At 41.9% G+C, this 72,089-nt stretch overlaps 1 pseudogene; it reads right to left on the bottom strand.

Moving 5' to 3' along the window:
- Positions 1–15,016: 15,016 nt before the first annotated feature.
- On the bottom strand, positions 15,017–17,285 carry LOC143641538 (melanoma inhibitory activity protein 2-like; annotated as a pseudogene).
- Positions 17,286–72,089: the final 54,804 nt, after the last annotated feature.

Below are 72,089 nucleotides of genomic sequence, written 5' to 3'. Positions count from 1 at the left end.
GAAGTTCATTTTGCTGAAGTGGAAAGAGACCATTTTATCTGTGAGCACTTTAAGAGAAAGCAGGTGAATACACTTGTACTAAAAAAAGCTCCAAATAATTTTTTGTCAGATTTTTTTACAGTAGGCAGGATTCATCTTTTACCTAGTTTTATAGGCTCCACAACTTTGGGTATTCTAGGAACAAAAATTCCCTAATAAATTAGGGTTAGGGTTAGGATTAGGGTTAGTGTTAAGGTTAGGGATAAATTTGGTAAGATTGTTTTCATACTTGTAGGATTCATTCTTTATCTAGCCTTACTTGGTTCCCTAAGTTTGGATATTCTAGATTCAACAGTTCCCTGGCAGGAGGAGTTTGAAATTTTATGTTTCACTTATTTTCCCTATAGAGATGAATGGAATGGAGGTGGTAATCAAACAGGATTTGTGCTAGTTGCTTGAAATTTCAGTAACTCACTCAGTTTTCAGTGCACACTCTCTTGTTTGTTCCTTGTTGAAGTTGCCCCAAGCTGAAGTAGAAAGAGACAGCTTTACCTGTGAGTGATTTAGGAGAAATCAGGGGAATACACATGTACTAAAAATGACCCAAAAAGATTTTGGTCAGTTTTCTTTGACACAGGGCAGGATTCATCTTTTATCTATCCCAACTAGGCTCCCCACATTTGGGTCTTCTAGGATCAAAGTTTCGCTCACACGTTAGGGTTACTTTTAGTGTTAGGATTATGGTTATGGTTATGGTTAGGGTTAGCATTATGGTTAGGATTAAATTTGTTCAATTACTTGGATTCTGGGCAGGATTCTTCTTTTGCCTGGCCTTACTAGGTTCATAAAATTTGAGTCTTGTAGATTCAATTGTTCACTGGAAGATATAGTTTGAATACATATTTCACTTCATTTTGTTCTTTAGTGATGAATGAAAATAGATGTGGAAATAAAAAAGAATGTGTGCTAGCTGCTTGAAATTTCACACACTCAATCAGTGCTCAGTCTGCACTCTTTGTTTTTTTCCCCATTGAATTTTCCCTAAGCTGAAGTAGAAAGAGACAGCTTCATCTTTGAGCACTTTAGGACCAAGTAGGGGAATACCCTGTACTGAAATAGCTCTAAAATTTTTATGGTCAAATTTTATTAATACTGGGCAGAATTTATTCATTACCTTGCCCCACTAGACTCCTGAAGGGCATGTCTTGTAGGTTCTAAGATTAACTAACAGGGTAGGGTTAGAAGTTTTTTTAGGGTTAGTGTCAGAGTTAGTGTTAGGGTAAGGGTTGAATTTATTTGGATTTCTTTGACACTGGGCAGGATTTATTTTTTTCACTAGGCTTTCAATGATTGGGTCTTCTAGAATCAAAGTTTCCCTAACAGGTCAGTGTAAGGGTTAGGGTTAGGGTTAAGGTTAGGATTATGGTTAGCATTAGGGTTAGGGTTAGGGTTTAATTTGGTCCAATTTATTGGATACTGGGCAAGATTCATTTTTTACCTAGTCTAACTAGGATCTCCAAGTTTTGGTCTTCTAGGTTCACTGGTTCACTGGTAGGAAGAGTTTGAATTTTCATGTTTCACCTCACTGTGTCCTATAGGGATGAATGGAAATAAAGTGGAAATCAAACAGGATTTGTGCTAGTTACTTTAAACTTCACAAACTCAGTCTGTTCTCAGTGTGTACTCTCTGGTTTGTTCTTAGATTTCATTGCCTAAGCTGAAGAGCAAATAGAAAGCTTCATCTGTGAGTGCTTTAGGAGCAAGCAGGGGAATACCCTGTACTGAAATATCTCCAAAATTTTTATGATCAGATTTCATTGGTAGTGGGCAGAATTCATCTATTACCTAGCCCCAGTGGGCTCCCCAAGTTTGGGTCTTCTATGCTCAAAGGTTCACTAATATTTTAGGGTTAGGTTTTGGTTTAGGTTTAGGGTTAAGTTTAGGGTTAGTGTTAGGTTTAGGGTTCATTTTTGTTGGATTACTTTGATATTTGATTCTCCAATTTTGGTGTTTTAGGTTCAACGGTTCCCTTAAAGGTTCCTGTTTCATTTCATGTTGCCCTATACGGATGTATGTAAATGATGGTGGTAAGCAAACAAGATTTGTGCTACCTGCTTGAAAGTTCATCCACTTGATCAGTTTTCAGTGCACAGTCTCTGGTTTGTTTTCTTTGAAGTTACCCTAACCTGAAGTAGAAAAGGACAGCTATTTCTGTGAACACTTTAGGAGCAAGCAGTTGAATACACATGTACTGAAATATCTCCAAAGTATTTTTGGTCGGATTTTTTTGGACACATGGAAGGATACATCTTACACCCAGCTTCTCTGGGCTCACCATGTTTGGATCTTCTAAAAACAAAGGTTCACTGCAGTGAACACTTAGTACATCAGCCTTTGTCAGTACCTCTAAATATTTTTTTCATGATCCACCAGAGGTGGAATTACTGCATACATTCTGTGTCTATTTTATGGTTTCCTAATTAGCCAGAGTAGTGGTGCCATATATAAATATTGATCAAAGAATAGAAAAGAAGAGGGCAGGTCTCATTGCATTCCCACCACCTGGACTTGAATACTTGGTCTGAATTCTTGCTAAATGGATAGGCAAGAAACACTATTTCATGCCCAATCAGATGCAAGGTCCAAATCAGATGCCATGCTCACAGGTCCATGACTACTGTGGAACAGCTGTGGAGACTTCCTTCTCTGGGTTTTGATTTGGTTGCCCTGTGGTTGTGGATCTTTTCCTGCCACAGTATTATATTGGGTGTGAAACTAGCTATGGAGACCACTGAACCAGTACTTGTGTGGACACTTGCACTCTGCTCTTTGGGACTATTTATGGTACCACTTCTCTGAAGTGTCACTTCACAATACATATAAAGAAACTGTAGATTGTACATTTCCTCCCCCTGACTCCTGCAGATTCTGATCCTTGTTCTTGTTTCTCCAGGTCCTTGGTTTGTTGCCTCCTTCTGCCTGGGAGCCTCAGTGCTGAAGATGCATTGTCACCAGCCATTTGCCAGAACATCTCATACATGGCTGACCTGTGATCTTCAGTTGGTCCTCAAATGATGAACTACTCAATGGAATTTATCTGATGGACTCGCTTTCATAAAACTTGAACTCTGGTAGGGAGGGGTTGAGGGTGGGAGGGAGGTTTGTTGGAGTGAGATGTGGGTGTCCTTCTGTCTTCCAGTTACATTCTTATTTTCTGCCTTAATCAGCTTTCTATCACTGTGACAGTGAAACTGGAATATTTACACTTCTGCTGGCAGGTGGGGTCTTCATTAGCTGCAGACATCTAAGCTGAGAAGTGTTGCACTTCTTAATGGTGGGCCATTCCCTCCCATGTTGCAGCAGACCCTAGTTACAGACTGTCCATTTCTACTGCTTTCTGCATTCTTCTCTTCTGAATTGAACAATGGAATCCACAGACATAGATGAGAGAGGGTAAGAATAGGATTTATTGAAGAATAGAAACAGGAACAGTACTCTTCATTTGTGAGAGGGGAACCAGTGAGAGGTTTTGTGTCCCCCTGTGCTAGTGTAGGGGAGTGTACAGTTCTTGGGTCAATGCTATTGTTCTGTATTTATGCCATTTAAGGTTTGAACAAAATACTAATTCTGCTGATCCTAACTTATGGTAATTAGAGTTAGGAAGCGTACTAATGCTATTGCTTAGCCCTAAATCCCACTCACATTTTCCTTATTTCCATTTTTCTCTTGGCCTCTTCTCTTGGCAAGAGAATAAGGTAGTGAATCCCACAGGCTCAGTGGGTGGGGCAGGAGGTGCTGAGGTTCTGTATCTGCAGCCTTGCCTAAAGCAGGGTTGTATACTGAGCCAGTTAGAGTTGGTTGTTGCTGGTATGACAGATCAGTGTGCCTTGGCTCTCCTGAAGGGATGGCCCACTGTGTCTCATGTCCACACTCACCAATTGTGTTCAACTCACCTGGGGCTGCCATTCTACCACTGTTTTTCCATTCCACTGCTAGGCTGCAACTTCTCTGCAGGGACCATGGGTCTGAGTGCATAGCTTGGCAGCTGGGGACTCTTGTCAATCGTCACCTTATATAAATGACATAGATAGAGTACAGACTAAGGGATGGAAGATGGTGGAATGGAAGAAAGCTGTATTCCAGGCTGTGATGTGCCTCAGGATCAAAGTAGTGGTGTATGGCTTCTCAGCATGGTCTGTGAATAAAGAATGTCATTAACATTTCATATTAGACACTCAGAATAGCTTAAGGACTCAGAAATTTTGGTATAATAAACAAAAATGAAGGACTACATCAGTGATGGCCTGGCTGCCCCATGAGTGCAGAGGAAGGGGGAACAGAGTTTGGGTTCAGAAAAGCCTGAGATGGTAAAAATGCTGCCTGATCTTAGCTGATGCAGAGATTTCAGTGTGTGTTGGAGTTTAAAAAGTATGCTCTGTATCTCATCTGGCCTCTGGGAACTGAAGCACGAGCCACCTCTGGGAGAGGTTACTGCCCTGGTGACTGGGGGTCTTGGGATATCTGGGGAAACAATAAGACCACAGCTGCAATATCTGACACCTATAGAGTGACCAAGGTATGGCTGACTGAATGAAATAGGCAAAGAGTGCACTTCACCCTGTGTGATTGAAGTAAGAAAGGCAAAGGGGAGCTCAACTCATTTGTCCTTTGTGTCTGGTAGCTCATGTGACCAGCTGAAGTGAGCTGGGAGTCTGAGCTGGCAAGGTGAACATCTCAGGGGCTAAAACCATGAATGCTGTGCTCATGGGCAGCAGTCAGTAGAGGATTGGCCCTCTGCCCACAGTTGGTTTTCTAGGGAAAACCTGAGGGCCAGACCCACCTCAGAGATGGGCTACTGTCTACCCTAGGTCCTAGTCAATCTAATGCCTTTCAAGGTGGCACCACCTAAAAAAGCCCATTAGGTCTGATTAGGCCTAAGCTCCACCTGCTGGAACTCCTCTCACCAAGTGCTGCAGAAGTGGTACCCTGAGTATACCTAAACTGAGTAACCCACTGTGTACCAGTGTACCAAACTGGGGTGAATGGAGAAAATACCACTGACAGTACTTCCTAAATCCTCCCACCTCATACTGGAGAGAAGGGAAGCTGAGTCTTATATCAAACACCTCAATCTCAAGCCATTCCAACTGGCAACTCAGAGAGCAACACAAAGACAGAATGGTGTTAACACCACCTACCCCTTGCTCTGTCAGTACTTAACTCAAGAAGAAATGGAAAGAAAGACACTAGGGTATAGAAAGTGACCACTAAATCCAATCAACTATTTTGACCACTTCAGCGAAGATAGTTTCTTCATTCTACACTAAGATGTTGGGTTTTCTAAATTTTCATTTATTTTTATTTTTCATTATTTTTTTCTCACTAAAAAAGTGGTAGGAATATGTGTGCATTCTCAAGTGAATTCTGGCTATGTTGATTGGTTCATATATACACACACTTATTTATTCTTTTATTTTTGGCATTTTAAAACGTACTATTGTTTCCTAGCATTCTGTAATAGGTGTTTGGGTTTTTGGATTATATATTTTGGTTTCATTTTATACTAGTGTCCTTTATTTTTTTCCTCTTGTTTCTCTTTGTCTCTTCTTTCACTAAGGGCCAAATTCTGTTGCTCTTTCCCTCTTTCCCAATACCTTGCTGCTTCTATTTTCCCCCTCCTTCCATAGACGGAAAATCTGCTGCAGATCTTCTGCATTCTCTGTTCATGTTTTGAAATTGAAAACTCTTTCCTAACTTCCTAAAACGTTTTCTTTTTACCTAATCAACTGTATATTTACCATGCTTCAGAACTAATGGGATTAGATAACCACTAATGGTTATCTAATATTAATAACCATTAATAACCATTAATGCTCCCCCACCATTAATGCTAATACAGCCATTACTACTGTGGATAATATAGTGGACACCTGTGGTTTGCTTTACTGAAGCCAGGTCTAGTTCATGGTGATAGTTTTTATTGTTGAAAATCGCTGAAACCACCATTCCAGTTTATTGGTGGTAATTAATGTTCCAGAGTTCTCCATTTACACAGCTGGTGGAAACTCTCAGGAATCTTTGGATGAACAGTGATAGAGAAATGAGTTCAAATTGTTATGGCAGAGCAGGCAAAGAATTCAGGGAGAATGATCTAAGAAAGTAAGAAGTCCAGTGGCAGATGGCCTAAGGAAAAGCTGCATCTGGTTGCTGGTGAGGTCAGCAGGAGTGATCTCTTCTGACCTGCTTGCTGGCTTCTGATTGGGTGTCATTTTTTGAGAGATATGCCTTCATAGTGACAGGATGAACAATAACTCCCTCTGCAACTCCCCCTGATGGGTCTACCTTGAGTCCTGACCTATACAGCTTGACTGGTCACAGACCATAGTCAATCAGTGTGTCCTGGGAGGATGGTTTCTTCTGATCGGCCAGATTGCAGTTATGTGACCTTCTACCTCCCAGGTGCCTTTGGAACATCTTACAGTGTTTCCTGGTGGAGATGCCTATGAGCAGGGTTCAGGGTGGAGATGCTGTATCCTATGTGATGTGCCCATTTGTGCTGACATCCCACATCCCACTGTCTCCTGTTCACAAAGGAATTCAAGGCAGCATTTCTTCCCTTCATACATGTGTTTTACCACCACAGTGTAGTAAGGTTTTCTTTGTGAAGGCTGAATTTGGCTTTTGCTCCTGGCTCTTAGACTTGCACCTTGTGTCATGTGACATCAGTTATTCAGTCAACAATTATTCACTGAGCACTTGTTTTTTGTAAGGTCATTGTTAGTTTTGGAAGTCAAAGTCAGGTGGGTGAGTTCATGTGAGAAAAGGGGGTAAATAATCTGAGCATACATAGAAGTGCAGGGACGTAGACAGAGATAGAGCCTATGAGGAGGTCACAATGGGAAGTAAGGGATAGGTCATGTGTCCATCAGAGGAAGAGTGTCCCAGGCAGAAGGGAGCTATTCCAATGCTCCTGATATCGGAACAAACACAGGCTTCCCAGAGAACAGGTGGTCAACTCTTTCTTTTCAAAAGCCAGACAGTAAATATTTCAGATTTTGAGGGCCATATACCCTTTGTGGCAACTGATCAACTCTGTCACTGTCATTGAAAAAGAGGCATTGACAACCCTTAAATGACCAAGTATGAATGTGCTCCAACAATGATTTTGTTAAAGGACATTGAATTCGAAATTTCATATCATTTTTCTTGTCATCATTTAGTATTTCTTTTGTATGATTTTAAGTAGAAAATCTTAGCTGGAAGGCCTGAAAATACCAGTGGAAAGACCCATTTGGCCCCAAATCTGTGATGTGCACACTCCTGTTTGCAGAGATGTGGTAAGGTGGCTGGTGAGGTAGCAGGGCAGTAGGGAGGAAAGCAGCTGGAGATGTGCTCAGCAAGAGAAACAGGGCACACCCATGTGGCCTTGGAGGCCATTCTGGAGCTGTTATTATTCCAAAATCCCCTGGAAAGGCCTGTTTGGATTTTCACCACCTACAGTGTTTCTGGCCAGCAGGTGTCACCCAGGGATTCTTCCAGGAAATAAGCTGTGTCTGAACAAGGAGCAGAAGGGTGATTCTAGGCCTAATCTAAAGTTCACCATGTGTCTGAAGGGAATCTCTTTCCTTCTCTGGGCTTCTGCTTTCTTATCAACACTGGGTCACTAGGGGAAAGTGGTCTCCAGTAAGCCTCTTGCTCTGGCAGACTGTCATTGGTCTTTGCACATTTCTTTCCAGCTCAGTCTAATCTCCAGCACCCCATGGTGCTGACAGCTATATGATGCTCCCAGGATGCTGCTGACCTGAGCTGAGTCCACAATTAGACAATATTGGGTCTGGATCCTTCCCCTTCACTGGCTTCTGTGGACACACAAGGCAGAAGATCTGAGCTGTGTCTGTGAATAACATCCAGGAATCTGTGTTCCTGTGGGGTACTCAACTGCTTCTGCTGCTCCCACCAGAAATATCCTTTGAGCTTCTTGTGACCCCAGCTCTCCCACCTCTGTCAGTTATGATTGGGCCTCTGAGAGGGAAGTGCAGGAGGCCCCATGGAGGGAGGAGAGGGGGATATGAAGGCTCATTGAGCCCATCTACCTCCTGCCTTCCTCTCACACCTCTTTTCAACCTCCCTAAATCACTTTTCTTCTGCCCCAGGTGCAATGGGCAGTGGCTCCCAGGCAGCATTGACAGCATGGTGTGTTGCTAGGGCACCATGGGATCCTTTTGAAGCAGGTCCAGTGGGAGGCCTTTCATTCTCTTTGGTGTGGGCTCTGTTCATCTTTATATGGGAACATTTGGCTGCATGAGTTCATTCCCATGGTCACTGTCACTGACTTGTCAGTTCTTTCAGTTACTTCACACCTTCTGAATTCATTTTACCTTCTTCATCTAATATGTGAACACCAGGGAGAAGAGCTGTTCATGCACTTTTTTTTTTCTTTGATGGAACCTCCCAAACCACCTGAGATGCAGGCAGGGTCAAAATGATGACTTCAATGTGAAGAAGAGATTATCAGCCTCCTCTCTGTAAGTCACATCATAGCAATCTTTATTGGGTTTTAATGTTCAGCAAATTTTAGTTTATGCTGATTGGTGGAGCCACGACTCTCTTCTTCCTCCCTGCTCAGTGAATGGACTCTTGAAATGACACCCTGCATAACATTTCATTATGTCACCATGAAAGCCTAATCATTGAGTTATCATTCAAAAAACTATGATCTTGGTAATACCTCATCACATAAAAAACAACAACACTGTATGTATGAGCTTGCTTTTAAAACTAAATGCTCTCAGTTTGAATGCTGTCTCACATATTAAATGTAACTGAGTTTGGGTTCTGCCACATTATCATAGGGAGATATATACTGATTTCTTGAAATAATCTACTCTAGTGCAGATAACACTGAAAAAAGGGAATACAAATTTAGTAACTCTTAAAATAGGCTCAAATTTACAAATTATGAAAGTAATCATACCTTTCTTATCATTATTTGCAAGCAGCAGGAATTTTAACAAAAAGGAGAGGCAGGATTGAAGGGTAAAGATGTATTGTGAAGTAATTCACTACCTGATATTATTGGAAGGAAACACTCACCTAACTAAAGTTTACATTTGGATAGTGGTGTGGCTTGTGTTTTAAACTGACCTACCCCAAATAATTGTTTTCTATTCTACACTTGGAATGTATTCAAGATTTTGAAATGTTTGACTGACTCTCAGTTCTTTGTGTCTAACCTAAAGGCAGCTATTATTCTGAAGGCAAATTGAACGACAGCATAGCAGTGTTAAAAACAAAGCTTAACCGACATGACTTCACAAGTGCCCCCTATATCTGCATTGTGGCTATGTTGCTAATAGTTTTATGATGACTATAGATCACATCCACTTCTCTGTGCTTAGTAAAATATAGAAAGGTACAAAACCTGCCAGTCTTTTACTGAACTTTCATAGTAAATTTAGCTCATCATGCCAGCCATGGTAGAACATACCTGTAATTTCAATGACTCAGAATGTTGAGGCAGGAGTATTACAAATTTGAGTCCAAACTTTGCAATGTAGAAAAACACTGTCTCACAATAAGATTTAAAGGGGGCCAGGGATATAAGTTGGTGGCAGAGCACTTGCCTAGTATGTGAGAGGCTCTGGAATCCCCAGAACTGTGGGGGAAAATCATCATTATTGTATGACAAGGATATTTAATCCTAACATTAGGTCTATATTATTATTATGAAAAATAGACAGTCCAAAAATATACTGATGTGAGCCAGTAGTCACTGAGCTAGTGACTACCCACCAGCCTGTGCACAGAGTGAGTGGGTGAGATTCTATTTGCTATACTCACTGACAGAAGTTGGCAGAGGGTTTGGGGAAACACCCTACAATAGGACTTTTTATCCCAGTTTATACCACCATCTTACAAAGTCACTCGATGTTAATGGTTTTGAATACCTGGTATATTTAATGAGAGCTAAAGCTCTTTGCAAATATGAATTCATAATGGATTTGATCAATACTTAATATTCAGTCTCATAGCTGAGTCAGATATTTATTAGGTGTCCATTAAAGCAGAAAGGTTTATTCATATTTCCTTTAAAATATATCTACAGTTCTCTGATGAATCAGCATAAATTGATTTTGAATAGTTTTCTATCAAACATAAGAACAATTCTTTATTTCAGTGTTTAGGAATACTTCTTGCTGGAAGATAAAAATTCCTAGGATTTAGTTGTGATTGTATACAAAGTGATCAGTGACATAAACCAACATTACAACTAATTCATTAAAAGAAAAATGTTTGAATTTTCAGTGGTATTCAACATGCAGTAAGAGTAGAAATGTACAGCTTCAGAAGACAATGGTATTTTTGTTTATAATTTTTTAAAGATGGACACAATACCTTTATTTATTTTATTTATTTTTATGTGGTCAAACCCAGTGCTTCTCATGTGAGGGGCAAGTGCTCTACCACTGAGCTATAACCCCAGCCCTGATAATGATATCTTGTTGAACAAAGATTTAAAGGGTAAGCGGTTGTATTGTTATAAAATAAACATGCCAGTTTACCATCAATTTCAAACCTTTTTTAAAATGTACTCACCTGAATTTAGAAAGCATCCTTGATCTTGATAGAATAAAGATAAATATCAAATTAAGTGCTCAGTGAATATTAGTATCCTCATAGCAATGATCTCTTTTGTAATAATTGTAAATACACTATCATTGGAGTTCAAAGAGGTACAAGATCATCTAAGAGATCAAGTATCTGAGAATTTTTTTCTGTGATATTGTGTTCATAATTCTTTTTGTGCTTGACTTACATTTTGAGCTATTTTAATTTCATGTGGCATACAACAATGTCTTGTGGGTTTTATTTATATTAGGGATCAAACCCAGGGGAACTCTACCACTAAGCTACATCCCCATACTTATTTATTTTCTATTTTGAGAAAGGACCTCTATATGATGCCTAGTCTTCCCTGAACTTTCCATTCTCTCCCCAGCCTCCAAAGTAACTGAGATTGTAGGATTGTGTACATGTTAAACTTCACCCAGTTGAATTTTTTTTTTTGTAATGATTTACCCTAAGGATCCTTTACCAAAAAGCCATATCTCCATCCTTTTTTTTTTCTTTTTTAAATTTTGAGACATGGTCTCACTAAATTGCTTAGGGCCTAAATTGCTAAAGGTGCCCTTGTACTTGTAATTATATTTTAGCCTCTCAATTCACTGAAATTACAGGCATGTGCCAATGTCCCTAGCAAAATGAGAACTTTTAATGATCATTGCACTAAAATATTATGGAGTCTGAAATATGTTCCATATAGATATTGAGTTTTCAAAATATTTTATTTTATTTTTTTTTTAGTTATAGTTAGGTACAATATCTTTATTTTCATGTGGTGCTAAGGATTGAACCCAGGGCCTTGCATTTGCTAGGCAAGTGCTCTACTGCTGAGCCACAATCCTAGCCCAAGTTTTCAAAGTATGTAACTTAAATTGATTTCCCTCTCTCTTTACAGGGCTGGAGATTGAGCCCAGGCCCTTAAACACACTAAAAAGTGTTCCACATTGCCAGGCACTGTGGTGTGTGCCTATAATCCCATACTGATAACATACTACAACAAGAGTGAACCTTGAAAATATTAGGCCAACTCTAAAAGCCAGTCACAAAAAGACAGAGTCTAACTAAGTTGCTGAAGGCCATGATTTTATCCTTGATAAAGGAAGGGCCACTTGGCACTTTGTCCCATGTGCAGACAGCCACACACCTCTTCAGGCACAGTTAGAGACAGGCTTACTGAAAAGTTCCTAGGAGAAGCCAGGTTTCACAGCATGCTTTCCATGGTTCCTCCCCCAAGTTTCCTGGGGCCACAATTCCTTTTAACACCTGTTCCTCCAGCAGGTCCTCCAGACAGAAGACAGCATCTTTCAGAATATTCCTTGTCATTCCATGCCATTGTCCTGCCTAGACTTCTCATTCCTGCCTTCCTCTGGACCTCACCAGAGAGCCACTTTCAAGGTTCCTCGGGACAGAGCTCACTGCTCTCAGGCAGCAGGCCCTGCAGCCTCCAGGAGGTGCTGTCCTTAGAGGTGTGGGCTAACGGAAGAGAGGGGACTCAGGAAAAAATGCATCATGTAATTTATATCACAGAATTTTCCTATGGGTACCTAAAGTATATTCATATTTTGAATACAGGTTTACATGTCCCAAAGGAAGTTGTCATTTCTTATTTTCAGGAATCTCTCACTTTAAAACACTCTAAGAATAGGAGGCCACATTTGTCATATTTTTGACCTTCATAAAGTTGTATGTTGAAAAAAAAAGAAAAAAAAAGAAAAGTTGCAAGTTGTCTTCTTACCCAATATTAATATAGCTAATGGCACAATGACTCATTCATCCAAAATTTCAGGCAAGGGTTTATGAACAGCATTCCATTACCAACAAAGCCCTCCCAAATGAATCCTCAAATGGACACCTCACCAGACTGGATATCCTAGGATGTGGCACCACCTAAAACACCTATCGAAATCAAGCCCCTTGCCATCCTCACTGAGAACCCACCTCAGTGAGAACTCACAGCTCCCTAACTGGCACACCTCAGTTGTCTGTTTTCCATTTTAAATGTTCTGTTGTGGTTAAAATATACATGATGTGAAATTTGCCATGTTAACCATTCTTTAAAAAAATTTTAGCTATAGATAGACACAATATCTTTATTTATCTATATGTGGTGCTGAGGATCGAACCCAGGACCTTGAAGGTTCCAGGTGATCACTCTATCACTGAGTCAAAACCCCAGCCCTCAATTTTTTTTAAACACAATCCTTTTACTGAATATCAGTACTCTCAGGTCCATAGCATATTTGAGGAATATTGATATCCCTGAGTATATGAATTTAATTCATGAAATGAATTCTACCATACCAATTTCCTCTATTGAAGAAGAGTAGATGCTAGCCAAGTGCTAGGAAATATTTCAGGCCTTTGATAAAACCACTGTAGAATCAAAGAATCCCTGTAATAAATATAACATTAGAAAATAATTCAGGTCTATTTATTGTTGTTATGTATTTTTGGCTTATATTTTTTTGATAATAGAGATATACTCATTTCCTTTTTTAACAATATTTTAACAATAGTCTATATTGTCAGTGGTTGTGAAGACATAAGCATGGGCTGGGGCTTGGCTCAGTAGCAGAGCTCCTGCCCAACATGTGTGAGGCACTGGGTTTGATTCTCTGTACTACATATAAATAAATGAAGTAAATATCTATCCACAACTAAAAAACCTTTTTAAATAAAACAATCATATACCTATTAGTTTCATTCACTGGTGCTAAATTTCTCCACATAAGTCATGTAAAAAAGACTATTACTTTAATTATGACAGCTCAAATATCAGGAGCAGGACTCTTTTATAGTTGTGAGAATTTTAATTTTTATAATAGCCCAATTATTTAGGTAAAGTGCATATAGATATGTACTGTGTATATGACTTCATTTTTGGACTTAATACTTCCTTATTTTTCTATAAATTGCCAAATTTTAATATTGTTTTTATTTTATTTAACTGTCATTTTCAGAGCTGCAAACAAAGTTGGAACCTGATTCAATAAATGGTGTCATATTTAGAAGGTCCTTTCAGATTTTTCTTCCGAAGCTGTAACTTTTTACATGGTATTTAGAAATTTCAGTTCTGTTTTCAACCTAAAATCACCTTACTTCCAGTTTCTTGGTGTCAAACATGAAATATACTAGGAACTATTCTCCTGTAGTAGTTAGGGCAGAAGTAGTTCTGAATTAACATCAGTGTGGGGTCATCAGTCCATTTTATACAGACCCTGAATGTAGACTTGTCTTCCATTCATTTAGAGTGAGTAATGTTTTATGCTAGAAAGTAAAAATTATAGGATTAATTTAACAACCAGTGTTAGTCTTGAGGGAAAACAGATTAGATTTATTGAATTTGTAGAGTTTCTTTTTCAGTGCCCATTTTTTTCTCATTTAAATTAATCATGGGCTCAAGTATCACTGAAAGTCTCCATTGGCCATCAATTGTGATACAGTTGCTTCTTATATTTAAGAAGAAAATTATATTATGGCATTTATTTTAGACTTAAATGTATACTCTTTACAAAAACCTGAAGAGCATATATTTAACACTTGAAAAAAACTTTAACCACTAATTCTTAATTAGAGTATTTTTAATAAATATTCTTTCTTGGTCTCTAACGGGAAAACATTGTTTGAAGTGTCACCTCTGGACTGGTGTTACTTATATGCAGTGATATAGAAATTGAGATTAAGAACTTCAGACATGTATAGTAGTTTATCAGAGTCATTTTATGACTATCGGATTTACCAATAACAAAATTTGGAGTTATGTCTTTGTTTCTTTCATTTCAGTGTCCTAATAAATCATTTCTATTTTAGAAATGTCTCCCTGAAAACAAAACAAAGGCTAGGACACTCCAAAAATCAGTGAACCACAGCAAAATGGGTACAAAAAAAAGATGTAAGGGAAAACAGGGGCAGAGTGAAGTTTCCAATTTCTACAAGTTTTCTGATAACTGAATTTTTTATTTGAAATCTCCTATTTCCATGACATGTATAGTTGTATTTTATGATTTACTCTTAATAGGCTCTAGTATTTTTGTGGAAAAACTGGCTGATTTTTATTATCAATGCCAAACAAGATTTTATATAAATTAAAATCTTTCATTAAGCATAAGGTTACTTTCACATTTGCTACAATAACAGTAAATATGTTTCTTTGTATAAAGGGACAGCCTTTGTTTGGAGTTTAAAATATCCCCAACTGCAAGATTGCATATATAAAACTCCATTTGTTGCTCATATAATAATGCATTAATCAAATTAAATGTTATACTCTTCTAGAATTAGATAAAATGGAAATAATTTACTCATAAGATTTGTATCTAAACCATGTTTATTTACAAACTACTATTCTAAGAATTGTAATCCCATTAAGCTTCAATTGGAGCAAAAGTGTAATCACTTAAATAAAAGCAGTTACTTAAACTATAAATAAGAGATAAGTTACTTTTGAAGGCAGATACAAAAGATTGTCAGGTTTCCTTTGTGCTTCTGGATGTTCAGTAGCAGGCTCATTTGAAGGTGGGATCAACCCTGAAGGGAACTCACTTCTACTTTCAGAGTGTGGGGGTGGGAGGCGGGGGAAAAAATTCAGCTCTTGTGGGGAGATAATGAGGAAAACACTACAATCCCATTGGGAATGGAGGGGGTGGTGAGCCCAGTGGAAAAATATCCTCAAAATGCTCCATACATGTTTCCTTGAGGAGGTGGAGGGAAAAAAGGTCCTCTTCTCATTAACTGACTCCTTGGATCCACTGGAAACAATGGACCTCTGATTGGAAGGAAAGGTGAGAAAGCAAAGATAGAGCCACTTACTTCGTTTTCAGGAGGGAGAGATGAATCAGGCAAATTGGTATCACCAAGATTGACTTTGGTATCATTTCTACTGTATTTAATATCTGAAGACGTAGACCCCTCCATTTTTTCCAAAGGCAGCATAGTTGAACTTTTGAATTCTGCTGATACAGATGGTGTATCATAATTAGAAAGACATCTATCTTGTCTTTGTAGAGGAAGATGTGGATCAGAATATGTTTAGCCTAGTGGAGGGATCATTATCATATGGGCCTGTTGACATGGAGGTGCCAGGGGTCCAGTGTCAGAGGTGCTCTCTGAGGATCAGTTAACCTATTGCAGTTTGATTCTCTTCTTTCATCGCTGGTCGGATGATCCAGAGAATTCTCTGGGCCCCTTGAGCCTCTTCCTTCTCCCACTGGCACCAAAGGTGAGAGTATGAGTGGACCCTTCTTTTCCACATAAGAAGGTCTCATTTCCCATGAAGGTCAACTCAGTGGTGAGGGACCATTTGGAGAATGACCTCTTCCAAAGGCTGTATTGGAAACATCAAGTGCAGAAGGATCTTTTTCTGCAACTCTAAATTTGAACTCCGTTTCAGTTAACTTTTGTCTGTTGTGATCATTTTGTTTTCTTAAATCATTGAGGTATCTTTCAGCACTCTGAGCTGCCAACTCATTACCATGAGTTTTTTTCTCATAGTACTTAACATACTCCTGATAAAAATGAATGGTTCTCTTCAATTCTTCAAGATCATTGGCTCATTTTCTATAGGTCTCCAGCGGTTTAGTTGTATTGCTGATCTTTTCTTCCACTTTGAAAAGTTTTACTTCTTGCTCTACCTGGTAGTTTTTCTCTCCTATTAGTTTCCATTGGAGTTTCATTACATTTTCTTGATATAATTCCATCATGACTTTAAATTTCTGCTGAAGATTCTGATTCTCACTTTCAAACTCTGTATTTTCTGCATGAAAAGATGCTTATTCTAAGATTTTAATATGTCCTATAACACCTTCCTTTGATTCAATTAGTTCAGATAATAAAGTAAAAATTTGATTTCCTTCTCTTTCTAAGATTTTAAAAGAGGTCTTTAACTTTGCAACATAAACCAGTTTCTTCAAAGCCCCTTTTGCCTGATCTTCAAAGTGAGCACCAATTTCTGATTCACTCTCCATTTCCAACTCCAAGTTACCATCATCTTTTAGGACTTCTGCAAGCACAGGAGCCCAATCTTTCATCTGCAGCAAGTGTTCAGTCAGAAATTTAATGTGATTTTCTTTATCTCTTAGAACTTGTTCTGCATGTTCTTTAGAGTGTTCAAGTGTCATTTTCTGTTTATTGAGGCCATTCACTTTTTCTTTCCATACCTCAACTTCATGTAAAAGCTGTTTCTGACTTACCTGAAGGTAAAAATTTTCATTTAAAGCCTCTTTTATTGCTACTGTAACTGCTTCTTTATTCATTTTAAATATTCCCAAGGTTGTTTTAGCTTGAAATTTGAGGGATTTTGATTCATTTTCTAGGGACTTAATTCTTTTTAATATATCCACCATCAATTCATCCTGTTGAAAATGTTTAGTTTTCTCTTCTTTTATCTCTTTTTCTAGAAAGAGTATTTCATTCTCAAGTTTAGATATGGACCTATCCAGGTTTTCATATATTGTCTCCCACTTTTCTGATTTTATTGACTCCTTCTCCAAAATGGCATCCTTTAAAGATGACTCTAAGTCTTCATAGTCTTTTTGAACAATACTAACCTTTTCAAGGAGTTCACATTTTTCTTCAATTAGTTCAGAAAGTTTTAGAGCAAGCTGTCTTTCTCTTCTCATGTAATGCCTGCTTCTCACAGACTGATAACTTCTCCACAAAAACAAGAGAACAACAAAAAACCCCATAGTTGAACATATCACCAATTCCCAGGGACAGCCATAAGGACTAGGTGTGTGTTTCCATGTCTTCAGACAAGGCAGACCACAACCCTGCTTACTTCTTTCAGGACCACCCCCAAGTAGGGCTGAGGGGCAGCCATTGCCCCTCCATCATGCTAAGGCTACTTTGACTATTCCCTACCACACCATGACAGCCATGCCAAAACAGGCTGTGGACACTCAGACCTTTGGTCAGGAGCAAACCTGCACCAGGCAACGGAGCAGATCATTGTGAACCAGCGGTTGGTGGGGGGGGATGCTCCATGCATGGGCATGGGGAACCCTGGTCATGGGCTCCCAGGGGCCTAGCACACTCATGCTGCCTATCAGAGAAGTCTTTGCCTCTTCACTCTGCTGTGAATCTTGAAGCAGCAAAGGTTCAAGCCTGTCCCAATCAAGGCAGAGAGGAGTCCTCTCCAGGTCACCCACCCATTGGTTTGGTTTAGGCTAGAACTTATTATGTGGCATTCTGTACAGTCATAATATCACCCAGCTTGATGTCACTAAAATTCTAAAGCTCTGTAAAAAATTTAAAGATCTAGTATGTTGTATATTTATATTTGTACCACTTGTCCTTTTGTTTTAATGATTCATTCCTTTCCCTCCCCTCCTGTCCCTCCCTCCCTTCCTTCCTTCCTCCCTCCCTTCCTTCCTTCCTTCCTTCCTTCCTTCCTTCCTTCCTTCCTTCCTTCCTTCCTTCCTTCTTCATTTCCTTTGCTTGCAGTGTTGGTGGTTAAATTTCAAAGCCTAGTACATGCTGCACAAGCTCTCTAGCACTGAGCTACATCTCCAGGCCTGTTGACACTTTCTGTAGAAGCCATGTGAATTATTGCCACAGAAAACTTCTCGTGTTAGACTATTTTAAAGGTAATTTTAGAAGAGTGCAAACATGGGCACAAATCAGTTTTGATAAGTTATTTTTAAGAAGTACAGCATATGTAATGTTTCTAAAAAGAAGGAGCTTACAACTTGAGTTGGTTTTCATGTCAGTTATTGTAGACTACTATTTATTTAAGAGTCATCAAAATCTTTTTTCAGATGTTCTTTTCACTTCTCATAGGATGTAAATACTTCTAAGCAAACTGGTCATTATAAATATATAGCAATGAGAAGGATAAGATAAGTCAGTGTTTGCATCAAACCAAACAGAATATAATGTTGCATGGGATTCTCACACAAAGACAGGGGACACCAGGATATTCAATAGGAAGCAGTGTTTATTTGTGTGCATCCAGCTTCAGTGTATTCTTATTCAAAGGCTCAGCATTTAGTGTAGGGAATTATCCCTTATATATTCTAGTTAGTTTCCTTTTACATACTAGCCTTTGTCTTCATATAAGGTAATACACATTCCTGTTTGGTCATTCTATTTCTATATTACAAAGTAGCAAGAATGTTCAAAACTGATTTCTGGAGGGCTCACAATGATACAGACAGCATCATATTCTCTTTCTTTGGTTCTGAGAAATCTGTACCACAAAATGTAGCTCTGTAGTAAAGCACCCTTGGCTTCTATTCCCAGTACCAAACCAAACAAATGGCAGATGCATTTCATTTAGGGCAGAGAATTTAGTATTATAATGAGTTAGAGTGAGCAAAGTTTACCCTAGGTCACTTTAGAAAAGGAGCTGTGTATCTTTGACTGGTTTAAGCTGGTTCTTCCAGGCCTTTTCAAAAGAGCAGTTTCTGAAACAAAGAAACAACTTCAAGTGATAGCAGTGAGCAGTCCTCTACCTGCAATCACAAGTGTTTCTAAGTTCCTGCCTGACAGCTGACCACTTTGCAGACTGTTTCCTTGTGGGGAGAAAAGTCTGAAGGGGGGCAAAACTTGACATCTGGAAACCTCTTAGCTATTCTAACCAACTCCCTGGCAGCACCTCTAGTATCTAAGATGCAGAGATTTTGAATAGCCTCCGAACCTAGGACATTGAGCCCTGATTCCAGGCCCTGAACTCATGCCATATCCCTGGGTTGTGGTTGTTTTCTAGGGCACCTCAAGGCACTGATTTTGGAGGATTTCACTTTTATCCCACTCTATGCCATCAAGTTCACTGAGGGCTTCTATTGCAGTAACTGGAATTGGGGAGGAGTTTCTCCAGACAGGAGATTCAGCCTCCCAAGCAGGCTGTCTTGACCTTGACCCTACAGAATGCAGTGCCCTTGGAGCTACCCAGTAGGTCACCTTTGAGCTGTAACTTATGGGGTTGAGTCTTAGCAATTGTTGCCAGACAGGTGTTTCTCCCTTGTGTCCAGGATCTCCCTCGCTGAGGCAGTAGTTACACTTTGATGGAGACTGAAGGCCATCTAGGTGCCAGCCACTCACTTTTCTCACTTCCTCTGCCCACTGGTATCAGAATCAGATTTCTCACAGCCTTTTGCCCAAGACCCAGGTGACCCAGGAGGCTTTAAAGGTTAGTTGCATTCTGCAAAGGGACACATTTGTTCTGAGAGGCTGCAGTGATAGGAATCACCTGCACGTTTTCTTCTAGACTATCTTGACAATGGGGTTGTGATGGGTGCAGTCAGGAATTCCTTTAAATCCACTGTCATTTGTGGCTAGAGACTGACCCAGAATCCTGTTGTCCTAGGCCAGAGAAAGCATATTTGGGCACATTATAAAGATATTGTTGGTTAGGGGTATAAAGGATGTGGGGAAGCTTGAAAACACCTCTGAAGATCTCCTGGGACACTTGGTGAGAGGTGCCAAGAGGAGAGGCAGGGTTCCTGACCCACCAGCTCATGAGCCATTACTGCTCAATAGCCACAGATTAAAAGCCACATCTTCATGCAGTGGCAACTGCTAAGTGGTGACTGAAGCACAGAAGGCCAGAGCAATTCAGGTCTTGGTGGGAAGGTTTCAGGGTCCAGCAGTGATGTCAGGCTTTCTGGCCACTCACTGATATGAATCAAGAGGTGGTAGCTAAGCTCTCCAGACCCTGAGTGTGGATAAGGGCAGAGATAAAATCTGATACAAATAGCTCCTTCTTATTCTGGGACTTCTGACCTTTTCTGAGTATAACAGTTAGATTCAGGCATGTGCAGAATCATATGTAATAGAAGAGAAACTGTCACTGAGAGATGACTTGTGAGATGTCCAAGTCACGCATCTCAGGAGTGGGTCAACCCGGGTTGAATTCAGGCATTGTCTCTTGACCCAGTCCCTCACACACTCAGCTCAGGGAGCTGCTGTCTGTGGTGTGTAAATGGCTCTAGGGGATGGTCCTGGTGACCACTGTGTGTTTTCCCTAGTGGGAGGATTTTGTATTCACTGTGCTCTGCCATCCTCCTAAGGACCTTGGATAATGGTGAACTGCATTGAATAGGAGAGAAAATAGAAGCCCCAAGGTGTGCTTGGATTTGGCAATGAGCACACAATTAGTAAGCAGCAAACAGGGACTAGACTAGGGCATCTAAAGGCTCTTTGTTCATGGGCCTGGCCTCATGACTTTTTATTGATGTGGGGAAGCTCTTGGAAATCAGGAGTAGACATGCCTGTGTGGGAGGAAGATGAAGATTGAAGGTGGAGTCTGACCCACTTCCTGTGTCTGTAGTACCTGTGAAGTTGGCTTTGACTCCCTTGAGTTATGTCCTGGGGCCAGATGGGGACTCCAGGATAATGCTTTGCTTTCCCTTTTGATAGTACCATAATGGGAAGTTGCTTAAAATTAAATTTTTAATAAATACTTAAAATATTTATTGGTGCTGGGATCGAATTGAGGGTTCTTCTTTATGCTATGTGCAGACACTCCACTGAGCTACTTCTCTAGCTCCTGATCAGATTTAGGAGGAGGGTTTCCTATTTACAGAGGTTAGCCAAGATGAACTTAATGAATACAGTCAATTTCTGGGACTTAATGGGAAAAGTATTTGCCAAAGAGTAAGATGTGCACATTTCCTCTATTGCTGCCAATTTCTGTCTTCAGAAGGCTAGTGTTGATATACATCATGGTATTGTGAGTGTAGAAGAAGCCATCTTGAGTGCTGTTAATGAGCTAGAAAGAGTTGCTGTTCCTAATGTCTTGCTGCAAGGAACACCAGTTGCTGTGTAGTGACAGGATATCTAGTCCAGGGTTTCTCCTGTCTCCAGGCTGAAGGATGACTTTTAAGCCTTCCAAACTGTTGCACACCAACACTGGTGTCACATACAATGAAAGTGAATAACAATTAAATGAAGTGGAAGAAGCCAAGGACACTCTTGGACCAAGCATGTAGGCCATACACTGGATGGTGTGGCCATAAGGCTAGGGAGAATGTCCTGCTCTCAAATGGCTTATCTGATTGGTCTGACCCACAAGGAGGGTACTCTCCATAGGACTGATAAGTTGTTTGTAGTTATTTTTGTGAAGTCCCCTCACCACACTATCAGATCAGTGTTTGGTGAAGCAGGAGATGGGATTGTTAGCGAGCAAGAAGTTCATCTTTAGAATTCTGTCCACTGGAGTATGCATCATGTCATTGAATTATTGAGACAACTTTTTAGTATTATTATTTTTCTCAATTTAGACAAATAAACTGAGAAATGGATAGGTGAAGCCACAAGTTCACAGAACATTAAGTGGGAAAACCAGGGTTTAAACTCAGGAAGCCTCATTCCAGTGTTCACAGTCTTAATATCTGCACTGTGTGTGTGAAAAATGGTCAACATCCACTAGCAGGGGAACTGAGTAAGAGGAACACAGGAATATACAGGAATGAGATGGGGATGGAAAACAGCTATAGCCAATGCCAGGTCTCATGCCAGGTGCATCTGTCATCTCACTTCATCCCCACAACTACCCTAGGAGGTGTTAATATTAAAGTGTGAGTCAGTCCCAAGTCAGATTTATCTGAACCTGAAGCATGGACCACTCTAATCCACTGTAATGTGATCCTCACCTTCTGTTGGAAGCCACCAGAATCCTCCAGCCCTTGATCTGGCTCAGCTCTGTGTCTGAGATCTCAATCTGCAAGAGGAGTCAGGACACCATGAAAATGACCTCCACCTGGGAGGTAAAGTGCTGGTGGGTGAAGTTCACCATCGTGTCCACTTTACTCTTTTTTTAATTAAAATTTTTTTAGTTGTAGATGGACACAACACCTTTATTTTATTTGTTTATTTTTATGTGCTGCTGGTGATCAAACCCAGTGCCTCATGCATGCTAGGAAAGTTCTCTACCACTGAGTCACAACCACGGCCTCTCCACTTTACTCTTTTTTTTAAAGAGAGAGAGAGAGAGAGAGAGAGAGAGAGAGAGAGAGAGAGAGAGAGAGACAGAGAGAGAATTTTAATATTTATTTTTTAGTTTTCGGCGGACACAACATCTTTGTTTGTATGTGGTGCTGAGGATCAAACCCGGGCCGCATGCATGCCAGGCGAGTGCGCTACCGCTTGAGCCATATCCCCAGCCCCTCCACTTTACTCTTCATTTCCTTCCTATTCACAAAATGGAATAACCATTGTTGGAAACCTGTAGGAAAGAGAGAGAACCAGGAGATACACCAGCCAGAAAAGCACAAGCAAAACTTAACAATGGCAAAGCACGTGAACTGTGACAACTCTGATTTATTAGACACCAGTATGATTGCAAGAACATGGTTCACATAAAAGGTAATTTGCAGGCACTTTTTAGTGACAAATACTGATAAACATATGCCAGAAAAACCATTTTGTTACAAAATTCCAACAAGTAAACCTGTAAACATAATTTAATAAAGTCACATAACCTTGCAATGTGTTTTTTTTTTATCTTACCTTTCCCCATTAACTCAAACCACCAGTAATAAAACCCCAGGGACAATTTATTTCACTCTTTTGCCATATTAGAAGATGCACAAAAGGTTTTTTTTTTGTCACATAAAAACATATTTAACTCAAGCCATAAAGACGATCTTCTGAAAAACCAAGAGAGGTTTGCACTAGATTAAAATCCTGGTAAATCCATGAGGCAAAGCACTCATGAAATGTGCTAGAAACATAGATGCAATTATTTTTGCCCCATTAAACTATAATTTTGCAGAATAGTGGTAAGAATGTAGCACTTTATCCTGGTCTTTTGTCTCAGCATTTAGAGGCACCCCCTCTAATTATCCATTCACAGATTCAGACTTAGGCAATATAAGGCTCCATTTCAATTTACATCTTCAGGATAAGCAAAAAAAAAAAAAATGCTACTGCCTTGCTCTCCTGACTCAACAGAAAAATATATAGATGGGCAAAAAGGAAAGAGTAGGCATCATGTCATGAAGAACCATCAGGAAATAAACCATCAATTCACAACACAATCACAAAACTACAAAGGGGGACATGATCTCATCTTGCAGATGAAGAAACTGAGGTTAGCAATATGCCATAATTGGCTAAAGGTCCCAGAATACTTTTTTTCATTTTTTTAGTTATAGTTGGACACATGGCTTTATTTTATTTATTTTCTGAGTATCGAACCCAGTGCCCCGCATATGCTAGACGAGTGGTCTACCACTGAGCCACTATCCCAGCCCCACTGACTACTTCTTTTAAAGCTTAAAATAAGTTTATTATCTTGAAGTTCCAGAAGTCAAAAGTTCAAAAATTAGTCTTGGTTAAAATTGGCAGAGCTGTTTTCTAAAAAGTCTGTGTCAGGCTGGGACTTCTGGCAAGGCTCACAACTCAACCAGTGATGCCTCCACATAGCCAGTTTGACAAGCCACCAACTAGAATTTGACACTTCCCTTCCTCCCCTCTTTACCTGGATCTAGAGCTGCAGCTCAGACCTCTCCAAGTCTCAGACCAGGAGCCCATCTGCCTGCTAAGGATCATCAGGTGAATGGCTCAAGAGTGACATAAGAAATACCAACTTCCACACTCAGAGAAAACCTCCAAGTCTTGATACAAGTTAACACCTTCCCCTGCAAAATGCTACCATTATAAATGTGCTCCCTGAGGAGGAAGTGGTGGCCTTCCACTACCCACCAGCCATGTTTCTGGATGCAGTAGGTGACCACAGGTTGAAACCAAACTCTCACCTTCATCCCAGTCACAGAGAAGGACCTTTGTCATTTCCACTTCACAAAATCAGTATCATCTTAGGAAATCTGTAAGTGTGTTTCACTGAAGTCACTATCTAGAAGATTAGCTGAAATCACAGTGACCCTGATTGGGTAACCCTGGTCCACAAAGCAATGCACAGAGGTTTCCAGAGAGAAATTGGGTCTAGCTAAGTCCGCTTCTCTCCAGGATCTGCTCTTCTAAGCAGCAAATCTTCCCCAGCATCACAGTGGATTATTTGTGGAGTATTTTTTGTTGATGATGTGGCTGATGTGGTTGTTGTTATTGAGTGTTTTAGGTTTCTACATATTCCACATAGTAACTCTTTGTCACATTAATAGTTTGCAAAATATTTCTCTCCTTTTGCAGCCTCTCTCTTTCCTGTATGGAAAATTTGCTGTACAGAAGCTTCTTAGTTTGATTAAACCTATTTATCTCTTTTTACTTTTATTCCTTGTACGTTTGGGGGATTATGAAAAATGTCATTGCCTATACAAATGTAACAAGGTATTTCTTCTGATTTCTTTTTGTGGTTTCAGAGTTTCAAGTCTTACATATGAGTTTTTGACCATTCTGTTCTCATTGTCATTTTGTTTTTGTTGTTGTTTTGTGTTACTGGGGATGGAAACCAGGACCTCACACAGGCCAGGCAAGTGCTCTACCACTGAGCTACAACCCCAGCCCTCAAGCTGATTTTCATAGTGAGAAATAGAAGTCAAATTTAAATCTCCCCCTTATGAATATACAGTTTTCCAGCACTATTTATCAAAATTACTCTCCTTTCTCCAACATGTTTTTGGTACCTTTGTTGAGAATAATTTGCCTGTAAGTACACAGGGTTATTTCTGACTCTGTTCAGTTCCACTGGTCTGCATGTCTGTTTTTTAAAGGGGTAAATTCAAATGGCCAACAAATTCTTGAAAAAGAAAAAAAACAGCACTCAACTTACTTAGCCTTCATGCCAATAAGAATTAAAATACACTATCTCACCTCAGATAGAATTGCTATTACCAAAAAGAAAACAAATTCTGGCAGGTGTGAGTGAGAGGGAACTCTCACACATTATTGATAAGAACACAAACTAACACTGCTATATGGAGAACAGATGGAACTTCCTCAAGAAACTAAAGTTGATCTACTCTATGATGCACTTCTGGGTATATTTCCAAAGGAAATGAGATACCTGCCACCCATGTTCATGGATGTACTGTTCAAAATAGCTGATATGGAATAAACCCAGATGCCCATTAGTGAAAGAATGGATAAAGATACTGTACTATATATACACAGTTGTATATAATGAAATATTATTCAGACATAGAAGAATGATATTCTAGGGCTGGGCTTGTGACTCAGTGGTAGAGCACTCACCTTGCACATGTGAGACCCTGGGTTTGATGTGCAGCACCACATAAATTAAATAAGTGAAATAAAGGTATTGTGTCCAACTACAACTAAAAAATAAATTTAAAAAAATTTTAAAAAGAATGACATTTTATCATTTACAGCAAAATGGGTGGAATTGGAGGATATTATATTCAGAGAAATAAGTCAAATTCTGCATGTTCTTATAGGTGTGAGTTTTTAAAAGTTAATCTAAGTGTATAACAGTGATTACTAGAGACTTGGAAGTGTTGAAGGGGTGGATAGTGGGAGATTAGATAATGTGTACCAAAACAGAGTTAGATAGAAGTAATAAGTTCTGGTACTCTACAAAATAGTCGGGGGACAATTCTTTGCAATAACTTATTTTGTTTTATGTCTAACCAGAGAAGAGCTCAAAGGCCCCAATTATGAGGAATGAGAGGAACAGAAATACTAATTGTCCTGATTTGATCAGCACACACTGTACACATGTATTGAAATATTACATTGTAGCACATAAATATGTATAATTATTGTGTTTCTTTAAAGTTTGAAATGTTTGAGGTGAAAATGTTAACTACCCTGATTTGAACATTATATTCTATATATAAGCATCAGATTATCACACAGTACCCATGAATTTGTAAAATAAATAATACTGTTTTTAAATGATGATGCTGGCAATTATCAAGAATACAAGCAACAATAAATGTTGTCAAGAATGTCGGGGAAAAGGTACACTCATACATTCCTGGTGGGGAGTGCAACCACTATGGAAAGCAGTATGGAGATTCCTCAAAAAACTTGGAATGGAACCACCTTTTGACCCAACTATCCCAATCCTCAGTTTATACCCAAAGGACTTAAAATCAGCATACTACAGTGATGCAGCCACATCAATATTTATGATAGCACAATTCCTATTAATCTATGGATTTAACTAAAAATGGTGCCCTTCAATGGATTAATGGATAAAGAAAATGTGGTATAGAGACATAATGGAATATTATTCAGCTTAATGAAGAAAGAAATTATGGTATTTTCTGGTAAATTGATGGAAATAGAGAATATCAATAATAAGCCAATCCCCCCAAAACCAAGGGTATAATGTTTTCTCTGATATGTGAATGCTAATTCACAATAAGGTGCTAGGGAAGAATGGAAGGACTTTGGATTAGACAGGGGGAGTAAAAAGGGGAGCAGGTGTAGGGGCAAGAAGGATAGTAGAATGAATCAGACTTTATAACCCTATGTGCGTATATGATTACATGACTAGTATAACCTTACATCAGGTACAACCAGAAGAATGAGAGGTTATAAACCATGTGTTCTACTGTCATGTATAAGTAATTAGAACAAATTAATTTTTTAAAAAAGATGTTAGTGTATAGTGGTAACTAATGTGTCTCTTAGCCCCATAATCCCAGTTTGAGCTGAAGAAGGCATCTCTTTTGACTCTTCAAATTTGAGGGGAAAAATACTTTCACATCTTCTCTGCTTTACTCTTTTAAAGGGAGAAAATGAATAACCAAGAAAATCAGCAGTTTTGTGCGGCATGTTTGAGGGACTTGAATCTGTATTATTTTGCCCAGTATTGTAAAGGGAACAATCAGAATACAATTTTAATTTATTTATAATGGAATGGAGGGTCATGCTCTTATTTTTAAATCCCAAGATGCTGACACAAAGTTTAGCCTGGATGCCATCCATTTATATACTTAGGAATGGTAACAGAAGTCCCATTACAGAGCAAATCCTTTTCCTATGGGAGCACTGCTCTGGGGCAAGTTGAAGTTCAAGAAGAACCTCTGGAGCAAGAAAAAGATGAATCTGTCTATGCCATGCAGACTATATCCAGAGAATCAGGTTTCCTGCCAATCAGAAGGCTGCAGTGCACACACTAGAAAGTTCTATTCTGCCCTCACCTTTTCCCTGGTATAAGTAGTTGTCACCTATTGCTAGGACTTTCCCCAATCCTACCTTCTAGAGTACAGACCTCAACTCTCCTACATTTATGGAAAATTCTGGTTCTTCTATGTCAATGGCTTTCCACCCACAACTAATTCCACTTCAGATCACTCTGAACCACATTCCACTGCTAGGAACACATCATCTTTGGAAACCATTAGGTTTTTTTCTGTCATTTGAATTGAAATCATAATGAAGTGACTCTGCATCATTTCAGAACACATGGATCTGCAAAGGACTTGTTGCCTTTCTACATGCCATTTCCTTGTGTGCAAATTCCAGGCCCTCATATTGCCTCACTTAAAAGCCCATGTGACAATGAAGAGGGTCAACTGTGCTAATGTCCTTATCATGATAGTACTTGGCACTTAGTAAATGTTCAACAAATAGTGCCTCTTAATACTCATGTGCTGTTGAAAACTGCTAAGGGAACATGTCAAATGCACCCCATCTTGGTAGCTCCTTGGGGCTCTGCATGCGCTGCCCTCCACAAGAAGATGATCAAGACGTGTTTCAGAATGGAATATCCCCAGGAGAGCAGAAGAAGGTGAACCAAAGGCCAGGTCCACGTCTCCACCCATCACCAAGTCCTGTGGCTTTAGAGCCCCCTCCACCTCTCTTTGAAGATTTCCAGTAACAGGAAATTTGGTGGAGATACCCCACAAAGATGAGAAAACCACTCACGCATGGTATCTTAACTCACCTCCAGGAATCTCTAGCATTCATTCATTTGTATATTCAACCAACATTTACTTTTTCCAGACTGTGCTCAGGCTGGAAACAGCATAGACACAGCTATACATACTGTGGCCCTTACAACTAAGTAGAGGTTAAGATATGTAGATGTGATTGTGGACATGTGTATAAATATAGATACAAATATGTACATCTATCCATGCAACATTGAAATATGACAGGTCAAACACTTTGTGATATCCTTTAGATATACATTCTAATTTAATCATTTCCCAAATTCCACATTAGGACTTTGTCACATACAGATATAATAAACAGATATAACAATTCAATTAGACATGCTCAGAATACCTGGATTGCCACCAGATGAAACTTTCACCAAAAGACACAGAAGAATAAGAGGGAGCTACTCCAAATCCATCTTAGCTCAGGTTCCCTCAACATTTCCTTTAAACTAACACTTTCCCTTTGCCTGTGGCTTAAAGCAAGAAAAAAACCTTTTTTAATCAACTGCTTTTTGAACTTCCAAAACCCCAGGTTTCCTCTAAATGACTTTCCAGGACTATTTTGATGGATGTTCATTTTTCCTTGCACAATGGCATTAGAACAAATCTCTATAGAAGGTAACTTTTCACTATACCATTATCATCCCCATTTGTAGATAAAGTTCTGAGTTCACAGGTGTTAAGGAATTTGCCCAAGGCCCAGTGGTAAAGGAGGTGGAGTTAAGATCTGAACCCCATCATCTGACTGAAAGCTTAACCAAAAAACTCACTACCTCTGCAGTCCTTCCTTTATGTTGAACTAAAAATGGTCCTTTTTAACTTCCATTTTAGGAATGCAAAAAGCACGAATCTCCCTCTTCCACATGATGGCCCTTGAAAGACATAACAGCGCTGTCACCACCTCATCCCTGGCCCTCTTCTTCTTATCACCAGGATAAACACTAGCACTTGCTGTAGTCTTTTCTCCTCTGATTTGATTTCAGGAACCCTTGTCCACCCAGATATTTTTTGGCAGAACACAATCCAATTTTATCCTCTTAGGGACTATAAAGAGACAGAAATCTCCATCAGGAAGATAGAATGAGACCACACTACAAGAAAAACTCACTTTCATCTAAAATCTAAGATCAGAAAGCCAGCCTCACAAGTATGATGTGAAGTGACAAATGTCCCTCCACCTCCTTGGGGGAGGTGAGGGAGCAGTGGAGACTGGTGAGCTTGGGAGGTGCAGGCCTTACACAAAGGGTATTCTCCACTCAACTCCAGGTGAGGCCTACCTGGGCCCAAGGCCAGGACTACACGATCTTATAATTTTTTCATTAGAAGCTCAAATTTGTTTATTTTTACATGACTACAACAAATTAAATAATAAAAGCCAGCCAGCCATGTACATACACACAATGCATGTACACATGTGCACATCCGCATGTGCACACGCGCGCGTGCACACACACACACTCACACACTGTTAAGCTGCAACACCTACTATTTTTTCTTTTTTTTTTAACTTCAGAGTAATTGTTGACTTAAAACTTGATATTTATCCTCTTCAACCTTGCCCAATCAGGGTCAAGTTCCAAGTTTTTAAAATACTTATGCCTTCAGATTCTATCTTTCAAAAGTCATACAATCCCAGGTTGAAGAAGCTAATTTGTACATTGCCATAATTTGCATCTTTCTGAATTCCCACTTCCTTGCTATCTCAATCCCAGACACAGGCCACTGAATTTACAGTGCACGAAGATCTTCGAGGACCCAGCAAACTCTTTCTTGGAGCCCTGTGGTGTTTCCTATGCTGTGAAGGAGCAACTGAGCAACAGCCTCACAGATGGAGGGGGCTCTCCTAAGGGTACTAATGACTCTCCAATGTCTGGTGCTGTTCCTGGTATGAGGCTGAGGCCAGCACAAGGCTCTGTAGATATCTCCATCCATCTTGGAGTCATGGCATAATTTACTATGAACATTAAGAGTGAAGCCACAGCCTGAGGATCACAGCTGTTCAACTAAATCTGGCCCACTGATATAGGCAGCAAGGATGGGTGCAGGACTTATCCTACTGCAGGGCTGAGCTTGATGATCTATGGGCTCCATTTCACTCCTGGAAGAGTGGACAATCATTTGCTTTTTCATGAGGCTGCAACAGTTAATAATCAACACCTGTCTGCTTCCAAACTATATCAGGATGGGCAGAGGATATTTTAGCAGGATCCATGAACTTGAACTGGCATCACTTGGGTAAAGCTCTCCAGGCAGGAGAATAAGGATTCTGCGTGGGGCTCCACAGGAGGCTCTCAGGAGGGGAATGAAGGCTTAGGAAACCGACGGAGAGGGAGTCACCTACCTGGATCCATGATGGCATAAGCACACAGAGCCATCTCTGCTCCTGCTTTCTGGAAGGCAGGGGAAGGTAAGGACTGTATATGGCCAAAGGTAGCCAGGAGCAGTGTGTGGCCCATGTTTTCATCCATGCACATGATCTCCTGCAAGCAATTGTTCTCCCTGAGCTGAGAAGGTAAGGCCTAGGCTTGTTCCATCATGAGGTGCCCCAGGAAGGGCTGTGTGTACAGGTCTTAAGCTAGTCCAGACATCTTCTCAGAGAGAATTAATGTTCCAAGCCCAGGAAATAACCAACACCAAATGGGAGTTCCCTACGGACTCATTGTTTTTTTTACTAGATCTCACAAATACACCATTTCTTCCTTACTAAACTGTCTCTAGACCAAGGCACAGCATCCCACAGGTCACACTGTGGAGAAAAAATAAACCCTTCCCAGACCCTTTCTACGTGAGGAACCCCTGAAGGCCTTACTGTTTGCCATGAAGTCCTTAAGACTAAACAGTTTCCCTAACTGTCTGAACCAGAGCTGGGAGAAGGTGAGTAAGGGCAGAGCTGGGCATTGTTGTCTTCTAAAACATGGATAGAGTGAACCTAAAGGCTTTCTTGGCACTTGAAGGAGGAAGGATCATCCTCAAGGCTAAAGTCCCTTCTCCCTCAGGTCTCTGCTGCAAAATGAAGCAGCAACCAATGTACTAAGAAAAAATAGGCAGAAACACAAAATTAAGTAGTTCGAGGAGAACTTTGTAAAGACCATGGAAAATTGAAAACATGGAATTCCAAATTCTGAACCCCATCATCTGACTGAAGAATTTGGAATCAGAATTTGGAATCAGAAATGTATCTAATTAGAATGAAGCATACAGTAAAAATGTCCCTTAGACAGACACACCAACTGAGCTATATGTCTCATGTAATATTCAAATTAATGATAACCTATTTGAAATTTTAATAGTCACTTATTTTAATGTTACTAACAAAAATTTAGTACATCAAGCTCATGAGTTTTATTATCCTATAATGAGATTAAATCTGTTTTTAAGTTTGAAACAGGGAGGCATTTATTAACACCACACTCTATTTAACCAGTAGCTGAGCCAACCAGCCACTCCAAGAAAGCATGGCAGTTAAAGAAAATATATTAAGTAAACAATATTATTGGGCACAGAGAGTTGGTAACAATTGAGTTGGTATGGGGATTGTTGATGTTAAGAAAACATTATCTCATGAAAAAAGAGAGGGAGGAAAAGAAAAGGGAGATAGAAAGAATTGAGAATGAGCACAGATTTGCCCTTGAGATTTTGGCTCAGCAGAGGGGAGCAGCTCGGCCACCTGCAGCCACCATCTGACCCAGGTGTCTCTGATTCAGCCATTTGCTGCTTAGTGAGGTCATTCTGGCCCACAGCCCTAGGAGCTCGGGTGCTCACCAGATCTGGAGGCTGGGCACAGTGAGCCATGGGTGCACTAGGGAGACAGGCAGATGAAACCCTGTACCTTCACAACATCCTCATCAGCCAACCTTCACTCCACAAACTCTCACATGTTCACCATGGAAACATCCTCTTGAACTCCCATGACTTTGACAGGGACCGAGAAGATCTTTCCAGTGAGAACGGCTGTGTTCAAAAGCTCCGGGTCCTAAAGGAGGAAAGAGGTGCAGGTGAGCCAGCTTAGAACCTGGGGAGCTGGGTGAGGCTGGTCAGGGATGCAACTGCATGAGCGAGGAGTCCAGCCAGACCCTCTCCTGGCACCCAGCCTATCTAGGGAGCACTGAGCTGCTCCCTGACCTCCACCTCCTCCCACACGCTGCCCCACCTGCATCTGTCTGATGCCTGACACAAGATTCTCCCCAACATTTTCCAGGACTTGGATTGAGGGTTCTTTGGATAGTGACTGCCTGTTCTCCTGGACTTAGTAACACAGGGAGCACACACTTCATTTTTTTTTTCAAATGAAGAAAGACAACAGCACAAAGAACAAAGGAGAACTAGTCACATCATAAGCCTCTTCTCAGCTGAGCTGAGTGCCATGGCCCCTTCCTCACCTCTCAGCACTCCAGAGATTCCTCTCCAAACCCTGATGACCCCTGGGGCTCATAGGTTCTGTCTTCATCATTCATCTTCATCTGTCAATATCCTGCCATCACCTCTACCAACTCCCCTGCTCTCCCAACGTCTCTCACCTGGACAGCTGTGATGGCCATGGGGTTCTCCCTGTGTCTCTCTTCACAGTGATCAAGAGCTCCAGCACAGACTAGCTCTCTCCTAGATCAAAACTCCTGGAAAGTGCCCTACTGTTCTTAAGATAGAGTCCCATTCACTGAGGCAGGCCACCTGGGCCTTGCCCACCTCCCCGTAAGTCTCCTGTCCCCTTCTCTCTGTCCCCTGCACAGTCCAGGCTTCTCATAGTCTGGGAAGCTTCTGTCCCACATTACCTCTCATGCAGAGGTTCTCTGGTCTGCAAATAGGGATAAACAAACCCCTATAGGGAGCTTATGGATGTTTAACGGGCTATCTGTCCACATCTCAGGGTAGAATGTGCACCATGAGCACAGCCCTCCATGCATCGGCCATTACAGGTGGATCAATGAATGAGTTAAAGAGCCACTGCAAGGGTCATGCAGGCACCATGGAGGAGAAGTTACTTCCACACCAGGCTGGAGAGGAAGGCCAAGCAGAGAAGCCAGTGACAGCTGCACAACTAAGCTCAGCAGTGGAAGTCCACAGCACCAGCACTCAGCCCTCCAACAGGCTGTCACCCATTGCTCCTATCCTCAGTCCCCACCTCAGCCCAGGCACTAGGTGGGTCCTACACTCAGTGTCCTCAGTTGGCCCCCCACTCTCCATTCCAAACCAGGAGAAGGGCAAGAGAAGGATCTGGCTTTCAATGACAGCAACAACAGCCACTGAGACAGCTACTAGGAGTCAGGCGGTGTTCTAAATGACTGGCATGCAATTAATCATCCATTCTGTTTCCTCAATGACCCTCCCAATATAGTATGGTATGCTTTATTACCATTTTATACATGAATTGCTTTGCAGTGATATTAAGCCTGCAAATATTAGCTACTTTTCAAGAGAAAACATCAAATTTGTAAGGAACATGTGGGAAAGGTGGCAGCCCAACCCAACAAGGTAGTAAGCCAATCTTCTTCTTTTGACATGTTTTCTTTCCTGGTGGGATTTGTGTGTGTGTGTGTGTGTGTGTGTGTGTGTGTGTGTGTGTGTAGAGGATTGAACCCGGTGGCATTTAACCACTGAATCACATGCCCAGCCCTTTATTTTTATTTTTATTTTGAGACAGAGAGTTTCACTAGTTTGCCTAGAGTCTCACTAAATTGCTGAAGCTGGCTTTGAACCTGTGATCCTCCTGCCTCAGCCTCCCGAGTCACAGGGATTTCAGGTGTGCAACACCATGCCCAGCATGGGATGGAATCTTGAGGAGATAATTTCAAAAATAATATTAATAAATTCAGCCTCTCTAAAATCCCAAAGTAGATCCCTATGTACCCTCGGCACACTGAGAGAGCAATTACCATGTTCAATATTACATCGAAACAGTGAGCTGCTCACAGAAACTGCTCAACATCCACCATCATCCACAGAACAAGTATTTTCTGCTCCTATCTGTGGAAGCTCCAGGTATGATTCCTAGATAGCATCTCACACTTCTTTGTGGAAGGCACTTTCATCACATGAGAGCAACACCAAGGGCAAAGTCAGAGTAAGGCCATCAGAAATCTCTCTTCTCCATAAAAGTCACAAGGAAACTGGCAAACACTGTCAAAATCAACATTTCCTGGGCTCTGAAGATTCACCAAAAAAACTTGTGTAATTGGGATAGCATTTATACAAGAAATAGAAGAAACAGATCCTAGTAAAAAATTTTAACTTGACCTAGGCCACTCTCCCACTTTCCAGCTCCACAATGGCTTCGAAATATGATACCACCTTCCCAGTAAAAACCGGCAGTGTGGGCATCACAGGAAAGAAAACCCCACTGGAGACCTTTCACACCCTCATCCCAAACCATCCATGGTACAGAACTTGCAAGGCTGTATGTAACCTGGCTCTGGGCCCATCTTTTCCCTAAAAACATTTGTCAAAAGTAATTACAGGCAATTATTTACCTGCATAGCTTTCTGAGGCAGTGGAGAGCATGTTCATCAAAAAGCTTATAGGGAAAATATGAGTAAGGAGATGACCACAGGGCTTTGGAAGACTATGACATGTTCCTGGAAATGCATAAATATGGCCATGGTCATTCATAGAACTGTGCACATGCCCAGAGTGTGCCCACACCCAGGAAGGATGAGTGGTCCCTGAGCTCCATCCCTGGCTGACTCTGGCTCTGTGAATGCAAGAAATCAAAGTGAAGGGAAGTGTCAGGTGCCTAAAGAAATCCCATGGCCTGTCAGCAAGATGACCTGTCAAATGGAACGCTACTGAGTCATCAGATAAACTGATATATACTACAATATGGATGGGCCTTAAAACTTTGTATTTAGTGAAAGAAGCCCAAACACACATCTTATGATTCCATGTATATGAAATGTCCAGAATAGGCAGGAAATGGATTAGTGGCTGTGATGGAGAGGAGGATGAAGGGCAGTGGTGAGTCACTGGGCGGGTATGGCATTGTGTTGCAGGAATGATGTGAATGTTCTAGAATTAGCACTGGTGGTTGCATAACCATATACACACACTGAAATCCACTACATATTCTGAACACTGAGGCAATACCTGTTCTGGGAACATGCTCGTGCCATGCCCCAGGGTTGGTGGTGAGTGCAGGGCTACGTACCAATTGGACATGGCCACTATGACAGTCATGTCAATGGGAAAGGACCTGGCAGGATTGGGAACTTGGTGAGTAGAACAAGCACAGGTGGCCTTCTGAGCAGCATGAGCTCTATAGAGCTGAGGTGGCTCCACTCACAGAAGAATCCTCAGACCTGGGCCCCAGCAGCCCTGAGTGCTCTGCACAGTCCCCCTTTCCCCCTTCTTGTCACTCAGATGGCCAGGGTCTCTCAACAGCAGCTCTGTCAGCTTTCAGTCTCAAGGGGCCAATGAATCTTGGAGAGGACTCAGAGGTAGGAAGGGGGTGAGGATGCACTGGCCCCAGGCACCTCCTTTCAGAAGGGAAGGTGGCAGCTATGGCTCCCATACTGGGAACCCAAAGCCTCATTGGATCAGGAGAACAGCCCACAGAGCACATGAAGGGAACAGAGAAAGCCAGAGCCCACGCTCCATGCCCTGGAACCATGGACCTGCACAGTAACTGCTCCACCACATCCCCAGCTCCACTAAAAACAACAATAAGAACAAGAGCTTCTACATTAGAAAGCCTCTGCTATGTGCTAGGCATTGGGTTTAGGGCTTTATGTGGCAACAATATAATTCTTGTAGTACATAAAGGAGGTTGGTTCTATATTTACTTTATCAAGAAGGAAAGAGTAACAAGGAGTCTCTGACTGAGGCCCTGTACTGCTCAAAAATTCCACACAGCTGCCTCATGGAGAGCCATGCCCACCCAGGCCACCTGCTCAAGGGTACTCATTGGAGCATTGTGTCCATTACTGAAGGTGGAAACCTTCTGAACATCCACCCGACAGGGCACGGCTCAACGGGCATGGTACATGCACACAGTATACAATAGTACAGAGCAGAGAACCTGATGGACTAGATTCATGTATTAGTTAAGAAGAGCCCAAGTGCTTCAGCTTTATCCTCTGTGAAACAGATTTTTTTCCCAGTGATTTATAAGGACAACACTTGATAACAAGACTTGCCCATCAGCTCTAGGGAGTGGTTGGCCTTTTCTGACCATTTTGTAGGTGTGACCAAATGAGGTGACCAGGCCACAGAAGATGAGTGGGCAAATGCACTCACTTTGAACCAGAGGATCCAAGAACACAAGTCCCTGAGCCCTCCTTTCTCTTCCACGCTGGTTGTGGACACTCTGTCACTCTGGATCCAGAGAAAGAACAATGCAAAGCAAAGCCTCCGGCTGATCTGTGTTGGACTCAGGGTGTGGGCAAGAATCAACCTCCATTGTGTTGGACGATTAGAATCTAGTAGTTGCAAGTAACTTTGGGGCATACTATTTTGATTATATACTCTCAAAGAAAGACAAAAGTAACTGTAAACACATATTGAATTCTGACTGGGTGGTTCTTCACAGCAGTGGTGGTCAGCAGTTCCAAAGCTCCTTTAGTATCTAGGATTGAGCAAACAATGTGTTGGATAATGAGTGCCAGGGTTCTCACTGCTGGGAGAACAAGTTTCAAAATGGAGAGGCGGAAGAGTCAGGGTGAGCTTTGCAAACAGAACCTGGCATGGGTGACCAGCAGGAGCTCTGGGTGGGATGCCCATGTGTGCATGTGTGGAGTATGGCCATGTATGTGTGTGCATGCATGTGGCTTTCCCTCAGTTCTGTTCAGGGGAAGGGCACAGATCCAAAGGATGACACCCCTTTAGCAGTCAGCACACTAGAACCCAGATTGCAGTTCTGAACTCCACTCTTCAGAAAAGAAATCAGAAGCTTGGAGAAATGGCTGATTCACAAACTGAGGTGAGGGATGTGCAAAGTCATGAGATGAAAACACCCAGAACCTAATAGCATGCTCAGAAGATGTCAAATGGACACAGGAGACAGGAGAAGGTGCCGCTGCAGAGTCAGGATGGTTCAGCATTACGGCAAATGATCCTTGCAGGTGACACCAATCTGAGTACACACCAACATAAGAACACAACTGGAACAAAAGCTGTGTCTTAGGGTCAAACTCCATCCAGTACATGTGGAAGGAACTGTGGAAGGGGACCACCATCTTCTGCAGGCACCACTTATTACCACAGCTGTTTCAGACAGAATCATTCATGCATTTGACTAGTGATTGAAAGTACAAGAAAGAGGATATCTGCACAGTGGCAAAGGATCTCTGTGCATAAGATGTGTTCATTTCAAAGAGGAGAAACAGAAGCTGTATGGTGTGGACACTGCACACACCAGCCACTCCAGGCCATCAGTGACATCACTAGTCACAGGTAAACAGACCCTGTGCTCTGCAGAGGAGGAGAAGTGAGGCTGGTAAGGCACAAGGTTCAGGCCAGCCTGGACTGTGGCACTGCACAGAGTGACTGCTCTGTAGCCTCCAGTGCATCCTAATCTAAGGACAGAGACCTGGGAACCCTTCTAAATCAAGGGCACAGATGCAATGCACAATCCCAGACTTTGGTTGGTTGATTGGTTGGTTGGTTGCTACAGTGAGCATTAGTGGGACAAAAAAATAAGAATAAAGCCAAGAGATGAGAAAATTCTTTGTGTAGATGTTCATTTCCGAATTTTAAAGTTCTGGGGAAATTCACAGCAAAGTATTTACAAAGTACTTTATATGTATAACTTATTCTTGAACACTTCATTAAAATAATATTATGTGTTTATGTTGAGAGAGAAAATATTAATATTTGGTAAATTTTAATGAATGCATTTGGGAAATGCATTTATTCACACTCACATATACAAGAAAGAAAGAAAGAAAGAGAAAGAAAGAAAGAGAAAGAAAGAAAGAAAGAAAGAAAGAAAGAAAGAAAGAAAGAAAGGAAGGAAGGAAAAAAGAAAGAAAGATGCAACTGGTGATGATGGGGATGTAGCTCAGTTGGTAGAGTGCTTGCCTTGCATGCACAGGGACCTAGGTTCAATCCCCATGACCAAAAAAAAAAAAAAAAAAAAAAGAATTAAAGATGAACCAATGCACAAATGTGTAATAATACAGTATATGAGTACCTAACAAACAATTAATAAATAATAACAATTAGTTTCTCTTAAACCATTAGATAAGTGATAGGCACTGGCCAAGTAATTTACATGCATTTCTGTTCATAATAGTGCATATTTGTAACACACAGAATGATACATATCAATACCTGATAAAGCACAAAAACCCATTCCTGGGACCTTCTAAGTGCCTGATATATTTTAACAGGTCTTATCAACATCTTACTTCATCCTCAAACATCACTTTTGAAAGGTTACCATTTGTATCCCCATTTTAACAATGATGAACTAAAGCTGAAAAGCACTCAATGATTTGGCCAGAATCACACTTCTGCTAAGTGACAGAGCCAGGACAGGAGCCCAGGTGATCTGCCACAGAAGCCACCACCCCACCGCCCTGCAAATTGGCTTAGCTCCTTGCCTATGCAATGAAACTTGCCAACCCACTCCTTTGCCTAACTCAAAAGAAAGCTTGAAAGATCAAACATAGATTTATAGAGACTTTAAATTTTAAAACCTCTACAAAGATGTTAAATGCATATAAACATTAATTTTTAGTAGGCACAGTCATGTGTCCCCAGGGTCCCATACCATGGCCTTATGTGGTTTCTGTATGCTCCCCACAGATCTGGCCACCTGCATGCCCAGGTCCCTGACCCAAGAACATTGGCCTTTAAGCAGGAATCTAATCTGACCACATTCTGGTGGCAGACACTAGACTGCTCATTTTGACAGCTGCAAGGTGGATGAAACTTCACCCAGAAAGAAGCAAAAATGCTGGCTTCAGTTTAAATAAGAAATTTCAGTCCCACTATTATGCATTATGTAACTCTGAAACTAGTCCTTCTCCCCTCTCCAACATATTTTTAGATTCAGATAATTTTTTATCCACAATGCAGTAAGAGATTTCAAAATTCAGCTCTTTATGAGTTCTTGAATGACACAAAAGGTATTCTAAATATACCAGCCCACAGAGGGTCAGGAGGAGCTCCTGCATGCTGTCCTAGGCCCCAGCCAGCAGCTGTGGAGGGAAGGTCAAGCTGTTAAAGGGGCTCCCAGCTCCCTCACCAGAGTCCAGAGTGGGCATTTCCACTCCGGTTGCTAAAAGTGGAGGTCGTGAGTCTCCCTAGCTGGTGTGAGAAGAGGTCACTAGCAGGGCAGCTGCTAGTCCATCACAAATAGCCTAGCCCCTGCAGCCTCTGCACTGGCAGGGGGTGTGCAAGGGGTGGGCCCTGGACCCTTTAAAGCCACAACTCTAAACTACAGCAGCAGGAACCATACTCTGTCTTTCCACTGCCTCCCAAACTGCCCAAGGTAGAACAAGACGTCAAATGTTGAATGTAGGTAAAGCTGCCCAATGCGACACGGTTACCATCCATTGGAAACCTCCCTCCTCCTCACTCCCATCACCTTGGGAATGGTGACAAGGTGCCAAGTCACCACTTTATACAAAATGGACTTGTCCCCCACCAGTCACCATCGATTGGTCCAGATATGACCAATGAACATCTTTCTTTAAAACATGTAGAATGGGGATGAAGATATCTCAGCTTCTACCTGACTCCTTTCCAGAAAGGAAGGCACTAACTAAAAGGCAGTTGCTGGGCATTTTCTTCCAGCAAAGTTGCAAAAGAGGGAGGCAGAGAGGTCGATGAAACACTGGCAGGGAAAAGGCTTCAACAGAGCTCCAGGGCAGGTCGGCCCTTTGCAGCCTTCAGATTCCAAGACAGGTCATGTCCTTTTCAAGAATTCACTGGCAGAGCAGCTTCCACGGCTCCTAGCTGGTTTCTGCTACTCACCAGAGTCATCTTACCCCAAAGACTCAACCATGTCAGTGTCCTTTGATCCCTGAGTCCTGGGAGAGATAGGAGCTGCACCCCAAGGCTCCTAGTTTTCAAATAATGTCAAAGTCGTGGTGTCCTCAGTTTCTCAAATGCTTCACTTTGCCATCTGGAGATGGACAAGGATCCTGCACCCTTCCCTGGAGGACCCCACACCTGTGGCAGGTCAACATGGAGGGCCCTCCATTTACAGTCAGGAGATCTGTGTGCTACCGCAGACTTCCTAGGTGACCCCCAAGCAAGCAATCATCTCTTTTGTAAAGTGGGCAGTAACATCCAACCTGGGCCAAAGGGGAAGAGCAGAGGCTCCCATAGGCATGGCTAGCAAAGCTGGACAGAGACAGGGAGGGTGACATAGCACTGAGAGAGAACCTCAAGGCCACAGAGACAGAGACTGCCACAGAGACAGGGCGAAGGAGCCACAGAGGTGCAGGATGCACGGAGTGCCTGCTCTGCCCTTCTTCCAGCCTGCTTCCTCCTCCATTCTATGTCAGTGACCCTGCTCACACCACATCTTGGCTGCAACACTGAACAGCAGCCACCTGTGCATTCTCTACTTGCCCTCTATTAGCACACCTCTAACTTCAGCATAACCCATTGACTATTTCTATCTTGTCTGAAAAAACTCTCATCAAGTTTGAGATAAATCAAAATTTAAAACAACTTCCAGTTGCCACACACCTAGCAAGCAAATGACATCGAGTCAATTTAAACCTAAAATGTGGTCTGAGGGCATCAGTGAGGAAATACTTAGCTCTCCTGAGACCCAGGCTTGCAGTGATAACTTTATTTAAATTTAAATAAGCCCCCTGTATAGTTGCTGTGAACTGGCTGGGGCCTTGGTGACTGCAGGGAGCAGTGGGAGCCCTGGAAGGAGGCTCCACTGATTGTCAACTTCAGTCAGGCCCTTGGGTGGATGGAAGGATGGATGACTGGGTGAATGGGTGGATGGATGAATGGATGGATGAATAGATAGATGCATGAATGGATGGAAGGAAGGATGGATGAATGAATGGGTGGATGGATCAATAATTTGGAAAGGGAAGAGAGGGGAGGTGAGAAAGGTAAAAGAGTAGAGCAAGAAGGAGATGAGGAGTGTGAGATGGGGAGAAAGGAAGAGGAAAGGGTGACAAAGGACAAGGAGTTATGGTCCTAAGAGAGAGAGGAAGAGAAAGAGAGAAACAAAGAGAGACAGATATTCAGAGAAAGTGCAGTGGAGTGTGATAAAATGAGAAAGGACAAAGGGACCTGTACAAACTGGAGGGGGCAAATCCAGAGAGCTAACAGAGCCACCAGGGAAGGCAGACCCACTGGGTTTGCTTGCAGAAAGAAAGAGGCATCAAGGAAGAGCCAACAAGGAGACTCGGACCTTGCAAGCCAGAAGCCTTCTGATCTAGATAAGCCAAGAGACCAGTGTACCCAGTGGTGCCTGGATGTCCCAGTCAGCCAGTTGACTGCTGCATCCTGAAAGTATTAGGCTGAAGTGGTTGAGCTGGGCCCAGTGTGGAGCAGCTCCTGACAGAGCGGGGACACAGGGCAGAGTGCCCCTCAGTCCAGGGAGGTCCAGCAAGGACTTTACATTCATGTCCACTGATGTATACTGGTGGAAAGCACCTTATCTAAAAAGCTAGTTGTTGAGCAAACACTCAAGGTGCTGCTGGATATGCAAGTGAAAATGATCAGGACAAAGCACACATATGCACACCTGGGACTATGGGCACCACTTATGTCTCATAGGTTTTATTAACATAATTCTAAGAACAAGTCTGTGAGGAAGAAGTCAGAGTTCCAGTTTTCAGATGAGAGGCACAAAATTTTACACAGAGGCACAAAAATCTCAGCCAAAATCAAAATACTGAGTGCTGCACCTGCTACCATTGCCCAGAGCCTGGGGTCTTTTCACTCCTGCACAGTTCTGCTTATTAAGGAAAAACCAACATCAGCATCTGAAAAGTATTAAGACACTGAGCCAGGAGTGATGCGAGTCTTTGCATCTCATTAATCTTCAGAGTCTTTCTCAACTAATCCCAGCTCTCCATTATTTCTCCATATCACCTACTTTAGTTAATCAGTAATTACATCAAAATGTGTCTTTAGGCAGGAGGAGAAAGGAGTATTTCCATTTTCTTTTTTATGAAAGTCTATATTCAACAGATTTTCACAATGAGAAAAAAATATATTTTTTAAAAAATTATTTGCCTGCCTCAATTTCTTCATGGCTCTAGTAGAAGGAATAGAAAAGAGGTTTCACTCTGCTAGGCAAGGAGCAGTGGTCAGAGAGAAGGAAACTAGTTGGGGACCTGAAGCCCTGGGTTGGCATCTGTCCTTGTGACCTCCGACCTACCTCTGAGATGCTTCTCCAAACCCCCAAGCACTGTAGTGGTGCACCAAGGCACCTGCAGGGGCTGTTGCTTGAACTAAGTGGAAAAAAATCAACAGGAAGGGCTCACAGTGACAAATGCAGTCCCACAACTCCACACCTAGGGAAGAGGCCCAAGTGTACATGTTACACTCAGTAACATGGCTTCCATGGGGACTCTGAGCCCACCACAGGACAGGAACAACCCTAGATGCCATCAAGGAAAACAGTCTTGCATTCACTGGAAAGGGGGCCTGAAGTGTCCAGGGGGATTCACTAAACTGGAGATGTTGGTGAAGGGACAACTAATATCACTTTAAGGTCATGCCAATATGCATGTGAGTGCATAAACACTCCTGATAACGCGTCAGCCTGCACGCAGCCTGGGGCAAAACACACCTGTAGTCTGATCAGGAAATGCCTAAATAAGAATTACTAACCAATAAAAGGTGGGTGACAACTGGGATTTTTTTTTTAAGATTTTAAGTAATACAAGTATCATAAATGGAAAGAGCTGGGCCACACCTGGGGCAGAGAAGAGTCACCAGAGCCAAGGGACCCTCCCTGCTCAGGCTGAGGTCCAGCCCTCACAGCAGGTGTGGCTGGGCCCTCCAGATGCTGAAGAAGGTGACCAGAGCTGGTCACTGGACAGTGAGCACCAGGGAGCTTTGTGTGCTGCTGGGAGCTGTGTGGAGAGAGTGCAGAAAATGAGGGGAGAAGCCCATGCCCTCCATGCAGTGCCCTGTCCCACAGCAGCCTCTGCTAGAAGATCCCAAACCAGCCACCACCCACCCCTGCACAGGGCCTGCTAAGTGATCTGAAGTCTGGGAAGCTGTACCCAGAATTGCCCATCACAGCCCATGATGCTGTTCATAGTGCTTATTTCCTCTCTTCCTTGTATCCCAACTCCATGATGCTGAAGCACCATCAGGACTTCCAGCACTTTCCTGTACCTGGTTACCATCATCCCATCTTGCTCCAGGTGCTCCTGAGGATGGCACCAGAATCAACAGACCTCCTGTTCATGTCTTAGGAAAGGAGCTTCCCAAAGGGACAGCCTGGCTAAAGAAGAGAATCCTTGATGAGCAGGCCACCACCATGGAGGACCACTCTGATGTGTTACTGGTGGGACATGGATGAGCTGGCCCACCCAGTAGAGGGCACTCCACCCTTGAGGGGGGAGGCCCCTCTAACCTGGGTGTCAGGGAGGCTCCCACACCACCAGGGCATTTAGTGTAGAGGGCACTCCCCCCTCTAGAGGGGAGGCCCCTCTATCCTGGATTCAGGGGAGCTCTCTGGGCACCTGGGGTAGAGGGCACTCCCCCCACAAGTGGGGAGGCCCCTGCACACCTGGGTGTCGGGGGGAGTTTCCAAGGCACCCGGGGTAGAGGGCACTCCCCACTCGAAGGGGGAGGCCCCTCTGATGGGTGACAGGGGGAGCTCTGATACCACCAAGACACCCAGGGTAGAAGGCACGCCCAGCTCAAGTGGGGAGGCACCTCTAACCTGGGAGTCAGGGCAACATCAGATACCACCACAGCACCCAGGTTAGAGGGCAATCCCCCCTCGAGGGGAGAGGCCCCTCTCATCTGGGTGTCAGAGGAGCTCCCTTGCCACCCAGGGTAGAGGGCAAGCTCGCCTAGAGCCGGGAGGCCCCTCACACCCGGGTGTCTGGGCGAGCTCTGATACCACCATGGCACCTGGGTTTGGGGGATACCAAAGCTCTGATACCACCATGGCACCTGGGTTTGGAGGAGCTCCCTCGACCCCAGGGTAGACGGCACTCCTCCCTCGAGGGGGTAGGCCCCTCTCATCTGGGTGTCAGAGGAGCTCCCTTGCCACCCGGGGTAGAGGGCAAGCTCGCCTAGAGGGGGGAGGCCCCTCACACCTGGGTGTCTGGGCGAGCTCTGATACCACCATGGCACCTGGTGGGTAGACGGCACTCCTCCCTTGAGGTGGGGAGGCCCCTCTCACCTGGGTGTCCGGGGAACCTCCCACAGCACCCGTGGTAGAGGGCACTCACCCCTCGAGGGGGAGGCCCCTCTCAAATGGGTATTGGGGGGAGCTCACATGGCATCCGGGGAAGAGGGAATCCCCGCTCCAGGGGGGAGGCCCCTCTCTCTCCCCGACAGCCAGGGTACAGGCCTCCCTCATAGAGGGAGGAGTGCCCCTTACCCTTGGTGTCCTGGTGGTGTCTGAGCTCTCCCAGACACCCAGGGTAGAGGGGCCTCCCTCCTAGAAGGGGGAGTGCCCCTCCACCCTGGCTGCCATGGTGGTGTCAAAGCTCATCTGGACACCCAGGGTACAGGGATCTCCCCCCTAGAGGTGGTAGTGCCCCTCTACCCTGGTTGCCCTGGTGGTATCGGAGCTCCCCGCTATATCCAGGGTGGAGGGGCCTCCCCTTACAGGGAGGAGTGCCCCTCGACCCTGGGTGCCCTGGTGGTGTCGGAATTCCCCCTACACAAAGGGTAGAGGGGCCTCCCCCTTAGAGAGGGGAGTGCCCCTCTACAGTGGGTGCCATGATGTTGTTGGAGCTCCCCTCAAAACCCAGGGTAGAGGGACCTCCCCCCTAGAGGAGATAGTGCCCTTCTCCCCTGGGTGCCCTGGTGGTTTTGGAGATCCCCCAATACCCAGGGTAGAGGGGCCTCCCCTCTACCCTGGGTGTCCAGGGAACTCTGACACTACCAGGGTACACAGGGTAGAAGGGCACTCCCCCATCAAAGGGGGGAGCCCCTCAACCCTGGGTGTTGGGGGGAGCTCTCTCTGCAGAGTATAGGACTTCCCCCCACAAGGGGGGAGGCCCCTCTACCCTGGTTGTCGGGGGGGAGCTCCTACACCACAAAGGCACCCAGGGTAGAGGGGCACTATCCCCTCTATGGGGTGGCCCCTCTACCCTGGGTTTTGGGGGGAGCTCTGAAACCACATGGGCACCCAGGGTAGAGGGGCACTCCACCATCTAGCGGGAGGGCCCTCTACCCGGGGTGCCAGAGGGAGCTCTGACACCATCAGGGCACTCTATGAAGGAAGCCCCTCTACCCTGGGTGTCATGGGGGGGGGAGCTCCGACATCATCAGAGCACCCAGGGTACAGGGGCACTCCCCCTTCCAGGGGGTAGGCCCCTCTAACCTGGGTGTGGGCGGAGCTCCGACACCACCAGGGCACACAGGGTAGAGGGGCACTTCCCTCTCTACGGTGGAGGCCCCTCTACCCTGGGTGTCGGGGGGGAGCTCTAATACCACCATGGAACCCAGGGGAGAAGGCAGTCTCCCCTCAATGGGGAAGGCCATTCTACCCTGGGTGTCGGGGGGAGCTCCGACACCACCAGGGCACCCACGGTAGAGGGGCACTCCCCACTCTAACGGGGAGGCCCCTCTACCCTGGGTGTCGGGGGGAGCTCTGATACCACCAAGGTACCCAGTGTAGAGGGGCACTCCCCCTTCTAGGGGGGAGGCCCCTCTTCTCTGGTTGTCGGGGATATCTCGGACACTACCATGGCACCAAGGGTAGAGGGGCACTTCCCCCTCTAGGAGTGAGTCCCCTCTCACCTGGGTGTCGGGGGGAGCTCTGATACCACCAAGGCACCCAGGCTAGAGGGGACACTCCCCCTTCAAGGGGCGAAGACCCTCTCACCTGGGTATGGGGGGGGAGCCTCGATACCACCTCAGAACCCAGGGTAGAGGGCCACTTCCCCCTCTAGGGGGGAGGCTCCTCTAATCTGGGTGTCGGGGGAAGCTTCAATACCACCAAGGCACACAGGGTAGAGGGCACTCCCTCCTCTACGAGGGAGGCCCCTCTGACCTGGGTGTTGCGGGGACCTCTGATACCACCACAGCACCCAGGGTAGAGGGCACTCCCCACTCTAGGGCTCAGGCCCCTCTCACCTGGGTGTTGGGGGGAGCTCAGATACCACCATGGACCCAGGGTAGAAGGCACTCCCCCTTTATGGGGGAGGCCCCTCTAACCTGGGTTTTGGGGGGAGCTCCCATACCACCATGGCACCCAGTGTGGAGGCCACACCCCCTTTAGGGGGGAGCCCCCTCTAACCTGGGTGTCAGGGGGGAGATCTGCAGGAACCCAGGGTGGAAGGCACTGCCCCCTCTAGGGTGGAGGCCCCTCTATCCTGGGTGTCGGAGGGAGCTCCCACTGCACCCAGGGTAGAGGGCACTCCCCCCTTTATGGGAGAGGCCTCTCTCAACTTGGTGTTGGGGGGAGTTCCCATGGCACTCAGGGTAGAGGACACTCTCCCCTCTAGCGGGGAGCTCCCTCTAACCTGGGTGTTGGGGCAAGGTCCCTGGTCACCCAGGGTAGAGGGCACTTCCCCCTCTAGGCTGGAGGCCCATCTCACCTGTGTGTCAGGGTGAGCTCCCACAGCCTGAAGGGTAGAGGGCACTCCCCCTTCTATGGGGGAGCTCCCTCTAACCTGGGTTTGGGGGGAGCTCCCTCGGCACCCAGGGTAGCGGGCACTCCCCCTTCTAGGGGGGAGGGCCCTTTAACCTGGGTGTTGGGAGAGCTTGGTTACCATGGGCCCCAGGTTAGAGGGGCACTCCCCCCTCTAGTGGGGAGGCTGCTCCAATATGGGTTTCAGGGGAGTTCCCAGGGCACCCAGGGTAAAGAGGCACTCCCCCCTCCAGGGTGAAATCCACTCTCACCTGGGTGTTGGGGGAGCTCCCAAGGCACCCAGGGTAGAGGGGCACTCCCTCCTCTAGGGCAGAGGGGACTCTCTTCCCCAAGGGGCAGGGCTCTCTCACCTGTGTATCAGGGGGCTCTCTGTACACCTCCGTGCCCAGGGTAGAGGGAACACCCCGCACCAGGGGGCAGGGCCCTCTTACCAGGGTGTGTGTGTGTCAGCGACCTGTACACCACCACACCCAGGGTAGAGGGGACTCCCTGCTCCAGGGGCCAGGGACCTCTAACCTGGGTATGTACTTGTCAGCGACCTGTACACCATCACACCCAGGGTAGAGGGGACTCCCTGCTCCAGGGGCCAGGGACCTCTAACCTGGGTGTCAGGGGTGCTCTGTACACTGCCGCACACAGGGTAGAGGGGAATCCCTGCTCAAGGGGGTAGGGCCCTCTAACCTGGGTGTCCAGGAGCGCTTTGTACACCACCGTGCCCATGGTAGAGGGGACTACCTGCTCCAGGGGACAGGGACCTCTAATCTGGTTGTCTGTGGGTTATCTGTACACCACCGCATCCAGGGTAGAGGGTACTATGCGCTCCAGGGGTCAGGGTCAGGGGACTTTGTACACCACCTCGCCCAGGGTAGAGGGGACTCCCAGTCCAAGGGGTAGGGCCCTCTAACCTGGGTGTCAGAGGAACTCTGTACACCACTGCTCCCAGGGTAGAGGGAACTCACTGCTCCAGGGGGCAGGTCCCTCTAACCTGGATGTCGGGGGGCACAGCACAGAAAACAGCACACAGCGTAGAGGGGACTACCCGCTCCAGAGGACAGGGCCCTCTAACTTGTGTGTTGGGGGCGCTCGGTTCACCACTGCGCCCATGGTAGAGGGGACTTGCCGTTCCAGGAGGTAGGGCCCTCTAACCTGGGTGTCGAGGTGCTCTGTACACCAAGGCACTCTGGTAGAGAGGATTGCCCGCTCCGGCGGGCAGGGCCCTCTAACCTGGGTGTCCCGGAGCGCTCTGCACAAAACTGTGCCCGGGAGAGGGGCTCCCTCTCCAAGGGACAGGGCCCTCTAACCTGTGTGTTGGGGGTGCTCGGTATACCACTGCGCCCATGGTTTAGGGGACTTGACGCTCCTGAAGTTAGGGCCCTCTAACCTGGGTGTCGGGGAGCGCTCTGTGCAAAATTGCACCCCGGATAGAGGGGACTTCCCTCACAAGGGACAGGGCCCTCTAACCTAGGTATCAGGGGTGCTCTGTACTCCACCGCGCCCAGGATAGTGGGGACTCCCGGCTCCAGGGGGTGAGGCCCTCTAACCTGAGTGCTCTGTACACTACCTTGCCCAGGGGAGAGGGGACTCCCAGTCCAAGGGGTAGGGCCCTCTACCTAGGTTTCAGAGGTGCTCTGTACACCACCGCGCCCAAGGTAGAGGGGACTCCCCTCTCCAGCGGACAGAGCCCTCTAAACTGGAGCTCTGTACAATTCTGAGCCCAGCGTAGAGGGGACGCCCAGATTTAGGGGACAGGGCCCTCTAACCTGGGTGTTGGGGGGGGGCTTTCTGTACACCACTGCACCCAGGGTAAAAGGGACTCCTTCCTCCAGGGGACAGGGCTCTCTAACCTGGGTGTTGGGGGGGGCTTTCTGTACACCACTGCACCCAGGGTAAAAGGGACTCCTTCCTCCAGGGGACAGGACCCTCTAACCTGGGTGTCAGGGGGCGTTCTGTACACCATCGTGCCCAGGGTACAGGGGACTCCCCACTCCAGGGGGCATGGCCCTGTAACCTGAGTTTCGGGGGGGCGCTCTGTACACCACCATGCCCAGGGTAGAGGGGACTCCCTGCTCCAGGGGGCTGGGTCCTCTAAACTGGGTGTGGGGGGCACTCTCTACACCAGGGTAGAGGGGACTCTGATTCCAGGTGGCAGGGACCTCTAACCTGGTTGTGTGTGGGGGGGCGCTCTGTACACCATAGCGTCAGGGTAGAGGGGACTCCCTCCTCTAGGGACAGTGCTCTCTGACCTGGGTGTCAGGGGGCACTCTGTACACCACCTCGCCCAGGGTAGAGGGGACTGCCCCCTTCATGGGGCAGCCCTCTAACCTGGGTGTTGAGGGGCCCTCTGTACACCACCATGCCCAAGGTAGAGGGGACTCCCTGTTCCAGGGGGCTGAGCCCTCTAACATGGGGGTTGGGGGAGCTCTGTACGTCACCGCACCCAGGGTAGATGAGACTCCCGCTCCAGTGGGCAGGGCCCTCTAACCTGGGTGTTGTGGGGAGCTCTGTACACCACTGTGCCCAGGGTAGAGGGGACTACCGGCTCCAGGGGGCTAAATCTGGGTTTCGTGGGGGCACTGTGTATAACACTGTTCCAGGGTAGAGGGGACTCCGGGCTCCAGGGGGAAGGTCCCTCTAACCTGAGTGTGGGGAGTAGCTCTGTACACCACCGCACCCAGGGTAAAGGGGAATCCCCGCTCCAGGGGACAGGTTCTTCTAACCTGGGTGTTGGGGGGAGCTCTGTACACCATCGTCCCAAGGGTAGAGGGGATATCCCACTCTGGGCATCAGGACCCTCTAACCTGGGTGTCGGGGGCACTCTGTACACTACCGCCCCCAGGGTACAGGTGACTCCCCACTCCAAGGGGGAGGGCCCTCTAACCTGGGTATCACGCGCGCTCTGTACACCGCCACACCCAGGGTAGAGGGGACTCTCCGCTCCAGGGGGGAGGTCCCTCTAAACTGGCTGTCATGGGGGGGAGCACTGTTTACTCGCACTCGCAGGATAGAGGAGACTCCCCACTCCAGGGGGGAGGTTCCTCTAACCTAGGTGTTGGGGGAGCTCCCCACACCAGTGCACCCAGGGTAGAGGGGACTCCCCCCTCCAGGGGGAGGTCCCTCTAACATGGCTGTCGGGGGGAGCTCCACACCACCACACCCAGGGTACAGGGGACTCCCCACTCAAGGGGGGAGGTCGCTCTGACCTGGCTGTCCTAGGGGGGAACTCTGTACACCAGCGCACCCAGGGTAGAGGGTACTCCCCCCTCCAGGGGGGAGGTCCCTCCAACCTGGCTGTCTTTGGGGGGAGCTTCCCACACCACTGCACACCTTAAGGGTGGAGTCCCCTCTAACCTGGGTGTTGCTGGGGCTCCCACCGTACCCTGGGTGGAGGGGAGTCCTCCTTCTAGGTGGGAGTCCTCTCTAACCTGGGTTTCTCCCTGCTGCTCCCACCGAACCTAGGGTAGAGGGGACTCCTCCCTCCAGGGGACTCCTCCCTCTAGGGGATTGCCTGAATATATCAGACTTTAGCTCCTTCACTCTTCCCAAAGCTGACTCTGACCCATGACTCTCCATAGAGTTTTCAGGCTTTTAGCCCCAGACTGGGGAGGCATCACTGATCCCTCTTGTTCTGCAGATGGCCATTGTAGGTTGTGGTTATGTAAGCCAACACAGAAAATCCCTCTTATACGCCTGTGTGCAAGCACGCGTGCACACACACACACACACACACACACACACCTTGTTGGTTCTGTTCCTCTGGAGATCTCTAATACATATACATACTTTTACTAGCTAAGGCATTGATATTCTTCTATATTTATTGCATCTACTCCACTTATTGAAGGGCAAATCTTCCACACTCACCTGCATGTGAAGAATGAGGAGGTGTTAATTTTGGCTATTTTAGCCTAAAGTTATGTGGGAGGCCATCCTCCCATGTGATTTGAGTTACCTCCCTGGCTGGGTGAGAGGTGCTTAGACACCACTGTGTTAGAGCTTTCTCCACCCTTTCCCAGGTCCAAGGGCTTGTCCATGCAGAGGCATGTCTGGCCACTGCCCTGAAGACCCACTAGTTGCCCCTGACCTTGGGATGCTGTTTCCCTTAACCTTCATTGGATGGGATTTTCCCTTGAATTTTTTGTTCCCCAATAAAAGTCCACTCCCTGGCATGTTCCCCCCCGCCCCCTCTCTCTCTCTCTCTCTCTCTCTCGCCTTTTCAGTAAACCTTGCTACTGCATTAGGTGGCTGGAGGTGGGAGCTAGGAGAAGCTGTCCTGGAGCTGGTATTAAAGGTAATTAGAGTCTTGTCTCTTTAATTTAGAACTCGTTAGCGTTAATTCATGAATCAAACCTTCTTTCATGAAGCCAGTGCTGGTCGTGTGGCAGAAGTGGTGCCCTGAAGCGAGGCCCTTGAGTTAAATTGACTAGGTTGAGTTAGGAAGCGTGCTATAGAAATACAGAATTTGTGACATTTTTCTGGTCACAGAAGTACCAGGCAATTTTTGGAGTCAAGGGACGTTGAAAAATTTTAATAATGGGGAATTCAACTTCTACTGATAAAGACATGTATTTGACTATTTTAGAGACAATAATTAATCAGAAGGGAAAGCAAGTTTAAAAGACTCAGTTGCTACAATTCTTAAAGTTTGTAGGTGAATTTTGTCTTTGGTTTTGTGACCAAGATTCACCAAATTTACATACATGGGACAAATTAGGAAGGAAATTACATAAAATTTGCCTTTCTATGAATTACCTGGAAACTTTGAAATTATACAAAAGGTTTGGACTGCATTAGAGATCTGTCTTTTTGATTACATGGGCCATAGTCTGTGGCCCCATGAAAATCTATTGAAAGGTATTCAGAGAGCCATTAAGTCTATTCAAATGGAAAAATTGCCTGAGGCGAAGGAAATCTCTTTTCCTCTAAGCCTGCTAAAAATTATATTCAAACAAAAAACCTTGGGGCAAAAGTAAAAAACTTAGCCTTACCTGAACCAAACCAGAATAATCTGGAGGAAGATCACAGAGAGGAGACCTCAGGGGGATAGAAGGTCCCTCTCCCGGAGAGGAAAATCTGGAAAGAGATTCATAGAGAGATAGAAAGTCCTTCTCCTCCATGTAACTTACAAGCTCAGATTCAACCTGGCAACAAGGAAGAATCTATGGAGGAATCTCAGTCTGAGGGAGACGAATCAGACAATGAAATCCAGGATTTACCAGGGAATTTCAACAGGCTGTACTTAACAGTACCTGCCCCGGCCATTCGAATTCGACCATTATTTGTTAAAAGGACAAATTTTAACAGATACTCTGAGCTGACAATGACTTTCCTTACTCCGTTCCAGCGAGGAATTAGAAAGGCACAGGAAGCTGGAGAGGATACTAGTGATTTTCAGCTCTTTTCAGTTTTCGAACAGGTTAACGATCAAGACAAACGTGTTCGTGTCCATGCTGTAATTCCTTTTAAAACTATTAAAGAGTCAAAAAACAGCTGGGAGGTCTATGGCCCAAATTCACCATTTGTGCAGAGCTTGCTTGAGACTATTTGCTCTCAGCCACTCCCACCAAGTGACTGGATTTCCATCACTAGGGCTTGCTTGAGTGTGTGTGTGGGGGTTCTACATTGGAGATCATATTGGACAGATTTTTGTTCTGAGCAAGCAGAAAGGAATCAGAGGCAAGATCTCCAAACACCCGTGGAGATGTTTTTAGGAACGGGTGAATTTATTGATTTGGAAAGGCAGCTAAATTATGAATTTGCAGTGTATGATCAAACCACAAACCGTTCCATTGGCAATCTGAGTGCTTGTGAGTTTATTGTTATGCAATCGGCATTTGAAAATGCAAGTAAATGTTTCAGGATGTTCTCAGACCACATAGAAAAAAGGGCACAGTTTCAGAATTTATTCGCTTGTGTTCTGATATCGATCCAGCCCATTTACAAACAATTACGCTTGCCACTGCTTTAAAACAAACTCTGCAGCCCCAAGAATTAGTATGAAGACCCTGCAGGAGATGTTTTCATTGTGGGAGAAGTGGCCATTACTCGGGAAATTGTAATGCTCGTAATTTTAAGCCCAGGGCTCCCTCTGCTGTTGGTAGTAGATATTACAGGGTTGAAGACCAAGTGGCGGACCAAGATGGCTCTGATCAGCCCACCTTCTTGCCCTCACTTCCACCTGGTAGGAAGACAAAAAACTTCCAGTCGGCCACTCCCAGGCCAAAAAAAAAAGAGGGGGGAACTAGAAGGAAGGTCTTGGAATTTAACGTCATCACCGCCGACCACAGGGAGCCGCCATTTTTACCAGAGTGAAAATCACAGTTTCTTTACGACCCTCAATGACAATTGAATTAAATCCTGAATTAGGGCCACAACAAATCCCTACTGGGATTTTTGGGCCACTCCCTAGAAAAATATAGGGTTAATTTTGGGACGAAACAATTTAAAAGGGGCCATGGAGGTAATACCTGGAGTAATAGATTCTTATTTTGAAGGAAAATTAAATGTTACTGTAAAATCAAATTATGCCCTTCTGCTTACTCCAAAAAATACATTTGCTCAATTAATTTTATTATCCTGTAATTCGGATGGACACCCACAAGTAAATTCAGTTTCTAAACCGCCAGACAGAATGTACTGGTCTATATTAGTGTGGCAGGAGCGCCACCTACTGGAACTTAAAATTAATCATAAAAAGTTCAAAGGTGTAGTGGACACTGGAGCCGATATTTCAGTCCTGTCCAGTCACTTCTGGTCTAAAAATTGGCCCTTAATATATAGCACAAGCTAACTTAAAGGGAATTGGACAAATCTCACAGCCTGCTCAAAGTGCAAATTATCTCCATTGGGAGGATCCTGATGGGAACAGTGGAGTTTTTAAACCTTATGTGTTAGAATCCTTACTAGTAAACCTATGGGGAAAAGATATATTAAACAAAATAGGATTATTATTAGTAACTCCAAATTCTATGAGATCATTTGAGGAAATTAATCAAGGGCTTCTTCCTGGAGATAATGAGGGAACTTATCAGAGAGAGTATCTGTTACAAACCAGTCTCCTCAACAGAGATTAGTAAATACTCCAAACCAAAATTTTTACTAGAGGCCCTGAGTGTCTCCCCAATCCAAAAGACAGCAGAAAAGATCACCTGGCTCACAGAAGAGCCTATATGAATTTCTCAGTGGCCCATCTCAGGGGAAAAACTTAAGATAATTCATATGTTAGTTGAGGAACAACTTCAGGCTGGTCATATAGAATCAACACTTAGTCCTTGGAACACCCCCATTTTTTTATTAAGAAAAAGTCAGGTAATTGGAGGTTACTACAGGATTTAAGGGCAATAAACCATGCAATTAGGCCTATGGGATCATTGAAGCCCAGATTTCCTTCCCCCACAGCAATTCCTTTAAACTATAGCTTAATGGTAATAGATCTAAAAGATTGTTTTTTCTCAATAAGGTTATATCCTGAGAATTGTGAAAAATTTGCTTTCAGTGTCCCAGCAATTAATTTTAAAGAACCTGTTAAAAGATATTGCTGGAAGGTTTTGCCTCAAGGTATGTGTAATAGTCCTACTTTATGTCAAAAATTTATGGGTCAAGCGATAGCTCCTATAAGAGATAAATTTTCTGATGCATATATTATTCATTTTATGGATGATATATTATCAGCTCATGCTAATCTAGAAATACTTTCAGAAATTTTTACTCAGAGGCTTCACTTACAGCAATGGGTTTGTGCATTGCCCCTCAAAAGATACAAAAGATGCCTCCCTTTCAATATTTAGGTCAGATAATTCTAGGACATGTAATCTGTCCTCAAAATCTACAGATAAAAGTTAAGGAATTACATACCCTTAATGACTTTCAAAAATAATTAGGATATATTAATTGGCTGAGGTCATCCTTAAAACTGACTACTTCTGATTTAAGTCCTTTATTTCAGATATTACAAGGAGATCCTTCTTCAACCTCTCCACATCAGCTGACAATAGAGGCTAGAACAACTTTTAAAAAGGTTGAAAGTGCAATTAAAAATACACAGCTTACTAAAATTAATCCTAAAAACTAATATATTTATTAATATTTCCAGTTGTGCATACCCCAACGGGAGCTATATGGCAAAGATTAGGAGTTATTGAGTGGATTCATTTAGCCCACTCTCCCCAAAAGACATTAATTCTTTTTCATGACTCTATTGCTTAATTAATAATCAAAAGTAGAACAAGAGTTGTACAATTTATTAGATCTAAACCTGATACTATAATTATTCCATTTTCTGTTCAACAAAATAATTGGTTTTTTCAAACTTCTAGTTTATGGCAAATAGCTTTTGCTGATTTTCCTGGTCAGATGGAAAGTCATTACCCTCGTGATAAAATTATTCAATTTGCATTAACAACACTGCTTATTTTTCCAAAGATTGTACGTGCCCAGCCCATAGATGGAGCCCTATCAGTGTTCACTGATGGTTCGAGCTCAGGTAAAGCCGGTTTTTATAGCCATGTTCACATAGAGGTAATACAAACCTCATATACTTCTACCCAAAGAGCAGAGCTACAAGCTCTCATTTGTGCCTTAAATTACTTTACAAATAAGTCTATTAATATTTATTCTGACAGCTTATATGCAGTTGGAGTTACCAAAAATATTGAAACTTCAGTTATTGGATATACTTCATCACAAGAGCTATTTAAATTATTTCATAATCTACAAAAGGCTGTGCAAATGCGAAAATACCCATGTTTCATAGGACACATACAAGCTCACACTAATCTTCCAGGACCTTTAACTTCAGGTAACAACAAGATTGAAATTAATAGCTGTTTGTCAACAGATGTCTCCATATGATTGTGCACAAGCTTCTCATTCCTTGCATAATCAAATTCTTCTAACTTAAGTAAAAAATTTAATATTACCAAACAACAAGCTTGTCAAATTGTAATTCACTGCCCTAAGTGTGTTATTCACACTTAATCTCTGCTATCAGGAGTAAATCCCCATGGATTAAAACCAAATCATAGAAGACAAATGGATGTAATTCATATTCCTCAATTTGGTAAACAATGTTATGTACATATAATAGTTGATACACATTCCAGATTTATTTTTGTCACAGCACGTACACAGGAAAATACTCAACATGTAATTTCTCATTGCCTAAAAGCCTTTGCTGTGTTAGGATGCCCTTTATAGATTAAAACAGATAATGCACCAGCTTATGTAAGCTCTTCTTTTCAACAATTTTGCCAAGAATTTCAAATTGGCCATAAAACAGGAATTCCTTATAACCCCCAAGATCAAGCGATTGTGGAACGAGCTCATTTATCTATTAAGCTTCTATTACAAAAATTAAAAGGGGGGACTAGGTTATGACTCCCCAAAATAGACTCAACCATGCCATGTTTGTTTTAAATTTTTAAAATTGTGACGCAGAAGGTTACACTGCAGTTGAGAGACATATGTCTTCTACAACAACAGGCCCTTTAAGAGTTTTGTGGAAATACTTACAGACTGGTCAATGGAAAAGCCCAGATCCAGTGGTTATGTCAGGCAGAGGTCATGCTTGTATTTTTCCAGAAGGTGCTTTCCATTCTATCTGGGTGCCGGAACACGCAATCAGACATGGAAGAGATAGAACTGAGATTCAAGCGACTGAAAATAGACCCGGAGAAGCCTCCACTCAAAAAGAATAGATATTGAAGAAGAATGAAGAGGAACCAATATGACCCAGCTGATAGCTGATCTCATGGGAAGATGTGAAGAATCTGACAACATACATTTCATGAATAATTCAACTCCTAGGAAGAAATAAGACTCCATTGATGATGGTAGCTACAGTGATTGCCCTGCTGGGCTGTCAGGTAAAAAGGAGTCGAGCAGACACTTACTGGATGTATTTCCCAGATCCACCCATGGTACATCCAGCTGTGTGGACTGGAGAATCTATTCCAGTGTTTACTAATGACTCATTCATGGTGGGAGGATTTACAGATACTCATATTACTCCTAATCATGTGACTAGATTTAATTATTCTGGCTACAGCGCCCAATTACCTTTGTGTTGGTCCCACGATAAACATGCTGGTTGTCTGAGAGTATCATTTGAGGAAAAGACAGCGATTGGTAGACCTAGACTGACTAATCATACTATTTATGGAGACTTAAAACCTTATACTAGATCAGTGATCAAAATGGGACTTTCCCACAACAACCCAGTCATTTCTGCAAAACCTCCACAAATACCTCATTGTTCAAACAGTTCTACAATTGAGATTGGCACCTTTCATAGAGGGATAGATTGTGTAAATACTTTTCCAGTACAACATAAGGTGTCTAAAGGTAGTGGGTATATTTTAGACTGGTCTCTAAAAATTGATAAAAGACAATTATGAAAAAATTCTGCTATGACACCTGCAGGATTTGTTAGTAATATTTTGACTGACAGTGAGGATGGTATTCAAAAAGATGTTTGGCGCTTAATTGCTGCCTCAGAATTCTTACATTTCACAGACAAGCCTTTACCAAAATCTGTTGGCAAGAGTTGTAAGGAGGGATCTTGCTATGACATACGAGCCTGTGTCCAATCTCCTTATGTTTTAATCATTGGAAATGTAAAAGTTAAATGGATAAATGACATATATGTTGTAACATGTAATAAATGTAACCTAACCAATTGAATTACTACATATAATAGAGGAAAAGGAGTGCTGGTACTTTATCAGCCCTCTTTTGTTTTATTGCCTTCTAATATTTCAGAGCCATGGTACACTGATGCTGGTTTTTAATTCTTACAGCAAATTCATACCCAGCTAGTGAGACCTAGACATGCCATTGGAATTATAATTGGGGGAGTTATGGCTTTGGTTTCTTTCATTGCATCCACTGTCAGAGCCTCAATAACTTTATCTCCAAATATTCAACATGCAAAATTTCTTAATAATTTAGCCCAAAATACTTCCAAGGTTCTGCACAATCAAGTAAATATTGATGAAAGGATTGAGACTAAGTTAAACGCCTTAGAGGCAACTTATAAATATAGGTAATGAACTTTTGGCTTTAAAGAAAGGCTTAAATGCCATGCAAGTTAAAAATAAATATGTGTGTGTTACAGCTGCCAAGTACAATGCTTCTCACTGGGACTGGGAGAAGGTTAAGAACCATTTGTTGGGTATTTGGCAAAATAATAATAATGGCTTGGATCTTTTGGAACTCCATCATCATATCCAAGATATTCAAAATAATAGAGCTGATTTTTCAGATCCTTCTTCTTTGGCTAATCAAATATTGAAGGAATTAAATGGATTTAACCCTGAAAATATTCTTAACTCAGTCTGGTACATTATTGGATTGTTCTCTTTGCTGTTAATTTTTTTTGTGTTGTAATTATAGGATGGCAAGTCTTCAGAGCAAGAGTGCAGAGACTCGAGAGAATAAATCATCGCCTGCTTTTTAAAAGAAAAAAGAGGGACCATTTGGGAGGCCATCCTCACATGTGATTTGAGTTACCTCCCTGGCTGGGTGAGAGGCGCTTAGACACCACTGTGTTAGAGCTTTCCCCACCCTTTCCCAGGTCCGAGGGCTTGTCCATGCAGAAGCATGTCTGGCCACTGCCCTGAAGACCCAATCATCGCCCCTGACCTTGGGATGCTGCCCTCCTTAACCTTCATTGGATGGGATTTTCCCTTGAGTTTTTTGTTCCCCAATAAAATCCACTCCCTGGTGTGTTCTCTCTCTCTCTCTCTCTCTCTCTCTCTCTCTCTCTCTCTCTCTCGCCTCTTCATTAAATCTCACTACCTCATTAGGTGGCTGGAGTTGGGAGCTAGGAGGAGCCATCCCAGAGCTGGTATTAAAGGTAATTAGAGTCTTACCTCTTTAATTTAGAACTCCCTAGCACTTACTCATGAATTGAACTTTTTTTTATGAAGCCAGCACTGGTCACGTGGCAGAAAGTTATATAACAACCAAACAAATGGGAAAAGGGAATAGCAGAATTATATCCTGAAAGTAGAAGAACTACAAAAATTCTATATCCAAACCTATCATAAAAGGATTAGAGCAAAATAAAGACATTTTCAGATCAGAAAATAAGAAGGAAGAAGGAAGAAGGAGACGGAGGAAGGAAGGGATAACCACATTCACATTGTGTCCACATCTCCAAACAAAGGGACCCCTATATAAAAATTGGTTTATAAGCAAAGACTAATGATGCCACACACCAATATAGTCTGAAGAGATTTATTATTTACATAATGAGATTTTTTTCTGGGGAGAGGAGGGCAGGTATACAAAACTAGTCTGAAGATATCTTAAGAAACCAAGGAAAGAAGACTGGCATGAAGTTCTATTAATGTGAGTGTTTAGGGCCTGGGTAAATGTTACCATGTATTGTTTGAGCATATACCACTTTCAACGAAGGCAGAACCTGGGTTTTATTATCAGCAAGCAGGAGTAAAAGAAGCTGTCACCAGGCAAACAAAAGAAAAACTGGAGTTAGATTCTTCATTATAGTATTTGCCAACAAATTTTGATCAAAAGGAATTCTACAAGATGTACATTAGAGGCAAAAATAAAGGTCTTAGATTAAGGAGAAATGTAATAAACATAAGCAATAAACATGTCTGATGTGGCAAAAAACTTTAAAATCCAGATAATGATAAGATGTAAAAGGAGAATATAACAGATCAAATTGTTCTAAGTGTCTGGGGAAAGTTTTAAACATAATTTGATTAGTTTTAATTTTGAAAATGTCATCATTTCTTGATTAACCATTAAAAGTTAACATTGCAAAATATTAAAAACAAAGGCTGAAATTTAAGTTACTAAACAATGATCAATCAAAAACATTATAAGGGAAAGAAAAAAGTCAAGATGGTAGATTCAAAAGTAGAAGATTAGTAATTAAATGAAAACAACTAACACCCAAGTTTAAGACCAAAATCGTTGTCATGTTTTATTTAAAACAACTAAAGCCTTTCATAATTGGCTCATCTAAAAAAAAAATCTTAGACAAATTAAATAATAAAGGAATAATAAGAAATATGCTATCAAAATGATAATAGCCAAAAAATTACAACAAAGGCTTGAAGGCAAAAGTAGATTACAAAAAATAGACTTTAAGATGGAGAGTCTATTAAAAGTTATTTAACTTGATAAAATATTAAATTTACTAATAATATGTAAGTCTGTGTGCTGCTAATTGTATAACATAAACATAATGAAAAATAAAATAATAAAAAATTTTGGATAATTCCATTTCAATTATTGTTAAAACAAACAAAAAGTTGTAGTCAAAATGTCAGAAAAATATATCAGAAGTTAAAAATTCTTATTTCCAAAATTTAGGCAGGCAACACCACAACTATGAACTTTAAGATTTATATTCATCAAGCACATATCAAATATTTAGAAAGGGTGACCACATCTTTGCCTATAAAGAACATCTCAACAATTACACATATTTAACCACAGAGAACATGTTCTTTAACAACAGAGAAATTAAGATGGAAATCAATAACAAAGAAACAACCATAAGCATTAATATAAAGCAATTGTTCTGGGTCATCATGGGTCAAAGATGAAACCAGGAAGACATATGAAAAAGTGACCTGTCACACCTCAAAACCTGTTATAGTTAAAAGAAAATATATCAACAACTATGCATATCAGAAAAAAGACTGAAGAGTAGTTACTTAAGCAAAATTCATATCAGATGTCTGGCAAATACCAACATTTCTTGAAGCAATATAAACAAAAATAATGATAAAATTGTCCATGTACTTAAAGCCCATTTAAGATAACTTCCAGAAATAGTATTTCTACCACAATTGTGGGCACAAACTCAAAAATGTTTCCTAGTAGATTATAGGGCATAGAATAGAAAAAAAGCAACTTACAAGACAGTCTTTGAAAGGCATCTTTTTTAGGAAAGACAAAGCTTAAAAGAAAAATAAAGACATCCATTGTTGTTTATGTATTAAAGGGCACGTGAAGTAAAAGGTAACATTTTGATATCCTAAGAGGTAAAGAAAAGTAAGCTCTGGAAATAACCACAGCACCTCCCATAAACTATTAAAACACATTCACTATATACCTGTAATTTGCTATACTGACAGAAGAGGGAGCCATTGTACTAGGAATCCTTTATGCTAGTAAAAAATTCCATCCCCCACCAAAAGTGGGGGGGGGGGGAGGGAACAACTCAATAAACATTAGAGTTCTTATTAAAAGTCAGATCAAATAATGTCAATTAATTCTCACAGTAAAATAATTATGGTTCAGAATAAAATAAAATAAAGAAACATTACAAATGGAATAAAATATATTCAAACACTTGTGAATAAACAGTTTTCCAGGTATCTACATAACAAAATATGCACTTATACATATGTCAAAATGAATCCCACTACTATTTACCATTACCATTCATTAAAAATAATTTTTTAATTTAAAAATGAAAAAAGAACAAAAATGGATAATTCCATATAGAAATGAAAATACAGATAATTAAGCCCAGAAGATGAGTAAAATTAAAAAAATACAAAGTTGTCTCCTAAATGAAAAGTAAGTCACGATTTCACAAAAGGGAATAGACTCAAATGAAAATATAATGATAGGCAATGAATATAAGAAGGAAAATAGCTTTGAGAATGAAAATGAGATAAAGCTTTAAAATAAGACAAGTGTGACATAAATGGAAGTGTAGCAGAGGTAACATTCATTATTGGAGTCACTGGAAAACCAAAAATTAAAAGGAATAAAGCAACAGTGATTAATATTTAAAAATATATTACAATAATTGTATTCAGAAATAGACCTGAATCTACTGGTACCTTGGAACATTCATTTGGAACAATAAAAGCTAAGCCATAGATGAGTAAAGGTTACAGACTTTGAAGATAAAATCATTTCATGGTTTCCAGGAAAGAAGTCAGACAAACAATGAGGACAAAAGCATTAAAATATTATCAGATCTTCAAAAACTACATCCAAAGTAAAGCAACCTTGGGGCAGCATTTTCAATATACTCTATAATAGAGAGTATAGATTGAAGATTTTATATTCAACCAAGTAATCTCCAAGTATTATGACCATGGATAAATAGATTTAAGGATACAAGGATTTATACATTCATGTAATCACGAGTTTTTCTTGAAGAAACTACTGTGGCTTGGTAGTTTACACCCCTGGATTCGATCCTTGGTACAAAAACAAATTCAGAAAACAAATTACTGGGAAAACCTCAATGAAATGAATATGAGCATTTATAAATATTGTTGCTCTAAATTTAGAAAGGAATATGCACAATGTTATATGTTCTATTACTTGGAAATAATGAAAATGGAAAGAAGAAAGTAGGACATAATTCTTAAAACATGAAAACAATAAATAGAGGAATTTCAGAGAGAGAAACAGCAATTGTGACATAATGTAGATAATTATAAAATGTGACAGTGGACATCAAAATCATCAGTCAGATTCATTATCATGGATGTTTTAGCCTACCTGCAAAAAGACATTCACCTTAGATCATCAAACAAAGCCCAAATGCTCATTGGATGCAAAAGACATGCCTAAAACTGAGAATGATAAAAAGTATATGAATAAGGACGTACTAGGGAAATGCAAACAATAAATATGCAAGGGGAATAAACCTATGTTACATACAATAATTTTCAATTCAAAATATCCTATATAGATAAAAGCCTATGTTACATAAAATAGTCTTTAAGTCAAAAAAATCACTAAGCTTAACAGAGGGAAATTTTCAATGCTACAACCAAGCTCACAGTGAAGATAACAACACAAAGATAAATGTATAAAAATCACAGTGAATAGAAGACACAAATGCATTAATACAGAAGATACTCATTACAGGATACTTTAAAATCCTGCTCTCAGTACAAGACAGATCAAGGTAACAAAAAAAGTCAAAATTTAGAAACCTAAATGTCATAAAAATTAATAAATATTAAGAATAAATGCAAAATGCAACTCCTTCAGAGAGTATATCTTGTCAAGAAGAGGTAGAACATTCACAAAAGATTGTCATAGGATGTCATAAAAAATAGCAGTAAGTTTTATAAAGAAGAAATATTACAAAGAGCACTTGCTGGTTTCAATGCAATGAAACTAGTAATTATAAACAAATTCATATGACAAAGACTCACATGGAAATTTAAAAAGATTTCTATTAATAAGAGTGAAGAGAGAAAAGTAAACATTTTAAAATAATAATTAAAATATAGATCAGAACCTTACAAGTCAATATAGAACTTAGAGAAAATTTCTTACCACTAAGCACAGTTATAATTAAAAATGAAAATATGAGCCAGTTGCAGTGGGCCATGCAGGTAATACTGAGGCAGGAGGATTGCTGGTTCAAAGTCAGCCTCAGCAACTTAGTGAGGCCCTAAGCAACTTAGTGAGACTCTGTCTGTAAATAAAATATTAAAAAGGGCTGGGAATGTGGCTCGGTAATTAATACCCCTGGATTCAATCCCTGGCACAAATACAACAACAACAACAACAACAAATGAAAGTACTATATAAAACTTAGTTTCACAGCTGAACAATATAGAAAGTAATAACAAAGTAATACAAAATAAAAAAATCACAAAAAGGAAAATAGACAGAGGAGAGAAGAAATTAATGAGTAGAGAACAGAAAGGCAAACACGAAATGGTGGCCTAGATCTGTACCAAAATTTTATTAAATGTCAATGGACTTCAGTATAAAAGCAGAGATTATTGGATGAGATAAAAACAAGAAACAACTATATTTTTGTCTACTTGGCACAATATTTATACATAGTGACACACACAGAAGAACTTAATACAGATGGGAAATGAAATATCATGCAAATTAATACAGATGGGAAATGAAATATCATGCAAATTATAAGGTGTATGTGTGTCTATATGTGTATGCACATATCAAACATCAAGACAAAAAGTATTACTAGAGACAAAGAATAGCACTCAATGATAAAAGTGACAATGTACTAATAATAATTAAAATTTATTTCTTTCACATGTGCTTAATTTTGAAATATTCATAGAACAAAATATTTAAAAGTTGAGAGGAGAAAAGTCCAAAATCATGGTTGGAAATTTTAGCACTGATCTTGAAACATTTTATAAAATGACTAAAAATAAATTCAACCTTAAAAGAAATGATCTGACAAATACTATCAATTACCTTGGTCAAAAAAACACCTAGAATTGAGAAAAAATATTATTTTAAGTGCAAATAGAATATTCTTACCAAGATACTATATACAGTGGACTATCAAACAAGTCTCAAAATTTTAAAAGTTTTACAGAATAGTTCTCGAACCAAGATAATATTAATTCAGAAATTAACAAAAATAAAACATCAAGAAAAATCTAGACTATCTGGTCCTTAAAACAACTCACTTTTAAACAGCATACGGGTCAAAGAACATACTACAACTAAAAATGGCAAATATTTTGAAGTGGATGGAAATTTAAATACATCATATCAACATTTCTGAGACTAAAAGTACAGTGCAAGTTTATAGGTTTCAAGTCTTGTGTTAGTACAGAAAGTAAAAGTTTAACAATGATATTTTATACTTTAGCAAACCAGCAAAAGAAGAACAAATTGAGATGAAAGTAAGTAGGTGGAAGGGGACAGAGGAATTAATGAAAATGAAAAACAATGAGATACACAGAAAAACAATGAAAGCAAAAGTTAAATTAAAAAATTCACAAAAGTGATAAAACTCCAATTAAGGACAAATGAAGCGATAAAAAATACCATAGCTAGAATGAAAGAGAAGACACTACGTCAGGTACAACAATGCAGTGAAAAAATCACAACACTGAAAGCACATACAGTAATATTCGTGAACATAGATGGAAAATTTCTTAAAAAAATATTGGAAAATCATGCCAGACACATTCCTATAATCCTAGGAATTCAAGAGCCTGAGGCATGAGGATCACATGCCAGCCTGAGCAACTTAGCAGACCATGTCTCAAAATAAAAAATAGAAAGGACTGGACATGTAGCTCAGTGATAGAGTTTTCCTGGGTTCATTCCCCAATACCAGAATTTTACATACACACATCAAATGCGCTAACATTTTGAAAAGGTAATGCTACTGACAAAGTTTTCCCTGTTAATACTATGACATTGATTTAGAAGAAACTGGAACCTTAAGATTTAGATAGGGAAATAAGAGCACCTCTCAGTGTAGCTGTGGACCTCAACCCCTAAAATTGTAATTATTTTTTCTAGTCGAAGCAGCCCTTCCACCCTTGCATGAGGAGGAAAATGCTACTTGCCTGAAGAACTCCATTTTCCTTGGGGCAGCCAGCTTAAAAGACAGTATTGATGTTCCCAGGACCTATCCCAATGGGATATTTCCAATTTAATAGATACTAAGTGGGATCAAAGTAGAAGCAGTGTATAATCAGATAAGGATGGATTTGTTGATATGAGCCAACTAAAGAGAAATTCTGGATTCAGAATTCCTAGCTGAAGGAGTTAGGAAAGACTTTGCTTGACAGAAATAAGAATTCAAAGATGGCCTGTATTATGTAAGTTGAAATGCTAAACTGTCTTGGTATACTGTAGAGGAAGGTATTCAAAGGTTTAGGAATATTGGATTGATAAAGTGGATTTATTATACAAGAACTGTTCTTTCATCATGTAAGGCTGCAGAGGATACACCTTTATCCCTTGCTGGGAGAAATTAATTTTGAGCAATCTCCCCATATCCTTAGGTGTGTGAGCTCTCTCTCGTTCAGCGAGGAGGTCCACGGAACAGGGTAGAGGAGAGTGTGGCTGCGGAGATGGTAATCAAGACCTCCATAGACCAAGCAGGAAGCAGGTCTGATTTTATTGTGCATTTACCATGTATATATACTCAGGCACTAGCTAAGCAGATTACAGGCAGCCACCAATGCAATTCCTGCTAACTGTCCTTGCAGCGACCAATCAAGGAGTGGGACATGGAGCAAGTGCAGGGACTGCAACACCTGACCTCATGCCCAGGGTTGTGCTTAAGGGGTTAGCTGCCTGCAGCTCACCGTCCTAGCACAAGGGGAGAGGCCTGCCACTCAGCGCCCTTATTATATGCCATGTACTCGGTACTCCATGCACTTGTCCGCGCACTTAAGAGTTCTGTGGTTACTCTATAGGTCAGAAATTACAGGGGAGAACGCTACCATCAAACCAACATTTGTAAATGCAATGAAGCATCAAGGGGAATTACTCAATTGCCAGAAACAAGGTGGTTGTGGTTACCATAATGGACAGTTGTGGTTACCATAATGGACAGTGATCAGAATAGACTGATTCACAAAAATCTATGGAGTAGCCTGGTTGTCACTATATACCTAGAAAAGAATGAGATGGACCAGTCTACTAAATTCTCTCTCTCTCTCTCTCTCTCTCTCTCTCTCTCTCTCTCTCTCTCTCTCTCATACACACACACACACACACACACACACACACACACACACACATTTATTTATTAATTGCTCTGGCAATTGAACCCAGGGGCACTTTTACCACTGAGCTACATCCCAGGTCTTTTCGTTTATTTTTTTAAAATTTTCACAGTACTGGGGAATTGAACACAGAGCCTCTAGACATATGATAGGCAATTACTCTACCACTGAGCTACACCCCAATCTTGCTAAGTTTTTATTTGATTTGTACAATCAGAAAGACCTATGTCTAGTGAACAAAAAAGAATTAACTGAATCACTTAAACAGTCATGGCCCATAAGCAATTCTCAGACTTGAATCAGTTTGTAGACCCAGATCCCCTTGAATGAAGGGGACAAATCCCCTTGAGGAAAGACCACAATACCAGGCCAAAAAATAATCTGTAATTCTAATCTTTCTTCTAACCTTCCCCAAAGGGACCTAGAGTTCTTTCCAGAGTAACTCAGGAAATAATCAGATTCCTGTGAGGTTATTGGTTCTAAATTAATGCTAATTCCTAAAAAGTCTATTAATCAAAAAGGCATGTAATATGGAACAAATCCTATATGATATATAACAATCAGAGTAAGGTTCTATGCATGTAAGATGATCAATGGAATTTTAGCTCAAATCTGTCTCAGTGTTTAACCTAGTGGCTGCATGAATCCAATTTATACTTATTTGACCAATTTTAAAATGCATAATTCAAATATACAGTCTCAGCAACTTTGTCAGAGTCCCCAAATCCACAGGTTTCTCACATATAGAGTGAGATTATCACCATAGTTAAGTGCAAATAGAAGCCCCTTGAACCATTTCCTCCTAAAATTCATTAACCAAAAGCAACACAGCATTCCTGAAGGGATTGCAGAATTCCCATTCTATTATCAAGACAAATATGTGGTATGATCTCCACCACAATCCCATTCAATTTGGCCTGTGATTAAGATAGATATTGAAGAGTGATAGTGGATTATCTTAAATTCTGAGATGGTGACTCCCCTTGCAGCTGCTGTAACCAGATGTGCTTTTGAAACTTGAGCAAATTAACAATGCTCTTGTACCTGCTATGCAGCTGTTGATCTGGAGCTTGCCTTTTTATTTTCTTTGTATTTGTTAATAAAGACCAGTAGGAGCAGTTTGAGAATTTAACAGACTGGGCTAGCAATTTATTTTTTCTATCGAATTCCAGGGATTTATCAACATCCAAACATATATCTAATTACCCTTCCCTTTTACCTCACATTGTGCTGATCTGTTACTTAGATAATATTATGGTAATTGAACAAGCTGAGCAAATAGTAGTAATTACTCCACATTGTAAGTTCTAGCACTGGTAAGACATTGATACTACAGAGGGTGGTAAGTAAATCTCTAAGTATTCATGGGTCTCTATCTCACAGAAATTTCCAGAAGTCCAATGGTATAATGCATATTGAGCTAACCTTTCCAGAGTGAAGAAAATGTTATTTAATCTGGTCCTAATACCACAAAAGGGGTACAATATCTCCTGGGTCTCTTTGGATTTTCTTTTGAAGAGAAGGCCTTCTTGCTGTGTTGCCCAGGTTGGCCCCAAATTCCTAGGCTCAAATAATCCTCTTGCCTCATCTTCTTGAGTAACTGAGGCTACAGGCTTGTGCCACTGCATCTGGCTCTCTTTGGCTTATGGAAGAATATAGACCTCATTTAGATGTGCTACTCCGGTGCATTGACCAGGTGACCCAAAAAGCTCTTTGAATATGGCCCAAGACAAGACAGGCTTTGCAATAGTTTCAGGATGTGAAATTTATAGTAACACTTGCAATAAGATTTTTCAAATAGTCATTTTATTTGTGTGTGTGTGTCAATTTAAGTAGATACAATGAGGTATCTTGGTGTTTTCTTACTTTTTGCTTAATTGGTTTCAAAGTATTCAGTGTTATTTGCCACTTGTATTTATTCTTCTGTGAATTATGTATTGCCCCGTCTTTCCTTTCTCCTTTTTGTGCTGAGTAGTTTACCTATTTTTATGTACTTTATTTATTTATTTATTTTGTTTTAATTAGTTACACATGACAGTACAATGAACTTGACATATCATACATTTGAATCAGATGGGATATAATTTCTCATTTTTCTGAGTGTACAGGTTGCAGAATCTTATTGATCATGTAGTCACATATATACACACAGTAACAATAATGTCTGTTTCATTCTACTATCATTCCTAATCCCCCAACCCCTCCTCTCCCCTCCCATCACCTCTCTCTACCTAAACTAAGGTAACGCTATTCTTTTTTTTCCTCACATCTTCATACATGTGTTTTGTATAATGATGAGGATCCCCTTCCACCATCCATGCAATTCCCCTTCTCCCTCCTTTTCTTTTCCACCCCTCTTACCTATGTAGAGGTAATCTTCCCCTGCTCTTCCTCCCTACCCCATTTTGAGTCACCACTTTATAACAGAGAAGACATTTGGCATTTGTTTTTTTTGGGGGGGGGGATTGACTAACTTCACAGCATAATCTGCTCTAATGCCATCCATTTCCCTGCAAATGCCTTGATCTTATTTTATTTAGTGCTGAGTAATATTCCATTGTGTATATATATGCCACATTTTTTTTTTATCCATTCATCCATTGAAGGCATCTAGGTTGGCTCCACAGTCTAGCTATTGTGAATTTTGCTGCTATAAACATTGATGTTGCTGTGTCCCTGTAGTATGCTGGTTTTAGGTCTTTGGGTATAGTCTGAGAAGAGGAATAGCTGGGTCAAATGGTGATTTCATTCTCAGCTTTCCAAAGAATCTCCATACTGCTTTCCAAATTGGCTGCACCAATTTGCAGTCCCACCAGCAATGTATGAGTGTACCTTTTCCCCCCGCATCCTCGTCAACACTTATTGTTGTTTGACTTCATAATGGCTGCCATTCTTACTGGGGTGAGATGGTATCTTGGAGTAGTTTTAATTTGCATTTCTCTGATTGCTAGAGATGATGAACATTTTTTCATATATTTGTTGATTGATTGTATATCCTCTTCTGAGAAGTGTCTCTTCAGGTCCTTGGCCCATTTGTTGATTGGGTTATTTGTTTTTTGGTGTTTAGCTTTTTGAGTTCTTTGTACAACCTAGAGATTAGAGCTCTATCTGATATGTGAGGGGCAAAAATTTGTTCCCAGGATGTAGGCTTCCTATTAACTTCACATATTATTTCTCTTGCTGAGAAAAAAACTTTTTAGTTTGAATCCATCCTATTTATTAATTCTTGTGCTATAGGCATCTTATTAAGGAATTTGGGGCCTAGCCCCACGAGATGGAGATTAGGGCCAACTTTTTCTTCTATTAGATGCAGAGTCTCTGGTTTGATTTCTAGCTTCTTGATCCATTTTGAGTTAACTTTTGTGCATGGTGAGAGATAGGGATTCAATTTCATTTTGTTGCATATGGATTTCCAGTTTTCCCAGCACCATTTGTTGAAGATACTATCCTTTCTCCAGGGCATGGTTTTGGCACCTTTGTCTAATATAAGGTAGTTGTAATTTTTGGGGGTTAGTCTCTGTGTCCTCTATTCTGTACCATTGGTCTACTAGCCTGTTTTGGTGCCAGTACCATGCTGTTTTTGTTACTATTGCTCTGTAGTATAGTTTAAAATCTGGTATAGCGATACCACCTGTTTCACTCTTCCTGCTTAGAATTGCTTTAGCTATTCTGGGTCTCTTATTTTTCCAGATGAATTTCATGATTGCTTTTTCTATTTCTATGAGGAATGCCATTGGGATTTTGATCAGAATTGCATTGAACCTGTATAGTGCTTTTGGTAGTATGGTCATTTTAATAATATTAATTCTTCCTATCCATGAGTAAGGTAGATCTTTCCATCTTCTAAGATCTTCTTCTATTTCTCTCTTTAGGGTTCTATTGTTTTCATTGTATAGATCTTTCACCTCTTTTGTTAATTCCCAAGTATTTTATTTTATGTTTTTGAGGATATTGTGAATGGGTAGTTTTCCTCATTTCCTTTTCAGAGAATTTGTCACTAATATACAGAAATGTCTTTGATTTATGGGTGTTGATTTTATATCCTGCCACTTTGCTGAATTCATTTACTAGTTCTAGAAGTTTCTTGGTAGAATTTTTGGGTCTTCTAGGTATAGAATCATATTGTCAGCAAATAATACGAGTTTAAGTTCTTTTTTTCCTATAGTTATTCCTTTAATTTATTTTGTCTAATTTCTCTGGCCAGTGTTTCAAGAACTATGTTGAATAGAAGTGGTGAGAGAGGGCATCCCTGTCTTGTTTCAGATTTTAGAGGGAATGCCTTCAATTTTTCTCTGTTTAGAATGATGTTAGCCTGAGGCTTAGTGTATATAGCTTTTACAATGTTGAGGTAAGTTCCTGTTATCCCAAGTTTTTCTAGTGTTTTGAACATAAAGGGATGTTGTATTTTGTCGAATGCTTTTTCTGTGTCTATCAAGATGATCATATGGTTTTTATCTTTAAGTCTATTGATGTTGTGGATTACATTTATTGATTTCTGTATATTGAACCAGCCTTGCATCTCAGGGATAAATCCCACTTGGTCATGGTGCACGATTTTTTGGATATATTTTTGTATTCGATTTGCCAGAATTTTATTGAGGATTTTTGCATCTATGTTCATTATGGATGTTTGTCTGTAGTTTTCTTTCTTTGAGGTGTCCTTATCTGGTTTAGGAATCAAGGTGATGATGGCCTCGTAGAATGAATTTGGAAGTACTCCCTGTTTTTCTATTTCGTAAAATAGCTTCAGAAGTATTCATATTAGTTCTTCTTTAAAGGTTTTGTAAAACTCTGCTGTATACCCATCCGGTCCTGGGCTTTTCTTGGTTGATAGTCTTTTGATTGCTTCTTCTATTTCCTCAATTGATATTGGTCTGTTTAAGCTGTGTATATCCTCCTGACTCAATCTGGGCAGATCATATGACTTAAGAAATTTATCGATGCCTTCACTATCTTCTATTTTATTGGAGTATAAGGTTTTGAAATAATTTCTAATTATGTTCTGTATTTCTGTAGAGTCTGTTGTGATATTGCCTTTTTCATCCCATATGCTAGTAATTTGAGTTCTCTCTCTTCTTCTCTTCATTAACATGGCTAAGGGTCTGTTGATCTTTTTTCTTTTTTTTCGAAGAACCAACTTTTAGTTTTGTCAATTTTTTCAATTGTTTCTTTTGTTTCAATTTCATTGATTTCAGCTCTGATTTTAATTTTTTCTTGCCTTCTACTACATTTGTTGTTGTTTTGCTCTTCTTTTTCAAGGGCTTTGAGATGAAGGTGAGTTCATTTATTTGTTGGTTTTTCCTTTTTTTGAGGAATGAACTCCAAGCAATGAATTTTCCTCTTAGAACAGCTTTAATTGTGTCCCATAGATTCTGATATGTTGTGTCTGTGTTTTCATTTATCTCAATGAATTTTTTAATTTCCTCCTTGATGTCTTCTGTAACCCATTGATCATTCAGTAACATATTGTTCATTCTGCAAGTGATGTAGGGTTTTTCCCTTCTTCTTTTATCATTGATTTCCAGTTTCATTCCATTATGATCAGAT

The sequence above is a fragment of the Callospermophilus lateralis genome, chromosome 3 (genome assembly GCF_048772815.1).
Source record: "Callospermophilus lateralis isolate mCalLat2 chromosome 3, mCalLat2.hap1, whole genome shotgun sequence".
NCBI lineage: Eukaryota > Metazoa > Chordata > Mammalia > Rodentia > Sciuridae > Callospermophilus > Callospermophilus lateralis.
Note: the sequence above shows the minus strand (reverse complement) of the source record. Positions and strands in the feature narration are given on the sequence as shown.